This window comes from Xyrauchen texanus, chromosome 42 (genome assembly GCF_025860055.1).
Source record: "Xyrauchen texanus isolate HMW12.3.18 chromosome 42, RBS_HiC_50CHRs, whole genome shotgun sequence".
Classification (NCBI taxonomy): Eukaryota; Metazoa; Chordata; class Actinopteri; order Cypriniformes; family Catostomidae; genus Xyrauchen; species Xyrauchen texanus.
In genome coordinates, this window is record NC_068317.1 from 23,324,020 (window position 1) to 23,388,084 (window position 64,065).

At 37.1% G+C, this 64,065-nt stretch overlaps 1 protein-coding gene across 1 annotated transcript; it reads right to left on the reverse strand.

The window, feature by feature from the left end:
• Nucleotides 1–52,480: 52,480 nt before the first annotated feature.
• Nucleotides 52,481–59,777, reverse strand: LOC127634785 (patched domain-containing protein 1-like). The gene is made up of 3 exons (XM_052114467.1): nucleotides 59,430–59,777; nucleotides 57,106–57,769; nucleotides 52,481–54,348 (listed from the first exon to the last, which is right to left on the reverse strand). The coding sequence occupies exons 1-3, from the start codon at nucleotides 59,775–59,777 to the stop codon at nucleotides 52,697–52,699; spliced, it is 2,664 nt and encodes an 887-aa protein (XP_051970427.1). The 3' UTR covers nucleotides 52,481–52,696.
• Between the last annotated feature and the right edge of the window lie 4,288 nt (nucleotides 59,778–64,065).

Consider the following 64,065-nt stretch of genomic DNA (forward strand, 5'->3'; position numbering starts at 1 on the left):
GGATTTGTTTTCTTGATTGGTGTGATTGTTGTATTTAAGATTGAGTCTGTTGAATTGATAATTGTCACGGTTATATTGAATGGAGTGACTGTTGTATTAAACTTTGCGTCTGTTGGATTGAGTGTTGTGAAAGATGTATTTAGAGGTATGGCTGTTGTATTGACTAGTGGGGTGGTTATATTGAGTGGTGTGACTGCTGTATTTAAGACTGAGTATGTTGCACTGAGTGTTGTGACAATTGTTTTGCGAGGTATGGCTGTTGTATTGACTAGTGGGGTTGTTATATTGTGTGGTGTGACTGTTGTATTTAACTTTGCAACAATTGCATTGAGTGTTTTGGCTGTTGTACTGAGTGGTATGGTTGTTGATTTGACTACAGGGGTTGTTATATTGAGTGTTATGACAGTTGTATTGAATGGCATAGCTGTTGTATTGACTAGTGGAGTTGTTATTATGAGTGGCGTGACTGATGTATTTATGATTTTGTCAGTTGCATCGATTGTTATGACTGTTGTACTGAGTGGTATGGCTGTTGTGTTGACTACTGAGCTTGTTATATTGAGCCTTGTGACTGTTGTATTTAATATTGCATCAGTTGCATTAAGTGTTGTGACTGTTGTACTGAGTGGAATGGTTAATGTATTGACTACTGAGGTTGATATACTGAGTGTAGTGACAGTTGTTTTGAGTGGTCTGGCTGTTGTATTAAGTAATGGGGTTGTTATATTGTGTGGAGTGACTGATGAATTTAAGATTGCGTCTGTTGAATTGAGTGGTGAGAAAGTTGTATTGAATGGTATGGTTGTTCTATTGACTACTGGAGTTGTTATATTGTGCGTTATGACAATTGTATTGAATGGCATAGCTGTTGCATTGACTAGTGGGGTTGATATATTGAGTGTAGTGACAGTTGTTTTGAGTGGTATGGCTGTTATATTGGCTAATTGGGTTGTTATATTGAGTGGTGTGATTGTTGTATTTAACATTGCGTCTGTTGCATTGAGTGTTGTGACAGATGTATTAAATGGTATAGTTGTTGTATTGACTACTGGGTTTGTTATATTGTGTGTTATGATAGTTGTATTGAATGGCATAACTGTTGTTTTGACTAGTGGGTTTGTTATATTGAGTGGTGTGACTGCTGTAATTAAGCATTGAGTCTGTTGCATTGAGTGTTGTCACAGTTGTTGTGAGTGGTATGGCTGTTGTATTGACAAATTGGTTTGTTATATTGACTGTTGTGATTGTTGTATTTAACATTGTGTCTGTTGTATTGAGTCTTGTGACAGATGTATTAAATGGTATAGATGTTGTGTTGAGTGCTGGGATTGTTATATTGTGTGTTATGCCAGTTGTATTGAAAAGACTAACTGTTGTATTGACTAGTTGGTCAGTTATATTGAATGGTGTGACTGTTGTATTTAAGATTGTGTCTGTTGCATTGATGGTTGTGACAGTTGTTTTTAGTGGTTTTGCTGTTGTATTTAACATTGTGTCTGTTCTATTGAGTCTTGTGACAGTTGTATTAAATGGTATAGTTTTTGTGTTGACAACTGGGGTTGTTGTATTGTGTGTTATGACAATTGAATTCAATGGCATAGCTGTTGTATTGACTAGTGGGGTTGTTATATTGAGTGGAGTGACTGTTGTAATAAACATTGAGTCTGTTGCATTGAGTGTTGTCACAGTTGTTGTGAGTGGTATGGCTGTTGTATTGGCTAATTGGGTTGTTATATTGACTGTTGTGATTGTTGTATTTAACATTGTGTCTGTTGTATTGAGTCTTGTGACAGATGCATTACATGGTATAGATGTTTTGTCGACTACTGGGGTTGTTATATTGTGTGTTATGACAGTTGAATTCAATGGCATAGCTGTTGTATTGACTTGTGGGATTGATATATTGAGTTGTGTGACAGCTGTTTTTAAGATTGTGTCTGTTGCATTGAGCATTGTGAAAGATTTTTTCAGTGTTATGGCTGTTGAATTTAAGATTGAGTCTGTTGGATTGTGTGTTATGAAAGATGCTTTTAGTGGTATGGCTGTTGTATTGACTAGTGGATTTGTTTTCTTGATTGGTGTGATTGTTGTATTTAAGATTGAGTCTGTTGAATTGATAATTGTCACGGTTATATTGAATGGAGTGACTGTTGTATTAAACTTTGCGTCTGTTGGATTGAGTGTTGTGAAAGATGTATTTAGAGGTATGGCTGTTGTATTGACTAGTGGGGTGGTTATATTGAGTGGTGTGACTGCTGTATTTAAGACTGAGTATGTTGCACTGAGTGTTGTGACAATTGTTTTGCGAGGTATGGCTGTTGTATTGACTAGTGGGGTTGTTATATTGTGTGGTGTGACTGTTGTATTTAACTTTGCAACAATTGCATTGAGTGTTTTGGCTGTTGTACTGAGTGGTATGGTTGTTGATTTGACTACAGGGGTTGTTATATTGAGTGTTATGACAGTTGTATTGAATGGCATAGCTGTTGTATTGACTAGTGGAGTTGTTATTATGAGTGGCGTGACTGATGTATTTATGATTTTGTCAGTTGCATCGATTGTTATGACTGTTGTACTGAGTGGTATGGCTGTTGTATTGACTACTGAGGTTGATATACTGAGTGTAGTGACAGTTGTTTTGAGTGGTCTGGCTGTTGTATTAAGTAATGGGGTTGTTATATTGTGTGGAGTGACTGATGAATTTAAGATTAGCGTCTGTTGAATTGAGTGGTGAGAAAGTTGTATTGAATGGTATGGTTGTTCTATTGACTACTGGAGTTGTTATATTGTGCGTTATGACAATTGTATTGAATGGCATAGCTGTTGCATTGACTAGTGGGGTTGATATATTGAGTGTAGTGACAGTTGTTTTGAGTGGTATGGCTGTTATATTGGCTAATTGGGTTGTTATATTAAGTGGTGTGATTGTTGTATTTAAAATTGCGTCTGTTGCATTGAGTGTTGTGACAGATGTATTAAATGGTATAGATGTTGTGTTGACTACTGGGGTTGTTATATTGTGTGTTATGACAGATGAATTCAATGGCATAGCTGTTGTATTGACTAGTGGGATTGATATATTGAGTTGTGTGACAGCTGTTTTTAAGATTGTGTCTGTTGCATTGAGCATTGTGAAAGATTTTTTCAGTGTTATGGCTGTTGAATTTAAGATTGAGTCTGTTGGATTGTGTGTTATGAAAGATGTTTTTAGTGGTATGGCTGTTGTATTGACTAGTGGATTTGTTTTTTGATTGGTGTGATTGTTGTATTTAAGATTGAGTCTGTTGAATTGATAATTGTCACGGTTATATTGAATGGAGTGACTGTTGTATTAAACTTTGCGGCTGTTGGATTGAGTGTTGTGAAAGATGTATTTAGAGGTATGGCTGTTGTATTGACTAGTGGGGTGGTTATATTGAGTGGTGTGACTGCTGTATTTAAGACTGAGTATGTTGCACTGAGTGTTGTGACAGTTGTTTTGAGGTATGGCTGTTGTATTGACTAGTGGGGTTGTTATATTGAGTGGTTTGACTGCTGTATTTAAGATTGCATCTGTTGTATTGAGTGTTGTGACAGTTTTGTGCAGGTATGGCTGTTGTATTGACTAGTGGGGTGGTTATATTGAGTTGTGTGACTGCTCTATTTAAGATTGAGTCTGTTGCACTGAGTGTTGTGACAGTTGTTTTGAGGTATGGCTGTTGTATTGACTAGTGGGGTTGTTATATTGAGTGGTGTGACTGCTGTATTTAAGATTGCATCTGTTGTATTGAGTGTTGTGAAAGTTGTTTTTAGAGGTATGGCTGTCGTATTGACTAATTGGGTGGTTATATTGATTGGTGTGACTGCTGTATTTAAGATTGAGTCTGTTGCATTGAGTGTTATCACAGTTGTTTTGAGTAGTATGGCTGTTGTATTGGCTAATTGGTTTGTTATACTGAGGTGTGTTATTGTTGTATTTAACATTGCGTCTGTAGTATTGGATCTTGTGACTGTTGTTTTAAATGGTATAGTTGTTGTATTGACTACTGGGGTTGTTATATTGTGTGTTATGACAGTTGCATTCAATGGCATAGATGTTGTATTGACTAGTGGAGTTGTTATATTGAGTGGTGTGACTAATGTATTTAAGATTGAGTCTGTTGCATTGAGTGTTGTGACAATTGTATTAAATGGTATAGTTGTTCTATTGACTACTGGGGTTGTTTTGTTGTGTGTTATTACAGTTGTATTGAATGGCATAGCTGTTGCATTGACTAATTGGGTTGTTATATTGAGTGGTGTAATTGTTGTATTTAACATTGTGTCTGTTGGATTGAGTTTTGTGAAAGTTGTTTTTAGAGGTATGGCTGTCGTATTGACTAGTGGGGTGGTTATATTAAGTGGCGTCACTGCTGTATTTAAAACTGAATCTTTTGCATGGAGTGTTGTCACAGTTGTTTTGAGTAGTATGGCTGTTGTATTGGCTAATTGGTTTGTTATACTGAGGTGTGTAATTGTTGTATTTAACATTGCGTCTGTAGTATTGGATCTTGTGACTGTTGTTTTAAATGGTATAGTTGTTGTACTGACTACTGGGGTTGTTTTGTTGTGTGTTATTACAGTTGTATTGAATGGCATAGCTGTTGCATTGACTAATTGGGTTGTTATATTGAGTGGTGTAATTGTTGTATTTAACATTGTGTCTGTTGGATTGAGTTTTGTGAAAGATGTATTTAGAGGTATGGCTGTTGTATTGACTAGTGGGGTGGTTATATTGAGTGGTGTGACTGCTGTATTTAAGACTGAGTATGTTGCACTGAGTGTTGTGACAATTGTTTTGCGAGGTATGGCTGTTGTATTGACTAGTGGGGTTGTTATATTGTGTGGTGTGACTGTTGTATTTAACTTTGCAACAATTGCATTGAGTGTTTTGGCTGTTGTACTGAGTGGTATGGTTGTTGATTTGACTACAGGGGTTGTTATATTGAGTGTTATGACAGTTGTATTGAATGGCATAGCTGTTGTATTGACTAGTGGAGTTGTTATTATGAGTGGCGTGACTGATGTATTTATGATTTTGTCAGTTGCATCGATTGTTATGACTGTTGTACTGAGTGGTATGGCTGTTGTATTGACTACTGAGGTTGATATACTGAGTGTAGTGACAGTTGTTTTGAGTGGTCTGGCTGTTGTATTAAGTAATGGGGTTGTTATATTGTGTGGAGTGACTGATGAATTTAAGATTAGCGTCTGTTGAATTGAGTGGTGAGAAAGTTGTATTGAATGGTATGGTTGTTCTATTGACTACTGGAGTTGTTATATTGTGCGTTATGACAATTGTATTGAATGGCATAGCTGTTGCATTGACTAGTGGGGTTGATATATTGAGTGTAGTGACAGTTGTTTTGAGTGGTATGGCTGTTATATTGGCTAATTGGGTTGTTATATTGAGTGGTGTGATTGTTGTATTTAAAATTGCGTCTGTTGCATTGAGTGTTGTGACAGATGTATTAAATGGTATAGATGTTGTGTTGACTACTGGGGTTGTTATATTGTGTGTTATGACAGATGAATTCAATGGCATAGCTGTTGAATTGACTAGTGGGATTGATATATTGAGTTGTGTGACAGCTGTTTTTAAGATTGTGTCTGTTGCATTGAGCATTGTGAAAGATTTTTTCAGTGTTATGGCTGTTGAATTTAAGATTGAGTCTGTTGGATTGTGTGTTATGAAAGATGTTTTTAGTGGTATGGCTGTTGTATTGACTAGTGGATTTGTTTTTTGATTGGTGTGATTGTTGTATTTAAGATTGAGTCTGTTGAATTGATAATTGTCACGGTTATATTGAATGGAGTGACTGTTGTATTAAACTTTGCGGCTGTTGGATTGAGTGTTGTGAAAGATGTATTTAGAGGTATGGCTGTTGTATTGACTAGTGGGGTGGTTATATTGAGTGGTGTGACTGCTGTATTTAAGACTGAGTATGTTGCACTGAGTGTTGTGACAGTTGTTTTGCGAGGTATGGCTGTTGTATTGACTAGTGGGGTTGTTATATTGAGTGGTTTGACTGCTGTATTTAAGATTGCATCTGTTGTATTGAGTGTTGTGACAGTTTTTGTGCGAGGTATGGCTGTTGTATTGACTAGTGGGGTGGTTATATTGAGTTGTGTGACTGCTCTATTTAAGATTGAGTCTGTTGCACTGAGTGTTGTGACAGTTGTTTTGCGAGGTATGGCTGTTGTATTGACTAGTGGGGTTGTTATATTGAGTGGTGTGACTGCTGTATTTAAGATTGCATCTGTTGTATTGAGTGTTGTGAAAGTTGTTTTTAGAGGTATGGCTGTCGTATTGACTAATTGGGTGGTTATATTGATTGGTGTGACTGCTGTATTTAAGATTGAGTCTGTTGCATTGAGTGTTATCACAGTTGTTTTGAGTAGTATGGCTGTTGTATTGGCTAATTGGTTTGTTATACTGAGGTGTGTTATTGTTGTATTTAACATTAGCGTCTGTAGTATTGGATCTTGTGACTGTTGTTTTAAATGGTATAGTTGTTGTATTGACTACTGGGGTTGTTATATTGTGTGTTATGACAGTTGCATTCAATGGCATAGATGTTGTATTGACTAGTGGAGTTGTTATATTGAGTGGTGTGACTAATGTATTTAAGATTGAGTCTGTTGCATTGAGTGTTGTGACAATTGTATTAAATGGTATAGTTGTTCTATTGACTACTGGGGTTGTTTTGTTGTGTGTTATTACAGTTGTATTGAATGGCATAGCTGTTGCATTGACTAATTGGGTTGTTATATTGAGTGGTGTAATTGTTGTATTTAACATTGTGTCTGTTGGATTGAGTTTTGTGAAAGTTGTTTTTAGAGGTATGGCTGTCGTATTGACTAGTGGGGTGGTTATATTAAGTGGCGTCACTGCTGTATTTAAAACTGAATCTTTTGCATGGAGTGTTGTCACAGTTGTTTTGAGTAGTATGGCTGTTGTATTGGCTAATTGGTTTGTTATACTGAGGTGTGTAATTGTTGTATTTAACATTGCGTCTGTAGTATTGGATCTTGTGACTGTTGTTTTAAATGGTATAGTTGTTGTACTGACTACTGGGGTTGTTATATTGTGTGTTATGATAGTTGTATTGAAAGGCATAACTGTTGTTTTGACTAGTGGAGTTGTTATTTTGATTGAGGTGATTGTTGTATTTAAGATTGAGTCTGTTGAATTGATAATTGTCACGGTTATATTGAATGGAGTGACTGTTGTATTAAACTTTGCGTCTGTTGGATTGAGTGTTGTGAAAGATGTATTTAGTGGTATGGCTGTTATATTGACCAGTGGAGTTGTTGTATTGAGTGGTGTGACTGTTGTATTTAACATTGTGTCTGTTGTATTGAGTCTTGTGACAGTTGTATTAAATGGTATGGTTGTTGAATTGACTACTGAGGTTGTTATATTGTTAGTTATGATAAGTGTATTAAAAAACATAGCTGTTGTATTGACTAGTGGAGTTGTTATTTTGATTGGAGTGATTGTTGTATTTAAGATTGAGTCTGTTGCATTGATAATTGTCACGGTTATATTGAATGGAGTGACTGTTGTATTAAACTTTGTGTCTGTTGGATTGAATGTTGTGAAAGTTGTTTTTAGAGGTATGGCTGTTGTATTGACCAGTGGGTTTGTTATATTAAGTGTTGTGTCTGTTGTATTTAAGATTGCATCTGTTGGAATGAGTGTTGTGAAAGTTGTTTTTAGAGGTATGGCTGTTGTATTGGCTAATTGGTTTGTTATATTGAGGGGTGTTATTGTTGTATTAAACATTGTGTCAGTTGTATTGAGTCTTGTGACAGTTATACTAAATGGTATAGTTGTTGTATTGACTGCTGGGGTTGTTATATTGTATGTTATGATAGTTGTATTGAATGGTATTGCTGTTGTATTGACTATTGGGGTGGTTATATTGAGTGGTGTCACTGCTTTATTTAAAATTGAGTCTTTTGCATTGAGTGTTGTCACAGTTATTTTGAGTGGTATGGCTGTCGTATTGACTAGTGTGGTGGTTATATTGAGTGGTGTGACTGCTGTATTTAAAATTGAGTCTGTTGCATTGAGTGTTATCACAGTTGTTTTGAGTAGTATGGCTGTTGTATTGGCTAATTGGTTTGTTATACTGAGGTGTGTTATTGTTGTATTTAACATTGCGTCTGTAGTATTGGATCTTGTGACTGTTGTTTTAAATGGTATAGTTGTTTTATTGACTACTGGGGTTGTTATGTTGTGTGTTATGACAGTTGTATTGAATGGCGTAGCTGTTGTATTGACTAATTGGTTTGTTATATTGAGTGGCGTGACTGATGTATTTAAGATTGAGTCTGTTGTATTAAGTCTTGTGACAGTTGCATTACACGGTAAAGATGATTTTTTGACTACTGGGGTTGTTATATTGTGTGTTATGACAGTTGAATTCAATGGCATAGCTGTTGTATTGACTTGTGGGGTTGTTATATTGATTGTTGTGACAGTTGTATTTAAGAATGCATCTGTTGGATTGAGTGTTGTGAAAGTTGTTTTTAGTGGTATGGCTGTTGTATTGGCTAATTGGTTTGTTGTACTGAGGTGTGTTATTGTTGTATTTAACATTGCATCAGTAGTATTGGATCTTGTGACTGTTGTTTTAAATGGTATAGTTGTTGTATTGACTACTGGGGTTGTTATATTGTGTGTCTTTATAGTTGTATTGAAAGGCATAACTGTTGTTTTGACTAGTGGGGTTGTTATATTGAGTGGTGTGACTGCTGTATTTAAGATTGAGTCTGTTGCATTGATTGTTGTGACAGTTGTATTTAAGTATGTATCTGTTGGATTGAGTGTTGTGAAAGTTGTTTTTAGTGGTATGGCTGTTGTATTAACTAGTGGGGTGGTTATATTGAGTGGTGTGTCTGCTGCATTTAAGATTGAGTCTGTTGCATTGATAATTGTCACGGTTATATTGAATGGAGTGACTGTTGTATTAAACTTTGCGTCTGTTGGATTAAGTGTTGTGAAAGATGTATTTAGTGGTATGGCTGTTGTATTGACCAGTGGGTTTGTTATATTAAGTGTTGTGTCTGTTGTATTTAAGATTGCATCTGTTGGAATGAGTGTTGTCACAGTTGTTTTGAGTAGTATGGCTGTTGTATTGGCTAATTGGTTTGTTATATTGAGGTGTGTGATTGTTGTATTTAACATTGTGACAGTTGTATTGAGTCTTGTGACAGTTATACTAAACGGTATATTTGTTGTATTGACTGCTGGGGTTGTTATATTGTATGTTATGATAGTTGTATTGAATGGTATTGCTGTTGTATTGACTAGTGGAGTTGTTATTTTGATTGGTGTGATTGCTGTACTTAAAACTGAGTCTTTTGCATTGAGTGTTGTCACGGTTATATTGAATGGAGTGACTGTTGTATTAAACTTTGCGTCTATTGGATTGAGTATTGTGAAAGATGTATTTAGTGGTATGGCTGTTGTATTGACTAGTGGAGTTGTTATATTGAGTGGTGTCACTGCTTTATTTAAAATTGAGTCTTTTGCATTGAGTGTTGTCACAGTTGGTTTGAGTGGTATGGCTGTAGTATTGACTAGTGGGGTGGTTATATTGAGTGGTGTGACTGTTGTATTTAAGATTGCATCTGTTGCATTGAGTCTTGTGACAGTTGCATTACATGTTAAAGATGATTTGTGGACAACTGGGGTTGTTATATTATGTGTTATGATAGTTGTATTGAAAGGCATAACTGTTGGTTTGACTAGTGGAGTTGTTATTTTTATTGGTGTGATTGTTGTATTTAAGATTGAGTCTGTTGCATTGATAATTGTCGCGGTTATATTGAATGGAGTGACTGTTGTATTAAACTTTGCGTCTGTTGGATTGAGTGTTGTGAAAGATGTATTTAGTGGTATGGCTGTTGTATTGACCAGTGGGTTTGTTATATTGAATGGAGTGACTGTTGTATTAAACTTTACGTCCGTTGGATTGAGTGTTGTGACAGTTGTATTAAATGGTATGGTTGTTGAATTGACTACTGAGGTTGTTATATTGTTAGTTATGATAAGTGTATTAAATGACATAGCTGTTGTATTGACTAGTGGAGTTGTTATATTGAGTGGTGTGACTAATGTATTTAAGATTGAGTCAGTTGCATTGAGTGTTGTGACAGTTGTATTAAATGGTATAGTTGTTGTATTGACTAATTGGGTTGTTATATTGAGTTGTGTAATTGTTGTATTTAACATTGTGTCTGTTGTATTGAATCTTGTGACAGTTGCATTACATGGTAAAGATGTTTTGTTGACTACTTGGGTTGTTATATTGTGTGTTATGACAGTTGAATTCAATGGCATAGCTGTTGTATTGACTTGTGGGGTTGCTATATTGAGTGGTGTGACTGCTGTATTTAAGATTGAGTCTGTTGCATTGATTGTTGTGACAGTTGTATTTAAGAATGCATCTGTTGGATTGAGTGTTGTGAAAGTTGTTTTGAGTAGTATGGCTGTTGTATTGGCTAATTGGTTTGTTATACTGAGGTGTGTTATTGTTGTATTTAACATTGCGTCAGTAGTATTGGATCTTGTGACTGTTGTTTTAAATGGTATAGTTGTTGTATTGACTACTGGGGTTGTTATATTGTGTGTCTTTATAGTTGTATTGAAAGGCAAAACTGTTGTTTTGACTAGTGGAGTTGTTATTTTGATTGAGGTGATTGTTGTATTTAAGATTGAGTCTGTTGCATTGATAATTAACACGGTTATATTGAATGGAGTGACTGTTGTATTAAACTTTGCGTCTGTTGGATTGAGTGTTGTGAAAGATGTATTTAGTGGTATGGCTGTTATATTGACCAGTGGGTTTGTTATATTAAGTGTTGTGTCTGTTGTATTTAAGATTGCATCTGTTGGAATGAGTGTTGTCACAGTTGTTTTGAGTAGTATGGCTGTTGTATTGGCTAATTGGTTTGTTATATTGAGGTGTGTGATTGTTGTATTTAACTTTGTGTCAGTTGTATTGAGTCTTGTGACAGTTATACTAAATGGTATTGCTGTTGTATTGACTAGTGGGGTTGTTATGTTGAGTGGTGTCACTGCTGTACTTAAAACTGAGTCTTTTGCAATGAGTGTTGTCACGGTTATATTGAATGGAGTGACTGTTGTATTAAACTTTGCGTCTATTGGATTGAGTGTTGTGAAAGATGTATTTAGTGGTATGGCTGTTGTATTGACCAGTGGAGTTGTTATATTGAGTGGTGTGACTAATGTATTTAAGATTGAGTCTGTTGCATTGAGTCTTGTGACAGTTGCATTACATGGTAAAGATGTTTTGTTGACAACTGGGGTTGTTATATTGTGTGTTATAACAGTTGAATTAAATGGCATAGCTGTTGTATTGACTAGTGGGGTTGTTATATTGAGTGGTGTGTCTGTTGCATTTAACATTGCGTCAGTAGTATTGGATCTTGTGACTGTTGTTATAAATGGTATAGTTGTTGTATTGACAACTGGGGTTGTTATATTGTGTGTTATGATAGCTGTATTGAAAGGCATAACTGTTGTTTTGACTAGTGGAGTTGTTATTTTGATTGGTGTGATTGCTGTATTTAAAATTGAGTCTGTTGCATTGATAATTGTCACGGTTATATTGAATGGAGTGACTGTTGTATTAAACTTTGCGGCTGTTGGATTGAGTGTTGTGAAAGATGTATTTAGAGGTATGGCTGTTGTATTGACTAGTGGGGTGGTTATATTGAGTGGTGTGACTGCTGTATTTAAGACTGAGTATGTTGCACTGAGTGTTGTGACAATTGTTTTGCGAGGTATGGCTGTTGTATTGACTAGTGGGGTTGTTATATTGTGTGGTGTGACTGTTGTATTTAACTTTGCAACAATTGCATTGAGTGTTTTGGCTGTTGTACTGAGTGGTATGGTTGTTGATTTGACTACAGGGGTTGTTATATTGAGTGTTATGACAGTTGTATTGAATGGCATAGCTGTTGTATTGACTAGTGGAGTTGTTATTATGAGTGGCGTGACTGATGTATTTATGATTTTGTCAGTTGCATCGATTGTTATGACTGTTGTACTGAGTGGTATGGCTGTTGTATTGACTACTGAGGTTGATATACTGAGTGTAGTGACAGTTGTTTTGAGTGGTCTGGCTGTTGTATTAAGTAATGGGGTTGTTATATTGTGTGGAGTGACTGATGAATTTAAGATTGCGTCTGTTGAATTGAGTGGTGAGAAAGTTGTATTGAATGGTATGGTTGTTCTATTGACTACTGGAGTTGTTATATTGTGCGTTATGACAATTGTATTGAATGGCATAGCTGTTGCATTGACTAGTGGGGTTGATATATTGAGTGTAGTGACAGTTGTTTTGAGTGGTATGGCTGTTATATTGGCTAATTGGGTTGTTATATTGAGTGGTGTGATTGTTGTATTTAAAATTGCGTCTGTTGCATTGAGTGTTGTGACAGATGTATTAAATGGTATAGATGTTGTGTTGACTACTGGGGTTGTTATATTGTGTGTTATGACAGATGAATTCAATGGCATAGCTGTTGAATTGACTAGTGGGATTGATATATTGAGTTGTGTGACAGCTGTTTTTAAGATTGTGTCTGTTGCATTGAGCATTGTGAAAGATTTTTTCAGTGTTATGGCTGTTGAATTTAAGATTGAGTCTGTTGGATTGTGTGTTATGAAAGATGTTTTTAGTGGTATGGCTGTTGTATTGACTAGTGGATTTGTTTTTTGATTGGTGTGATTGTTGTATTTAAGATTGAGTCTGTTGAATTGATAATTGTCACGGTTATATTGAATGGAGTGACTGTTGTATTAAACTTTGCGGCTGTTGGATTGAGTGTTGTGAAAGATGTATTTAGAGGTATGGCTGTTGTATTGACTAGTGGGGTGGTTATATTGAGTGGTGTGACTGCTGTATTTAAGACTGAGTATGTTGCACTGAGTGTTGTGACAGTTGTTTTGCGAGGTATGGCTGTTGTATTGACTAGTGGGGTTGTTATATTGAGTGGTTTGACTGCTGTATTTAAGATTGCATCTGTTGTATTGAGTGTTGTGACAGTTTTTGTGCGAGGTATGGCTGTTGTATTGACTAGTGGGGTGGTTATATTGAGTTGTGTGACTGCTCTATTTAAGATTGAGTCTGTTGCACTGAGTGTTGTGACAGTTGTTTTGCGAGGTATGGCTGTTGTATTGACTAGTGGGGTTGTTATATTGAGTGGTGTGACTGCTGTATTTAAGATTGCATCTGTTGTATTGAGTGTTGTGAAAGTTGTTTTTAGAGGTATGGCTGTCGTATTGACTAATTGGGTGGTTATATTGATTGGTGTGACTGCTGTATTTAAGATTGAGTCTGTTGCATTGAGTGTTATCACAGTTGTTTTGAGTAGTATGGCTGTTGTATTGGCTAATTGGTTTGTTATACTGAGGTGTGTTATTGTTGTATTTAACATTGCGTCTGTAGTATTGGATCTTGTGACTGTTGTTTTAAATGGTATAGTTGTTGTATTGACTACTGGGGTTGTTATATTGTGTGTTATGACAGTTGCATTCAATGGCATAGATGTTGTATTGACTAGTGGAGTTGTTATATTGAGTGGTGTGACTAATGTATTTAAGATTGAGTCTGTTGCATTGAGTGTTGTGACAATTGTATTAAATGGTATAGTTGTTCTATTGACTACTGGGGTTGTTTTGTTGTGTGTTATTACAGTTGTATTGAATGGCATAGCTGTTGCATTGACTAATTGGGTTGTTATATTGAGTGGTGTAATTGTTGTATTTAACATTGTGTCTGTTGGATTGAGTGTTGTGAAAGTTGTCTTTAGTGGTATGGCTGTTGTATTGACTAGTGGGGTGGTTATATTAAGTGCTGTCACTGCTGTATTTAAAACTGAATCTTTTGCATGGAGTGTTGTCACAGTTGTTTTGAGTGGTATGGCTGTTGTATTGGCTAATTGGTTTGTTATACTGAGGTGTGTAATTGTTGTATTTAACATTGCGTCTGTAGTATTGGATCTTGTGACTGTTGTTTTAAATGGTATAGTTGTTGTATTGACTACTGGGGTTGTTATATTGTGTGTTATGATAGTTGTATTGAAAGGCATAATTGTTGTTTTGACTAGTGGAGTTGTTATTTTGATTGAGGTGATTGTTGTATTTAAGATTGAGTCTGTTGCATTGATAATTGTCACGGTTATATTGAATGGAGTGACTGTTGTATTAAACTTTGCGTCTGTTGGATTGAGTGTTGTGAAAGATGTATTTAGTGGTATGGCTGTTATATTGACCAGTGGAGTTGTTGTATTGAGTGGTGTGACTGTTGTATTTAACATTGTGTCTGTTGTATTGAGTCTTGTGACAGTTGTATTAAATGGTATGGTTGTTGAATTGACTACTGAGGTTGTTATATTGTTAGTTATGATAAGTGTATTAAAAACATAGCTGTTGTATTGACTAGTGGAGTTGTTATTTTGATTGGAGTGATTGTTGTATTTAAGATTGAGTCTGTTGCATTGATAATTGTCACGGTTATATTGAATGGAGTGACTGTTGTATTAAACTTTGTGTCTGTTGGATTGAGTGTTGTGAAAGTTGTTTTTAGAGGTATGGCTGTTGTATTAACCAGTGGGTTTGTTATATTAAGTGTTGTGTCTGTTGTATTTAAGATTGCATCTGTTGGAATGAGTGTTGTGAAAGTTGTTTTTAGAGGTATGGCTGTTGTATTGGCTAATTGGTTTGTTATATTGAGGGGTGTTATTGTTGTATTAAACATTGTGTCAGTTGTATTGAGTCTTGTGACAGTTATACTAAATGGTATAGTTGTTGTATTGACTGCTGGGGTTGTTATATTGTATGTTATGATAGTTGTATTGAATGGTATTGCTGTTGTATTGACTATTGGGGTGGTTATATTGAGTGGTGTCACTGCTTTATTTAAAATTGAGTCTTTTGCATTGAGTGTTGTCACAGTTATTTTGAGTGGTATGGCTGTCGTATTGACTAGTGTGGTGGTTATATTGAGTGGTGTGACTGCTGTATTTAAGATTGAGTCTGTTGCATTGAGTGTTATCACAGTTGTTTTGAGTAGTATGGCTGTTGTATTGGCTAATTGGTTTGTTATACTGAGGTGTGTTATTGTTGTATTTAACATTGCGTCTGTAGTATTGGATCTTGTGACTGTTGTTTTAAATGGTATAGTTGTTTCATTGACTACTGGGGTTGTTATGTTGTGTGTTATGACAGTTGTATTGAATGGCGTAGCTGTTGTATTGACTAATTGGTTTGTTATATTGAGTGGCGTGACTGATGTATTTAAGATTGAGTCTGTTGTATTAAGTCTTGTGACAGTTGCATTACACTGTAAAGATGATTTTTGACTACTGGGGTTGTTATATTGTGTGTTATGACAGTTGAATTCAATGGCATAGCTGTTGTATTGACTTGTGGGGTTGTTATATTGATTGTTGTGACAGTTGTATTTAAGAATGCATCTGTTGGATTGAGTGTTGTGAAAGTTGTTTTTAGTGGTATGGCTGTTGTATTGGCTAATTGGTTTGTTGTACTGAGGTGTGTTATTGTTGTATTTAACATTGCATCAGTAGTATTGGATCTTGTGACTGTTGTTTTAAATGGTATAGTTGTTGTATTGACTACTGGGGTTGTTATATTGTGTGTCTTTATAGTTGTATTGAAAGGCATAACTGTTGTTTTGACTAGTGGGGTTGTTATATTGAGTGGTGTGACTGCTGTATTTAAGATTGAGTCTGTTGCATTGATTGTTGTGACAGTTGTATTTAAGTATGTATCTGTTGGATTGAGTGTTGTGAAAGTTGTTTTTAGTGGTATGGCTGTTGTATTAACTAGTGGGGTGGTTATATTGAGTGGTGTGACTGCTGTATTTAAGATTGAGTCTGTTGCATTGATAATTGTCATGGTTATATTGAATGGAGTGACTGTTGTATTAAACTTTGCGTCTGTTGGATTAAGTGTTGTGAAAGATGTATTTAGTGGTATGGCTGTTGTATTGACCAGTGGGTTTGTTATATTAAGTGTTGTGTCTGTTGTATTTAAGATTGCATCTGTTGGAATGAGTGTTGTCACAGTTGTTTTGAGTAGTATGGCTGTTGTATTGGCTAATTGGTTTGTTATATTGAGGTGTGTGATTGTTGTATTTAACATTGTGACAGTTGTATTGAGTCTTGTGACAGTTATACTAAATGGTATATTTGTTGTATTGACTGCTGGGGTTGTTATATTGTATGTTATGATAGTTGTATTGAATGGTATTGCTGTTGTATTGACTAGTGGGGTTGTTATGTTGAGTGGTGTCACTGCTGTACTTAAAACTGAGTCTTTTGCATTGAGTGTTGTCACGGTTATATTGAATGGAGTGACTGTTGTATTAAACTTTGCGTCTATTGGATTGAGTATTGTGAAAGATGTATTTAGTGGTATGGCTGTTGTATTGACTAGTGGAGTTGTTATATTGAGTGGTGTGACTAATGTATTTAAGATTGAGTCTGTTGCATTGAGTGTTGTGACAGTTACACTAAATGGTATAGTTGTTGTTTTGACTGCTGGGGTTGTTATATTGTATGTTATGATAGTTGTATTGAATGGTATTGCTGTTGTATTGACTAGTGGGGTGGTTATATTGAATGGTGTCACTGCTTTATTTAAAATTGAGTCTTTTGCATTGAGTGTTGTCACAGTTGGTTTGAGTGGTATGGCTGTAGTATTGACTAGTGGGGTGGTTATATTGAGTGGTGTGACTGTTGTATTTAAGATTGCATCTGTTGCATTGAGTCTTGTGACAGTTGCATTACATGTTAAAGATGATTTGTGGACAACTGGGGTTGTTATATTGTGTGTTATGATAGTTGTATTGAAAGGCATAACTGTTGGTTTGACTAGTGGAGTTGTTATTTTTATTGGTGTGATTGTTGTATTTAAGATTGAGTCTGTTGCATTGATAATTGTCGCGGTTATATTGAATGGAGTGACTGTTGTATTAAACTTTGCGTCTGTTGGATTGAGTGTTGTGAAAGATGTATTTAGTGGTATGGCTGTTGTATTGACCAGTGGGTTTGTTATATTGAATGGAGTGACTGTTGTATTAAACTTTGCGTCCGTTGGATTGAGTGTTGTGACAGTTGTATTAAATGGTATGGTTGTTGAATTGACTACTGAGGTTGTTATATTGTTAGTTATGATAAGTGTATTAAATGACATAGCTGTTGTATTGACTAGTGGAGTTGTTATATTGAGTGGTGTGACTAATGTATTTAAGATTGAGTCAGTTGCATTGAGTGTTGTGACAGTTGTATTAAATGGTATAGTTGTTGTATTGACTAATTGGGTTGTTATATTGAGTTGTGTAATTGTTGTATTTAACATTGTGTCTGTTGTATTGAATCTTGTGACAGTTGCATTACATGGTAAAGATGTTTTGTTGACTACTTGGGTTGTTATATTGTGTGTTATGACAGTTGAATTCAATGGCATAGCTGTTGTATTGACTAGTGGGGTTGTTATATTGAGTGGTGTGTCTGTTGCATTTAACATTGTGTCAGTAGTATTGGATCTTGTGACTGTTGTTATAAATGGTATAGTTGTTGTATTGACAACTGGGGTTGTTATATTGTGTGTTATGATAGTTGTATTGAAAGGCATAACTGTTGTTTTGACTAGTGGAGTTGTTATTTTGATTGAGGTGATTGTTGTATTTAAGATTGAGTCTGTTGCATTGATAATTGTCACGGTTATATTGAATGGAGTGACTGTTGTATTAAACTTTGCGTCTATTGGATTGAGTATTGTGAAAGATGTATTTAGTGGTATGGCTGTTGTATTGACTTGTGGGGTTGCTATATTGAGTGGTGTGACTGCTGTATTTAAGATTGAGTCTGTTGCATTGATTGTTGTGACAGTTGTATTTAAGAATGCATCTGTTGGATTGAGTATTGTGAAAGATGTATTTAGTGGTATGGCTGTTGTATTGGCTAGTGGGGTGGTTATATTGAGTGATGTGTCTGCTTTATTTAAGATTGAGTCTGTTGCATTGAGTGTTGTGAAAGTTGTTTTGAGTAGTATGGCTGTTGTATTGGCTAATTGGTTTGTTATACTGAGGTGTGTTATTGTTGTATTTAACATTGTGTCAGTAGTATTGAATCTTGTGACTGTTGTTTTAAATGGTATAGTTGTTGTATTGACTACTGGGGTTGTTATATTGTGTGTTATGTTAGTTGTATTGAAAGGCATAAATGTTGTCTTGACTAGTGGAGTTTTTATTTTGATTGGAGTGATTGTTGTATTTAAGATTGAGTCTGTTGCAATGATAATTGTCACGGTTATATTGAATGGAGTGACTGTTGTATTAAACTTTGCGTCTGTTGGATTGAGTGTTGTGAAAGATGTATTTAGTGGTATGGCTGTTATATTGACCAGTGGGTTTGTTATATTAAGTGTTGTGTCTGTTGTATTTAAGATTGCATCTGTTGGCATGAGTGTTGTCACAGTTGTTTTGAGTAGTATGGCTGTTGTATTGGCTAATTGGTTTGTTATATTGAGGTGTGTTATTGTTGTATTTAACATTGTGTCAGTTGTATTGAGTCTTGTGACAGTTATACTAAATGGTATATTTGTTGTATTGACTGCTTGGGTTGTTATATTGTATGTTATGATAGTTGTATTGAATGGTATTGCTGTTGTATTGACTAGTGGGGTTGTTATGTTGAGTGGTGCCACTGCTGTACTTAAAACTGAGTCTTTTGCATTGAGTGTTGTCACGGTTATATTGAATGGAGTGACTGTTGTATTAAACTTTGCGTCTATTGGATTGAGTGTTGTGAAAGATGTATTTAGTGGTATGGCTGTTGTATTGACCAGTGGAGTTGTTATATTGAGTGGTGTGACTAATGTATTTAAGATTGAGTCTGTTGCATTGAGTCTTGTGACAGTTGCATTACATGGTAAAGATGTTTTGTTGACAACTGGGGTTGTTATATTGTGTGTTATAACAGTTGAATTAAATGGCATAGCTGTTGTATTGACTTGTGGGGTTGTTATATTGAGTGGTGTGTCTGTTGCATTTAACATTGCGTCAGTAGTATTGGATCTTGTGACTGTTGTTATAAATGGTATAGTTGTTGTATTGACTACTGGGGTTGTTATATTGTGTGTTATGATAGTTGTATTGAAAGGCATAACTGTTGTTTTGACTAGTGGAGTTGTTATTTTGATTGGTGTGATTGCTGTATTTAAAATTGAGTCTGTTGCATTGATAATTGTCACGATTATATTGAATGGAGTGACTGTTGTATTAAACTTTGCGTCTGTTGGATTGAGTGTTGTGAAAGATGTATTTAGTGGTATGGTTGTTGAATTGACTACTGAGGTTGTTATATTGTTAGTTATGATAAGTGTATTAAATGACATAGCTGTTATATTTACTAGTGGGGTTGTTATATTTAGTGGTGTGACTGTTGTATTTAAGATTGCGTCTGTTGGATTGAGTTTTGTGAAAGTTGTTTTTAGAGGTATGGCTGTTGTATTGGCTAATTGGTTTGTTATACTGAAGTTTTTGATTGTTGTATTTAACATTGTTTCTGTTGTATTGGGTCTTGTGACAGTTATACTAAATGGTATAGTTGTTGTATTGACTGCTGGGGTTGTTATATTGTATGTTATGATAGTTGTATTGAATGGAATTGCTGTTGTATTGACTAGTGGGGTTGTTATATTGAGTGGTGTCACTGCTGTATTTAAAACTGAGTCTTTTGTATTGAGTGTTGTCACAGTTGTTTTGAGTGGTATGGCTGTTGTATTGGCTAATTGGTTTGTTATAGTGAGGTGTGTTATTGTTGTATTTAACATTGCGTCTGTAGTATTGGATCTTGTGACTGTTGTTTTAAATGGTATAGTTGTTGTATTGACAACTGGGGTTGTTATGTTGTGTGTTATGACAGTTGTATTGAATGGCGTAGCTGTTGTATTGACTAATTGGGTTGTTATATTGAGTGGTGTAATTGTTGTATTTAACATTGTGTCTGTTGGATTGAGTCTTGTGACAGTTGCATTACATGGTAAAGATGTTTTGTTGACTACTGGGGTTGTTATATTGAGTGTTATGACAGTTGAATTCAATGGCATAGCTGTTGTATTGACTACTGGGGTTGTTATATTGAGTGTTATGACAGTTGAATTCAATGGCATAGCTGTTGTTTTGACTAGTGGGGTTGTTATATTGAGTGGTGTGACAGCTGTATTTAAGATTGAGTCTGTTGCATTTATTGTTGTGACAGTTGTATTTAAGTATGCATCTGTAGGATTGAGTGTTGTGAAATTTGTTTTTAGAGGTATGGCTGTTGTATTGATTAGTGGGGTGGTTATTTTGATTGGAGTGTTTGTTGTATTTAAGATTGAGTCTGTTTTATTGATAATTGTCACGGTTATATTGAATGGAGTGACTGTTGTATTAAACTTTGTGTCTGTTGGATTGAGTGTTGTGAAAGTTGTTTTTAGAGGTATGGCTGTTGTATTGACCAGTGGGTTTGTTATATTAAGTGTTGTGTCTGTTGTATTTAAGATTGCATCTGTTGGAATGAGTGTTGTGAAAGTTGTTTTTAGAGGTATGGCTGTTGTATTGGCTAATTGGTTTGTTATATTGAGGTGTGTTATTGTTGTATTAAACATTGTGTCAGTTGTATTGAGTCTTGTGACAGTTATACTAAATGGTATAGTTGTTGTATTGACTGCTGGGGTTGTTATATTGTATGTTATGATAGTTGTATTGAATGGTATTGCTGTTGTATTGACTAGTGGGGTGGTTATATTGAGTGGTGTCACTGCTTTATTTAAAATTGAGTCTTTTGCATTGAGTGTTGTCACAGTTGTTTTGAGTGGTATGGCTGTCGTATTGACTAGTGTGGTGGTTGTATTGAGTGGTGTGACTGCTGTATTTAAGATTAAGTCTGTTGCATTGAGTGTTATCACAGTTGTTTTGAGTAGTATGGCTGTTGTATTGGCTAATTGGTTTGTTATACTGAGGTGTGTTATTGTTGTATTTAACATTGCGTCTGTAGTATTGGATCTTGTGACTGTTGTTTTAAATGGTATAGTTGTTGTATTGACTACTGGGGTTGTTATGTTGTGTGTTATGATAGTTGTATTGAAAGGCATAACTGTTGTTTTGACTAGTGGAGTTGTTATTTTGATTGGTGTGATTGCTGTATTTAAAATTGAGTCTGTTGCATTGATAATTGTCACGATTATATTGAATGGAGTGACTGTTGTATTAAACTTTGCGTCTGTTGGATTGAGTGTTGTGAAAGATGTATTTAGTGGTATGGTTGTTGAATTGACTACTGAGGTTGTTATATTGTTAGTTATGATAAGTGTATTAAATGACATAGCTGTTATATTTACTAGTGGGGTTGTTATATTTAGTGGTGTGACTGTTGTATTTAAGATTGCGTCTGTTGGATTGAGTTTTGTGAAAGTTGTTTTTAGAGGTATGGCTGTTGTATTGGCTAATTGGTTTGTTATACTGAAGTTTTTGATTGTTGTATTTAACATTGTTTCTGTTGTATTGAGTCTTGTGACAGCTATACTAAATGGTATAGTTGTTGTATTGACTGCTGGGGTTGTTATATTGTATGTTATGATAGTTGTATTGAATGGAATTGCTGTTGTATTGACTAGTGGGGTTGTTATATTGAGTGGTGTCACTGCTGTATTTAAAACTGAGTCTTTTGTATTGAGTGTTGTCACAGTTGTTTTGAGTGGTATGGCTGTTGTATTGGCTAATTGGTTTGTTATAGTGAGGTGTGTTATTGTTGTATTTAACATTGCGTCTGTAGTATTGGATCTTGTGACTGTTGTTTTAAATGGTATAGTTGTTGTATTGACAACTGGGGTTGTTATGTTGTGTGTTATGACAGTTGTATTGAATGGCGTAGCTGTTGTATTGACTAATTGGGTTGTTATATTGAGTGGTGTAATTGTTGTATTTAACATTGTGTCTGTTGGATTGAGTCTTGTGACAGTTGCATTACATGGTAAAGATGTTTTGTTGACTACTGGGGTTGTTATATTGAGTGTTATGACAGTTGAATTCAATGGCATAGCTGTTGTATTGACTACTGGGGTTGTTATATTGAGTGTTATGACAGTTGAATTCAATGGCATAGCTGTTGTTTTGACTAGTGGGGTTGTTATATTGAGTGGTGTGACAGCTGTATTTAAGATTGAGTCTGTTGCATTTATTGTTGTGACAGTTGTATTTAAGTATGCATCTGTAGGATTGAGTGTTGTGAAATTTGTTTTTAGAGGTATGGCTGTTGTATTGATTAGTGGGGTGGTTATTTTGATTGGAGTGTTTGTTGTATTTAAGATTGAGTCTGTTTTATTGATAATTGTCACGGTTATATTGAATGGAGTGACTGTTGTATTAAACTTTGTGTCTGTTGGATTGAGTGTTGTGAAAGTTGTTTTTAGAGGTATGGCTGTTGTATTGACCAGTGGGTTTGTTATATTAAGTGTTGTGTCTGTTGTATTTAAGATTGCATCTGTTGGAATGAGTGTTGTGAAAGTTGTTTTTAGAGGTATGGCTGTTGTATTGGCTAATTGGTTTGTTATATTGAGGTGTGTTATTGTTGTATTAAACATTGTGTCAGTTGTATTGAGTCTTGTGACAGTTATACTAAATGGTATAGTTGTTGTATTGACTGCTGGGGTTGTTATATTGTATGTTATGATAGTTGTATTGAATGGTATTGCTGTTGTATTGACTAGTGGGGTGGTTATATTGAGTGGTGTCACTGCTTTATTTAAAATTGAGTCTTTTGCATTGAGTGTTGTCACAGTTGTTTTGAGTGGTATGGCTGTCGTATTGACTAGTGTGGTGGTTGTACTGAGTGGTGTGACTGCTGTATTTAAGATTAAGTCCGTTGCATTGAGTGTTATCACAGTTGTTTTGAGTAGTATGGCTGTTGTATTGGCTAATTGGTTTGTTATACTGAGGTGTGTTATTGTTGTATTTAACATTGCGTCTGTAGTATTGGATCTTGTGACTGTTGTTTTAAATGGTATAGTTGTTGTATTGACTACTGGGGTTGTTATGTTGTGTGTTATGACAGTTGTATTGAATGGCGTAGCTGTTGTATTGACTAATTGGTTTGTTATATTGAGTGGCGTGACTGATGTATTTAAGATTGAGTCTGTTGTATTAAGTCTTGTGACAGTTGCATTACACGGTAAAGATGATTTTTTGACTACTGGGGTTGTTATATTGTGTGTTATTGCAGTTGAATTCAATGGCATAGCTGTTGTATTGACTAGTGGCGTTGTTATATTGAGTGGTGTGACTGCTGTATTTAAGATTGAGTCTGTTGCATTGATTGTTGTGACAGTTGTATTTAAGATTGCATCTGTCGGATTGAGTGTTGTGAAAGTTGTTTTTAGTGGTATGGCTGTTATATTGACTAGTGGGGTGGTTATATTGAGTGGTGTGATTGTTGTATTTAAGATGGAGTCTGTTGCATTGATAATTGTCATGGTTATATTGAGTGGTGTGTCTGTTCTATTTAAGATTGCATCTGTTGGAATGAGTGTTGTGAAAGTTGTTTTTAGATGTATGGCTGTTGTATTGACTAGTGGGGTGGTTATATTGAGTGGTGTGTCTGCTGTATTTAATATTGAGTCTGTTGCATTGAGTGTTATCACAGTTGTTTTGAGTGGTATGGCTGTTGTATTGGCTAATTGGTTTGTTATACTGAGGTGTGTGATTGTTGTATTTAACATTGTGTCTGTTGTATTGAGTCTTGTGACAGTTGTATTAAATGGTATGGTTGTTGAATTGACTACTGAGGTTGTTATATTGTTAGTTATGACAAGTGTATTAAATGACATAGCTGTTGTATTGATTGGTGGGGTTGTTATATTTAGTGGTGTGACTGTTGTATTTAACATTGGCACTGTTGGATTGAGTGTTGTGACAGTTGTTTTGAGTGGTATGGCTGATGTATTGACTAGTGGGGTGGTTATATTGAGTGGTGTGTCTGTTGTATTTAACATTGCGTCTGTTGGATTGAGTTTTGTGAAAGTTGTTTCTAGAGGTATGGCTGTTGTATTGACTAGTGGGGTGGTTATATTGAGTGGTGTGACGGTTGTATTTAAGATTGTGTTTGTTGCATTGCGTGTTGTGACAGTTGTTTTTAGTGGTATGTCTGTTGCATTGGCAAGTTGTGTTGTTATACTGAGTGGTGTGCTGGTTTGTTTGCTTAATGTCCAGTCTGTAGTAAATGATGAAGTAGGGATGATTGGGGATGTAGCACTTCTTTCTGCTTTTGTGCTTTGAGGAACCAGTGGAGTTGTGTAGGATTCAGATGGTGAGACCGCACAGCTTTCATTTAAAAGAACAGCAAACACGTGACCCTGTTCACTGTTGAACACACAATGGGATTGCTTTATTTACTTTTTTCATTTATTTCAAAAGTGCTCTATGTCTAATTCAAAATTCCAACAATTCTGACTCTTTTTAGGACTGACTGATGAAAAACAAATGCATTTCATTCTGAATTCTATTGGAATTTTCAGATTTGTAAAAATCACATTTCCTGTTGTTTGTATTGTTCTACCTACATAAACCTAAACTAGAATAATACATGATATGTCTGGATAGAATACAGCACTTACCACTTCAACATGTCTTTGATATAGTTAATCTGGCTGGTACTGCGGTTTACAGAGACCCAAGTAAATGTTGAGTTCAAAAGAATGGTCTCGGAATCAGTGGATAAACGACATATAGCTGTATAATAGACAGACAGAAAAAAATTATTGCATTATTACTTTTTAGAACAAAGAGAACATTTGTAATAGACATGATCATAGATAAGCTGTAAATGTACAAGATGTACTTAGGTGCATATGGTTCAACACTCACCTATTCTTGTAAGAGGTCCATCAAAGCTGACAATACTACTGTCCTTCCAAAGACCTGCCATAACAGTACTAATAGTACATACATCTAGCCGTTTTGACAGCTGCAGAGCTAACATACAGGTGTAGAGCCTGGTGAATGATAGATTTATTAGTTTGACACACATGCAATTGTGCATACACACATAAACAAATGTCACGGTTCACATTACCTTGTTCTTTCACCATAACATTCCAAGTGCATTCCCTGCAGAGAATCAAACACAGCCTTTCAGAGCTGACACAGAAAATAAAAGACTTCACCTACTTGTAACTAAACACAAGATTAGTATCCTTAAGATGGAAGATCATAGACTAATGGTTGTTTACCTGATAAATCTGGGACACTTCAGAAATAGTATTACACAAAGACCTATGGGAATAAAATATGACAACCGCAAAGAAATTGTTTATTATCAATAAAATAAATGCACTAAAATGTATTTACACATTGTTTTTTAGATCATTGAGATTGATAAGAATATCACGTAATGGAATTTATTAGGATTAAAATGAACAGACAAATGAACAAATGAACAGACTCCGGTCGCTGCCATCTCACTTGATGCCGAAAAGGCATTTGATATGGTAGAATGGGATTATTTTTTTACGATTTTGGAAAATGTACAGGCTCGGAAATACTTTTATTGGATGGATTAAGTTACTTTATAGACACCCGGTAGCTGCGGTCCAAAAGAAATTGATTCATTTCAGATTATTTTACTCTGGATAGGGGCACCCAGCTGGGTTGCCCTCTTTCCCCATTATTGTTCTGTCTTGTCCAGGAACCAGTAAGTATTGTATATGTACTGTATATAGTGTACATACTACTGTATGCTATATACTTTTGTTGTTATTTACAAAATATGTTCAAGTTTTTGCTCAGCTGTAATTTCATTGTTACATTATACATGTCTTGATGCCTCATTTGTTGTACATTTAATATTTTTATAATTAAAAGGACCTTTTTTATTGTTAGGAGTGTTTGGAATTACGAACATACCCTGGTATGCTGGATTCTTTGCAGGGATTGCTCAACTGTAAAACCTATCGGGTAGAAAAATAAGACAAGATCTTAGACACTATATACTGTTGCTCTCTGAGTTATATTTTTACAATATTTTTGTCTCTATGCTTTTTATGTTAACCAGGCCCATAAACATTTTCTATGACAAACTCACTGTGTTCTGGATGGAGGTAAAATTCACGCCTGGGCTCGTAATATTCAAACGGATAGCATAATATGTCTCTAAAAGAGAGATAGAGGGATTTGAGAGAAATTTATACACTCACACACCATCCATAATTTTTTCCATACAATGGAAAAACTGGGGCAGTCCTTAATATCTCCATGAAAGAAAGTTATACAGGTTTGGAACAATGAGGGTAAGTATATGATTGTGGGGATGGGGGCTTGGTCGTGTGTCAGTCTGTGGGACAGGGAGAGCGGTAAGGCTCGTCACCTGGGCTGTCATTATCATTAACACCTGTCTCTCATTATAGTAATGGTGGAGGTAGACCTCAAAAAACCGACAAAGCACATCAGTCGGCAGAAAGAGAGGGACCAGAGAGAAACTGTTCCTGTGTGTGTGTGTGTGTGTGTGTGTGTGTGTGTAACAAGACTTACTGAATCATTTGTGTGTATTTATTTGGCCACTGAGTGCCCTTATGTTTGAGTTTTGTGAACGATGCTGAAGAGTAATAAAATCCTCATGTTCAGTGTTTCTGCTGCCTCCTCCCATTTGCCCATAAAATACAAACTCTGTTACAATGATACAATGCCACTGATGTATACTCACCATTTTTGTGAGAAGCATAACACTCACAATATTGTTGACTCTCATCTAAAACAAAGAGAAAATAAAAAAGCTAAATTGTGTACATGATAATGGTATCAGTGAGAAAACGGCAACCAAATAGTATGTACTTTCATTACAGTGAATATATCTAGCTAGCATAAATAGCTAGCTGGTAGAAAACATTTATCAGCTGTGCTAAGGGTTTGGTGTGAGATATAGTTTACAAATTTTAAATAATACTTACCAGTGCAGGATAGATTATAATCCACATAGAAGTTATTCAGAACAAAGTCATTCTCTATATAAGAGCTAAACAAAGAGCAAACATTGATAAATTAATTATAAGCGCTTTTACATAAACTTCTTTAAAAACAGCAACAACAACAAAAAAGCATCAGAATTGTATGTCATAGGACTATTTTGACAGAAAGTTTGATCAGCAGCAAGTCCTAGTTAAGTCCTACCATGTGACATTGACAGGTTCCCGTGTCTGACAGACATCATTATAAGACAAAGGGGATGTGCAGTGGAAAATGCCATCTCCAGGGGGCAAGATAGCATGCTCCATGCACAGGCCTCTTCCTGTGAACACAAGCCATTCAGTAAGACTTTCCAAATACAATGCTTATTCCAACAAGCTAATTAATTGTGAGAAATGTCTAGGATTATGAATTTGAATTCGAACAGTCCATGCAGAGTTATGTGATCAGGTCAGTAGTTCTCACTCACCCACACTCTCTCCAATAAGGTAAATCTGGATTAACTGATCTCTTGCCCCATTTTCCACCAGCCTGCGAAGGATGCATTTATTTACCGGCTGGCTCAGCTGAAGCAGCACAGTGCAGTTAGTCCTCCTGAGAAAATGGGGGCAGTAGCAGCATTAGTTGATGGCGAGTTGATTTCTTTGTTATCATGCTTGTTTTGAAGCTTTCAGATTGAGGTTTGACTTACTGAATGTTCTCCTTGTCTTGACATGCAACTTCAACGGTCTGTATTATTTAAAATATATATATTTTAACATGATATCATGCAAGATCATTTCAGCCCTAACCTCTTCTTTGAAAACAAATTACACTTACCATAAGAAACATGCTGGATTTGCATGGTGTAGTATTGATTTCTGTTGTTGGAATTCCAGCAGAGCAGATACTCATATTAAAAACATCTGAAAACTGTTACAAGAAGGGGGAGCATCAGAAAGTGTTTAAGTAGTGTTTGGTGGTTTCTCAATGTAATATGTTTGAACATACAAAGTAATATGGGGAAAACATTTCTTTCCTTTGCAAATATCTGGGTTTGAATCTCAGCTAAATCATGCTCATTTCAAGAGTCTAAGGAACACATTATGAGATTTCCACAGAGTGCACACAGGAGCTGGAAAAACTGTATAGCTAACCTAATTTCAACAGATGCACATTCTGTATAGTTCTGTGAACTGTGCAATTAATCTTGCATATGGATATTTGGCAGTTGAAAAATTAAAAAGAAAAACACTTAAAACTAGATTTGTATTTACAAAAGGATCAGTCATACATTGAAAGGCAGCAACAAAAACTGTTTTAAATAAGGTTTTAGGCTTTGGTTGTGAAAACAAGAATCGAGACATAATGTGATGATGTCTTTAAAGTGTAAATGTGGCTAGATGGTTAAATAGAAGAAGACCAATTGCAATTTAGTAAGTACTGTAGACCTTCTGTAAACATTACAATGACATTATCACAGTCACTTAGATTTAACATTCTAGTGATGTTATTCAATGGAAATTTATAAAAATGTAATCTTTCAATCCAAGTCATTTCAATCCAATTCACTTTTTGTCAAATTCCGCAAATATCTTTTCAAGGTCCGCCAGCTGTCCCTTCTGTGTGCACTTGAATAAAATTCTGGTGTTTGTACACAGCCCTAGCTCTGTAAATGGGAAAATAAACAAAGTGGATCGGACGGATACACACAACACTTTTGCACGTGCATGAATTTGGGGGGCGAAGCTTCTGAAGGATCACTTAATGTATGTTTGTTTGGCTGTTTAGTTCAAATATCAACAGTCTTTCTTCTTGAGAATCGCTTACTCCACCTTTAAGGGGCAATCAGTATTTTTTTGTTGCACTCACTAATTGCTAAACTTTTAAGCTGAAATAAATAGTAATGGTATAACAGTATATTTAATTTTTTATATTTCTTTATAATCTAGACTCACATGCCATGAAGACTTTATACATATCAGTTCTATCAAGTGTCTGTTAATTATGCAAGTGAACAAATGTACCATGTTGCACTGTAAAAAACAAACAAACAAAAAACTTTTTTACACCTTAAGGTACTAATATTTTAACTTACTAGACGAGTGCTATTATTTTCAGCTGTTTGAAGCTTGTTTGTGAGACTCTCCATCAAGAAGGCCCATATAGAAATGCGTAGTGGAGGCGTTTTTTTTTTTTTTTGTATAGCCAGGTGATAAGGCTTTTTAATTTAATAAGAGTGCAATGGTTATTTCTGTTTGGACTAATATGAACCATAGACCATAGAGCACATAAACTGTATACCCCACTTTTACAGCACTCTCTACTGTTAGGCATTAAGTCATATATTTCCCTTAGGCACAGTTAAGACTCATTTGGGACAGATCAGGTACAAATATGTTCCGATCATGTAAAGGGTGCAGTGGGAGTGACTTTGAGGGTACGACCCTATTGGCAAGCTTTTGTACCCCAATACAATATTTGCACATTTCATCAACAGAACTACATTTTAAGGAATATCTATATAATGCAAGCACTGTAATAAAAAAAGATTTAAACTATTTATACCCAAATTTGAATATCTTCCTCAGTCATATTAGAGCCATCCACCTCCACAAGCATCCAGTAGTATAATGCTGTAAAAATAAAAATATCTTACACATCCTTGGGAATCACCACTTAGAACAACAATTTTGTCACAGAATAATAATAAAAAAGGCTTTCTTACATTCATTAGTGCAGTACTGGGAGAAATTGCACTGCATCACAAATGGGTCTGAAAATGAAAAGACAAAGCAAAAAACCCATTAGAATGAATTATGTAATGTATCAATTATGTAATATGTGGCAGAATGAGAGAAGGAGGTAAGGAATTTAATATCCTTTAATTATAGCAGAGATAGAAGCAATTTGTCTTTTTCCTAAAAGTAGAAAAAAAGACCTAATCAGAATAGTGATAGCCGCTTTACCTGTGAATAATATCTTGGACGTATTTGTAGGTTGAACTGCAGTCTGACTGGCTGCTTGACTCATGATGGTAGGTGTAGCTGGAGAGGTTGCTGCTGTGTGATTGGCTGTTATTTCAGAGGTGGGCTGCACTAAGGTGTTCAAACCCCCAGCATAAGAGCTATTGGTTGTAGTTTTAACAGCTGAACCAATCAGAGAATGAGAAGAGACTTTGATGGTGGTGCTTGATGTTGTAGTTGATATCAGGGGAGCCTGTGCTGTAGTAGTGAGATTTACTGATGGTGTACTAGGTGTTGTGAGACCTGCAGGGCGAGTGTTGTTGATATTCACTATTCTGCCACTTGAAGAATTTAATGTGGTTCTGGTTTGTGAGGGCAAAGCAGAGATCGTGCTTGAGACCTGACCCTGTGGTGGAGGGGAGGTGGTTGTAACAGGCATGCTGGCAGAGAGATTTTGTGGTGGTCCTGTTTTAAATAAACAAAAATAAATTATCACTGTATCATTTAGGTCACAATCACACAGCAGTTAATTTGGTTTTCACTCTCTTTACAAAAAGGAACAGTTCACCCAAAGATTTTCATTCTATCATAATTCCCTCATAATGTTCCACAACCCGTATGACTTTCTTTCTTATGGAGAACACAAAATTAGATTTGAATGTATATTTTGATGAGTCTTTTCAGTGGCGTCTCACTTTAAACTTAATAAAAGTATCATAAAAGTACTCCATGTTACTTGTGTGTCAAAATCCAAGTCTTCTAAATATGTATGATTGTTTTTTTTTTTGTGAAACAACCCAAAGTTTAAGTCATTTTTCAATGACAATCTTGATGTCCATTGCATGTACATAAGTGTTATGAGAGAAGCTCATTCACAATTTCTTTGCATTGTTTACAAACAGCTCAAGTTCTTGTGTGAACACATGAGCCACTGTGAGCAATTTCAGAAGTGACTCCTGAATGGACCCTTTTCAGATTTCCAAGTTTGGAATACATAAGTATACTGCGGCAGGCTAAACCTCTATAGAGATTTATGGAAAACCATTACAAAAATTGAAATTGTTGCGTTACCATGAGCATCTGCAGCAAAAGCAAAAATAAATGTTATTGTTTCCATAACTTAAAACCGCAAAACAAATCCTGTTAAAGTTGAGCCCATGTTCAACATCGTAAGCACACGTAAGCTTCTGGGGTTACCTTTTTTTTGTTGCAGATCTCATCAGAAGTAATATCGCTGTCACCATAAAGATGCGTGTCACCATATTCCCGTTATAACCCTTAATAACTTTTTTCATCCCCACTGAGATGCAGGATTGCGCTGACATGACGACTCTAATTTTCTCTCACGAGTATGTTTGGGCCTTAAGTGTGTGCATTACGTGTATAAAATGTGTCCACGAGGTGGGAGTGTGTGTGTGTGTGTGTTTGTGAGAGAGGGGGAGCATGAGGGTTTCTCCACACAGATATTTCAGATAATATAGAAACTGTTGTGATTGATCAAGTGAATCTAGCCTAGATACAGCACAAGCCTTCGTTGCTAATTCAAAAATGTCACTTTAGAACTAGCAATGGAGGATGTGTTGCTTTTCGGCATTGGAGTAACAAGGTAGTGCAAGCATGTATGTGTGTGCGTGCACACGTGCATGAAAGTGCGGGGTATACAAGGGAGCGTGAGGGCTCTTTTTTAACCAAAATTGAAATAAATGTAGGATATTTTAGACATTGTTTTGAAGTTTTTAACCGCTTTACTTTAACCAATGACTTTGGTTTTAAAATGTTATTTTGTTGTGGTAGCCTGAAGGGCTCTTTGAAATAACTTAAATCATTTGGTAAAGTTATATGGAACCGTTATGCGGTCAAGACCTGGAATTACTTAAAAGCCGTGCATTTCCTTGAAAATTAATTGCACACCTTAGAATGTCCGTGAACCAATCAGAATCAAGTATTCAACAGACCCATGGTATAAGGGCAATTAACCGTCGTCAAGTGTACATCGAATGTACACACTAAATTAGAGTATATTGTTGGTAAGAATGAGTGAACACAAAACTCACGCATTTTCAGACACTCCTACAAAATAAAGGACACCTGAAATAGTACACTATAGTGGATAGGGTGTGGTTTCAGACGTAGCTCAAGAATAAAGTTTGTTGTTAGTTAATGGTAATCACTATGTCAGCTGCAACGTTTTAGATGTGACTCCTGTATTCCACACACACATTTTTTTGCATTTTTAAAATGTCAGCACAATGACAGCATTTGCTTTATTTATTAATAAATTTTTGAGGACCAATTGAGGATGTTGTTGAATGTCCCCAAAGGGACCCTAACCCTAACACTACTTTCCTTCATATACCTTTCCAAATTTTTCATAATCTATTTGTTAAATTGAAGAGTAAATATGTTTTTTCCGCAATTGCTAAAATAAAAAGGAATGGAAGTTAAGAACCATGTTCTACATATTCACGGAAATTAAACTTTTCATGTGGCTTGCTCTCTATGTGAAACAGCACATTCGTCAAATAATTCAAAATGTGAGCTGTCATAGATGTGTCACATTTACATAAAGCGATAATAGTAGTATAGATGGATAATAGATAATAATTAATGTTCTTCTAAATCATGGCCATATTATGCAGGCCATGCTCTTTGGTAGTTTGGTCACTTTTGTTTGGAGAATTTTATTAGACCTTTTGACATTTTGACTAATTTCCCACTATTTTTCTCCTGTAAAGCTCCAGTTTTTTTTTAATCCTGTTCTTTCTGTCCTGTTGCTGTCAATCTCCAAAAAGGACAAAAAGCACCATAAGCGTTCATTGTATTTAAAAGAGCAGCCCAAACATTATGCTAAACATCTTCTTTTGTGTTCCACAGGAAAAAACTAATTGGAACCACATTATCATTAGTTGATGATGACAGAAAAATATTTGGGTAAGCTATTCTTTTGAGATTGTATTCATGCATTAAGGGCACAACAGTGAAATACATTTTCATTCAGCTTTTCTTTTGGAACACAGAGCTTTTACCACTACTGTAAGGGTAAAATTTGGTTTCATGCATGAATTATATTGACAGATTATCTAGAAAAATTATAATGAGTTACCAGGTAATGGTAACAAAGTGTGCACTGTGCTCATCAGTACAAACACTTAAACAGTACATAGAGTTACCCACAACCACACTACCACTGTATTCAGTGAATTAATGCACACTTTCATTTACTTACTGTTGGATGGAGTTGGATTTCCGAGGAATTGGCGTTTCATACGCAGATGCCCTAGGCCTAAAAGATGGAATATAGGAATATTATTGGTATGCACAAATTACAATACTACTGCCCTTCTTGTTCTCTGCATCAAAATCTTATCTGTATATTCTGATTATGATATTTTAATATTTCAAGGTTTCAGCTGAAGAGTGAAAAGCCAGATCTGATCATATATGCATTATGGTTATATGCATCATTTCACTGAAATCATGAAATCAAACCTTTTGATGCATGGAACAGACAAAGCATCTACCATATTTATACAAGCATTTAATACAAGTTTTCTTGAAAGGATGAATTAGTGAAACCATCTTGCAACATGAAAAACATCTTGCATCTTCATGCATACTGTATATGACTACATTACACACAGTGGGGGAAATTCTCTAAATAGTTACACCAAGCTGTATTTCAGTGCAAAAACCAAGCTCTAAATGTACAGTAATAACACTGTGCTTAGAGCACAAACATTCCTTCTTTCTATATGTAAATGAGGCTTATTATAGACTGCGCTTTATTGGCAAAACTCTGCACTCTTTGCCAGTACTGCATGCAGGAAGCATAACGGAATTTTAAATAAAAAGAGATTTTTGTGTATGTTTTATGTTGATCAAAGAAGCAGTAATAAATAGAGGGAGAAGAAAGTTTAAATGGGCATACATCAAGACATGCTGTGTATTTCAAGTGCCAATTCAGGTGCATGGAGTGATGCTAAACAGTCCTGCTATGAATGACAGATTGCAGTTGTCCAAATACTCAGAACTGACCAGCTAGATCAAAATTTGCACCGTGTCATTATCTGATCTATGTAAGCGCAGCGTATTTCTAGTGGGGGACTAGCAGCTGTACATCATCGCACCATTAGCTTTTGTTCAGCACCATTAGGGTTGTGCTAGAAAACCATTTGTATCAAAATTTCATTCAAATTTCCATCATGGTCTATTTTGATTTGTCATACTTGCATTTGTTTCAGTTCTAGGGTGACATTTAGCAGGATATGGAATCTGTTATAATTATATATGCAAATGATAGTTGATATGTGAGAAGATTTTTTTTAACTCCCAAAGCGTGTCTAGTGAAACAAATTACTTCTAGGTTGAAAGTTCTACCTGTCAGTCAACCGCTGTGCTAAAACAAGATTTTTAAACTTGTCCATGTGAATGCACTTTAAAGCTGCACATAGCAAAGACCTTATGAATATTCTTCAGAATGTATGCTATCAACATGCAGTGACACAGATGAGAAGGATGTAGGCTACATATAAAGCTGAATAGTACAGGTAGCAAACTCCATTAAAACAACTCCGAATTCTGCATTAAACGTCATGTTTGCGCTTAAATTAAATCCAAGTATAACTGACAGAAATGGTGTGCGAACTTTTTAATCTTGTACATTTTGTGCAATTTATTATCATGCTGTACTGGCAGCAAAACACTGACGTTATGATTGATGTATGCAGTCATACAATCACACAGCCTCCCTTCGAAATCAAAATCTGTCAAACGTTGGACAGCATTTGTAATAAATATCCTTTTTTTTATCTGCAGATGACTTTTCAGCTAATGCAGCCCCTGGCCATGCCAGTCTTCTTTTTTATTTTTAAATTCAAACTACGAGGAATAAAGAAAGCAATGTCCTCATCTGGCTTTATGTCTTACAAAGATAAATAGCGTGAAAAGTTTACGATTGCTCCATAATTTGCCAGGTCGTAAAATCTGTACGATTATCAGATAAACTGAGTCATAACGTGTGTAGGGGCTAACGACCTCCTGAGTGTCAGAACTTGTAGTGTGTAGCCTACGCCTGGCCTTAGGGAAGCAGTTGCTAAATCATGCAAATAAACAATGCTATCAACAGGCACAATTCATTCGTGAATTCCACCCCAAATGTCCCACACATGGTCATCTTTACATGGAAGACTCCGTCAGCAATACTCTACTCAGGAGACCTTTAAAAGCATTACACATAAAAATACTGTTCATATTTTGAGACAGTAAACCCTTGCTAGCCTGATGTACATTCTGAGTTGACCTGAATGATACTGGCTCATGCAAAGTGATTATGCAAGTAATCATATGATACTTATTATGCTGCTATTTTCAGCCCCTCTGTCATCAGTGTTGGGTAATGTTACTTTTAAAAGTAACTTGTTCGAATATTGTGTTACTCCTAAAAAAAAGTAACTTTTTTTTGGAAAGCAAAGTGTTACTTTTGTTTTATTTTTTTCTCACAGACACTTTATCTTTTGCTATGCTATGCATTCCATACAAATAAGCCATGCATTGCATACAAGAGACATTACAGGTAATGCTAGCTACTGTACAACACTCATGTCAAAACAACATAGTACATAAAAAGATATTTAGAAAGTAGGCCTAGATCTTGACTGTCATTGTTTTAGTAAAGTATCAATAACATGAATATGTATGATTTGTTTTTTCATCAACAGGCAGCCACTATGAATAATAACCACTGTCTTACCTAAAGCAGCAAAGTCCAACACTTGAACCTGCATCATATACAGTGTGTATATGTCATCACATGCGGTGTCCATCGACAATGTCAGAGTGTAAGGTGTTACGATGTTCTTCAGAAGTCATGATAAAATTCAGTCTAACATGTTCAAGGAATAAGTCTGATGAAAAAATAAATATTTTTCACTTAAATTATCTGCACGGTTGTTTTGAGTTGATTCACGGTGCGTACAGATACCACTGGTTGATCGCATCCAACTTCAAAGGCACATTTTGATACAATTTAAATGGAATAGTTTTAATGCTACCAAAAACGGTTTGTTTCATGAATCAAACTACTTCGCATCAATCGCATTTCACACAACCAAATGTTGACCTCATATTTCTGTAAAACACGAAATTTGCGTTAGCCAGTTGATTGACAGACAATGTTTCTATCTAAAAGTTGATTGTCTATTTTACCTGCAAGGCAGGTCTTCCTTTCTACATCCATTGACTGTTGTAGCTTCTTGGTTGGGTGTTCCAATTTCTCAAATTAATTTAAATAGAAGTGACTCATCTCTGCTAAATCATCATTGGCTTCACATTCTATAGAACTACAATACCAATCATGCACTACTTCTCCTCCCCAAAGTTTTCACAATTTTACTCCTGATTTCTCATATTACTGGGACAGTAGGGGTGTACAAAAGCAACGTGTGTAGTAGTAGTTTGTGCCAATTTTGTGAAAAATCACTCAGCATCTTTGGGATTTTGATTTCAGAAGAATAGACTTTATTATCACACAATAAAGCCGAGTTGCCTGCAATGAAACCACCGCAACAACAACTGACTCATCTCTAGGTTTGGTTCATTATATACAGTCCTCTCAAACAAGGTGTGGCTTACACTTTTTAAACATGCATTATTTATCATCCTCTTCATTGACTCTGGTCTGACCATATTAAGAAGTAACAGAACCACCTTTGGAAGAGATCAATTCTCCCAGCGGTCATGAGAGCCCCCCCAAGTAATGCTATTTATGTTTCTGCACACACCGTCAAATAGTCACACATATGTTGAAATTCCATCAGTCCACAGGCCTTTACACACAGTAAACTGCATGTTTGCCCATCAGACATAACTGTGGTACAAATCAACAATGTTTTCATTGATTACTCCTGATTAATTTGATAAAAATATACTACACGTGTTACTTTATTTAAAAAGTAACTCAGATATTATGGTCTAAAATAAAATAATATTGTGTTACTTTACTCATTACTCAAAAAAATGAATCTGATTACTTAACACGTTACTTTTATCACATTACCCCAACACTGTCTGTCATCTATTACTGGTTAAACAGGCTACACTTTTGTAAATCTCAGAGATTATCATGTTCTTTGTGTACTCACCACATTGCAGCTTGTAATCCTGGATTCTGGTCTGGGCTCGTGTGATAGTCCAATGTCCCGAGTCCCAGCCAACTATAGTGCCATCCTCGCAAGCCCTGTGTTCCCCTACGTTGTCCCATATGCGGAACAGGTAGAGTTCCACCGTGGCCATGTTCACCCCAGGTGAGGCTTCCTTCGGCTGGCAGCCCAGCAGAAGTCGCCCAGAAGGTGGGATTGCACTGGCGATGGCTGTGCGCTGATATACTTCTGAACTACTACCTTTTGTCAGGCTGAAGCTTTTGCGAGGGGCGTCCCATTGTAAACAAAGGCGGTACCACCGATGAAGGGTCAGTTGCACTGGGAACTGATGGCGTACACCCAACAGCCAGGCATAGAGGGAGTTTTCATCTCCCTGCAGGGCCAGTTCATAGCGGGGTGCATGAGCTGAGACGTAGCTAAATGCAGTCCACTCGCCTGGGGACAGAACACGTACGTCCACACATACCGTCATCTGAAAAAGCGCAGGGATCCTTCGACCCTGAGGCTGGAAAGTCCAGTGGTCTTCACATCCATGCAAGACCGCCTTAGCATCAGACATAAAGAAGCCATCCACTTGGGAGAGGGAGAGATAAAAAGATTTTTCACATTTGTAGATATGAAAAAGCAGACTGTCCTTAGGCTGACAGCATGCAGCCAATAAGGAAAAAAAATATGGCCATAAGATATCATTTTGAGTTGATTCCAGAGTATTAAAATCAACATGAAACAGCATTTGCAACTCAGTTAACTTCTGTAATATGATATATTTCCAAGTAAAACCAGATTCAGGAATTGGCTGCTTTGTAAAAATATCTTTATATGATAGGTGATTGAGGGGAACAGGTTGAAAAATACTTACCTTGGTCTTTGTGATACCTTTTGAAAAGCAAATTTGTTTAGGAAGGCGGAACAAGTTATTATAATTTGATTAAGATTACAGAGCCAAATATTGTTTTATTTGTAATAAAGGGCATTGCATGAATTGTTCACAATAAGACCAGTATTGCTATAAAGGAGGTAAATTGAGTAAATTGTGTTATCATGTTCACTTTCCAGTTGCTATTTCTGACATAAGTTACCAAGAGAATGACTTATGTCAAAAGCTATGATTATCTGTATGGCCACTGACATTTCCAAAAAATATTCTGATCTGTTAAATCTTTACAGATTTGCATATCATTGCATTAACTCTAAACATCTCTAGTTTAGCTCAACATTTTCCAGTCAGTTTCATAAAGCTTTTGTATGATACTTTGACAAATGGTCCAACAGGCTGGCCTAGATTTGTGCTGAACTGAACAACTTTAGTTCCACTGCGTGTGCTTTAGTCAAACATACCATAAATGCTTCTAAATGCGCCAAGTACACCTGACTAAGTTATAGTCAAAAATAAAAGTCTTGTAATTAAGTGGTAAGCTAGCATGTAATTGATCTTAGCAAGGATAGACCATATTTAATTTGAGGCTGTTAGGGATAGTTGTTCATATTAGTTACATTACATTACATTAGTAACATACTTGTGTTTTTATAATTTTGTACACTGGTTATTTTTAAAAGATGATTTTCAATGTTAAGTCGGCCGAAAGATCAACACCGAGGTACACAACACTAGAAGTATGGTGTCTACCCTAGGCCCATTCTTTAAAACACTGAAGCTAAGAGTTTCTTTTATTCTGATTTTCTTTTTAAACCTCAGCATCCACTTCTTGAACCAGGGTTTCCCAGCCCTATAGGGGTTTGTGAAATGTCAATCTAAAAGCCAATTATTGAAAATAATAAAATTGGTTGCTTGAATTGATTGCACATAACAACACGTGAAGATATTGTGAAATTAATTTATTGACAGGTTAATGTTGCTTAAAATCTCAGGGGGAATTTAATGTTAGGTTGGGGTTAGGGTTAGGTGAAGGCATATTAATATTTATATTAATAGATTAAAATATTTTAATTTGGACAGGCAGCATGATAAGATTCCAAGAAACTCATAAATTTGGATCTTTTACATTGTATTTGACTTTCTTATTTAAAATGTTTTTTTATTCTCAAATGTTTTAATACTGAAAAATTAGTCTCTATTAAAAAAAAACAGATGACTTTTTTTTTTAACCCATTTTACCTAGTTCAGGCTACTTTTGAACACTAATCTCCCACACCATAGAAGGCTTTTCTAGACATTGTCCCCCCCCCCCCGGGTCTTTAAGATGCCCACATTTCAAAATTTTGTTAGGTGGAGATTGAGAGTCAGCCTGCCCACCTCACGTAATGCCCTAGGTGGTCCTTCAGTATGTAACCGTTCACCACTGATGGTATAGCCTGGGCCAGAGTGTCACACCCATTCCTCTACAATTCTAATTGAAACGTAATTTCGGGAGGAGCGCATCATTCAATTAACAGACAGAGTATATAAGCAGCCATATACCTCTCTTCTGTCTCAGCTGTTTCCAGAAACCCTCCACCTCCCCAACTCCACCTATAACCTATAGGCACCTTGCCCCACTTAATCATCTCCTATTAATAGTCCGGTGGGGGGTATCATACAAAAGCTTTACTTCAGAGCTTGAGTTGAAGCTGCTTCATCGAGCCCCTCTTCCGTGGACTGAAGCCAAAATAAGTTTAGCCATTAATAGCGTTAAGATTATATGGGCAAACGAACTTGTGAAATTTAGTTTTTTTAAATCTGCTCTTCCTCTTTCTTTCATTCTCGGTTTCTCTTTATGTCTTTATATCCTCTGAGGAGTATAGTGTCACTTTTTTCTTTCTCTCAGCTTCTCTGTGGTGTTCTCTGGGGCAGTGTGGAGTGAACTGCTTTAAATCTCTTTGTTTTCACTGTGTTCACCACAAGCTAAATTCCCATTAAAGCTGGGAAATGAAATCACGCTGCGGCAAACTGGACTCCTCTAGCACTTGCTAATTTTCTTCCATCCATCCTTTGTCTCTCTCTTTCTCCTTTAGCTGGATGTTCTCTGAGTATATGAATACTATTTGAATTTATCATCCCAAATGGTCTCAGTTTGCTATTTGCTCAGAGTAACTCTGATAGTTGCTCAGCTGATTCAGTCTGGCCTGTTCAAATGTGCAGCCTCCTTCCATTTCTGTGTTCCCTATTAATACTTTTACAACTTGATGGAGTTCTATTGACTTATATTGAGAGTGCTGGCAAGCAATTAAGCAAATGCTGCTGACGATTATTGGACAAAATTCTCAGCCTTTAGACTATGCCTCTCTCTCTCACTCTCACTCTCTCTCTCTCTCTCTCTCTCTCTCTCTCTCTCTCTCTCTCTCTCCCTCCCTCCCTCTGTTCTTTGCTCATATATACTGTATAGGAATATAAAGCAGAGAGCGGGTAGGTAAATGAAACACACATTAGTACTTATCATCACAAGGCAGACACAAATGTCTCATATTTCAGTTCCTTCTTTTCTGTATGATGTATAACTAAAGTAAGTTTGTTATTAGCTGGTAAATTGTAGTATTGTACAGAATACCAACCTTGAGGCAGAAAGTGAACACAAAGACTGAGGATCCAGACAAAGTGATGTGCAGACTTCTTGTATCGTCCACTCAGGTGTTTGCTGTGCTTGTAAAGCATCCTTCAAAGAAAAATAAACTCTTGTTCAAAAAATGTAAACAAAATTATAAAGGTTTTCATTTAACACAATAACGGTGTAACAGAGAGCACTACAGAAGGTTATTCCGGAATACTAAATGTCATGTAACTTCTTTGCCTTCTCTAACTGATTTTTTCCCTTCACAAATATTAAAAAAATGTCAGTTAACTTTTAATATTCTGTTGATATCTTGTACGTTCTGTGTACTCTGTATATTTGGTTTATGTTACTCTGTATATTTTGTATGCTTAGTGGTGCATGCTTGCTAAGGAAAGCATTGCTATTACTTTTGCTGAGGAGAGGTGTGTTATAACATTTCTAGGTGATTCGCGTTCATGACAAACAATAAAATGGGCACAAAAAAATTATAAAAATAAAAATAGATTTACACTAAATGAAGAATCCTAGCCTTATGTAGGAACATATGATAATGATTTGACTTTTGAATTGGGCCACTAAGTAACACCTTAGCAACCACTCAGAACATCCTGGCATCAAGGCAGGAAAATAGTAAGGGCAGTATGCAGAACTTGTCAGGGTAGTATAACGAACATTGCAACAGACTTCATTGCAGGCCACTGGATTTAACTTCCTTTTTAGAATTAATATTGGGTTATGAAAAAAAAGCATTGCTGTCTGAAGGAATTAAAAATACAGCTCTTAGTTTAGAGCATGGGTTCTCAATGGGGGACGTACTGCCCCCCAGGGTGCGTTCAAATGATATCAGGGGGCGCTGAGAGCAAATTAGTAGAGAGGGGTGCCTTGGGTTACAAATGGGGGCATTTTATCAATCATAATAATCAAATCTGGGACATTCCAGAATTGGAGGACAGTTTCTGTCCCACCCATGAATTTTCAAATAATCCATGCACAAAATAGCAAAAACATGCACTTGTTGTGTAAATTATACTTGTATAAAAAATATTGAAAAAAAGTGATTGCAAAATATTATTTAAAATATCATGCTCTCGAGCACCCCTTAAAATAGCATTTTTCTCTTGTCTCACCTTCTTGATGACCAACTTGCATATGAAATATAACAGTTTTAACAGTTTTGGTATGATTTTATTGATATACACTGGCAGCCAAAAGTTTGGAATAATGTACAGATTTTGCTCTTATGGAAAGAAATTGGTACTTTAATTCCCCAAAGTGGCATTCAACTGATCACAACGTATAGTCAGGACAATAATAACATGAAAAATTACTGTTCAATTTGAAAAAAAAAAAATTCAGAACTTTTAAACAACTTGTTTTTTGATGAGAACAAGAGAGTTCTCATCAAAAATCCTCCATGTGCAGCAATGACAGCTTTGCAGATCCTTGACATTCTAGCTGTCAGTTTGTCCAGATATTCAGGTGACATTTCACCCCACACTTCCTGTAGCACTTGCAATAGATGTGGCTTGTCGGGCACTTCTCACACACCTTACAGTCTAGTTGATGCCACAAAAACTCAATGGGGTTAATATCCACAACACTCTTTTCCAATTATCTGTTATCCAATGTCTGTATTTCTTTGCCCACTTTAACCTTTTCTTTTTGTTTTGCTGTTTCAAAAGTGTCTTTTTCTTTGCAATTCTTCCCATAAGGCCTGCACCCCTGAGTCTTCTCTTTAATGTTGTACATGAAACTGGTGTTGAGCAGGTAGAATTCAATGAAGCTGTCAGCTGAGGACATGTGAGGTGTCTATTTCTCAAACTAGAGACTCTGATGTTCTTATCCTCTTGTTTAGTTTGAAAATCTGGCCTTCCACATCTCTTTCTGTCCTTGTTAGAGCCAGTTGTCCTTTGCCTTTGAAGAATGTGTACACCTTTGTATGAAATCTTCAGTTTTTTGGCCATTTCAAGCATTGTATAGCCTTCATTCCTCAAAACAATGATTGACTGACGATCTTCTAGATAAAGCTGTTTCTTTTTTGCCATTTTGTACCAAATATTGACCTTAAGACATGCCAGTCATATTTTAGCAACTCAAAAACAAACAAAAAGACAATGTTAAGCTTCTTTTAATGACCTTTAATAGCTTTCAACTATGTTTGATATAATGGCAAGTGATTTTCTAGTACCAAATTAGCAATTTAGCATGATTACTCATGGATAAGGTGATGGTTGCTGGAAATGGGGCCTGTCTAGATTTGATCAAACATATATTTTTTTCAAATAGTGATGGTGCTTTTTTTTTACATCAGTAATGTCCTGACTATACTTTGTGATCACTTCAATGCCACTTGAATTAAAGTACCAATTTCTTTCCGAAACAGCAAAATCTGGACATTATTCCAAACTTGTGGCCACCAGTGTATGTCTCTTATTGTTAAAACAATTTGTTTAATCATTAACATATTTGAAATAATTATAATTATGCATTGAGTTTGTGTCCCAGAACATGTGTGCAACCCTGTTACAGAAACCTATTTAGCCTGCCAGAGGAAGAGAAAAACAGTGAGTCACATGATATACAGGAAATTACATCATCAAGCCATTTGCTGACACCATGGTAGACTAAAGTTAAGTCTTTTCAGCCTTGATTGAGTGTCACTCTAACCAATTGATTGAGTGTCACTCTAACCAACGCAACCACGTTACTCATATGATTAGAATAAGACATTCAATTAAAAGTTTTATTTATTTATATAACTTAGTTTGTTCTTGACAGTAACATTACATTCCACTGCTAGCATCTATTCCTGAGAAAAAGCTAACATTAGCATTGATTTGCAACCCTTTTACTGTAATTACAGTAACCGGGTTGCATCTCCTTCAGTTCACTTCGAAGGGATGTGTTTAATCTGTTATCTATAGTAAAAAATAATACATATGGTCCCAAGTATTTTTCACCCTTTTTGTCATGATCTACAATCAAATGTAATGTATCCATTCAGCCCTGTTTCTTTGCGTAACCCTGTTACTCTAATTTCAACCCTGTTACCATATCATTTTTATTAAAATAATCTTACATTATTTTCTCAGCTCATGATGGTTTAACCTATTGTCCTTTTAATAGTTTGAAATACTATATGCATAATGTATTTGAGCAAATATTTGAAAATAATGAAATTAGTAAAAAAAAATATTAAAATGTGTGACTACTGAAAAATTGGGCAACATAGATTTCAAAAATTGCTTAACTTAATATAAGTTGAGTCTTATCTGAAATTAAACGAGTTTTCAATGTGAATGTGACTTTATTTACTTAATTGTAAAGGGTTTATAAAACAATATTTTAAAATATATTTTTTTCAGGTTCCTGAGAAGGCCTATTATTAACAGGGTTGCGCCAAGCATAGCGGAACATTTTCACTCTATGATCATGCCCTACACAAAGTGGTTTAGCCGTTGGGCACCCTCTCTATGTTTACATCAGCGTCTCCAGCAGAATGAGTTTACATACGCCCTCCTGAGAACGTTGATGGGAAAATACCGCAAAAGTCTTAAGGGTTTGGAATTACTTGAGGGTCGTGGAGCGTCTGCAGTTGGTTTTCAGTAATAATATGGTGCTTATGGTGACTGAATGGCTGTGTGGAGATGTTTGAAAGAGATTCTGATTAAATGTTCCTGGTTTATTGAATGGACAGAAGCAGGGCAAACTTTACATATTTGTACCTCAACAACTAAGTCGAACACCACAGATAGTTCTCAAGTTTGAGTACAGTTCATACAAGTTGAATATATACAAAAAAGTCTATCCTTTGGAAAGTTTGAGTAGTTATTTTTTACTTAAATTACCTGGAATTGAAGTAATGTTGATTTGAGACAAAATGTTGCAAATACAAAAGGAATACTTTAAAGCAGCTCTCAGCAGAGTTTGTAATAAATGAATTGAAAATAATCACCACAATTTCTATGTATTTTAAGGCCTTCTTGTGTGTTCAGAAGGAGAAGGCAAGGTTTGATATAATGAAGGAATAACATTTTGGAGAAGAGCATTTTAAACTTCTGAGTTTTGTAAAGCTTAATTTGGAGAAATGTGTCTTGGAAAAATAAAATGCTCATTTGTAGAATTCTTTCCTTAAGGCCTTTAAAACAAATACTGTATCATCTTTAATTCAATTTATTGCTGTGAAAATGTAACATTGTTCAGTGGCAGTGTTCATATTCCACTGAGCTGTGAGAACCACAAACAATTACTTGCACATACTAGATTTCAATAAATAATAATAATAAATACATAGACTTGAATTAATTCTGGCACAAACCACACACAGACCCATGGCAGATCTACAATTTCTCTTTCTTTACCTCTTTTTTTGTTTTTTGTAAAGAAAGAAATCTGGTATTCTGCTGAATGAATTTAAATATGGTACAATGCGTGTGTTTGGTAGATTTTAAAATGGTACAATGAACCTATAATTAAAATGATTTAAAATAACTTTTTAGCTGTTATTTAAAAGCTGAAACACTTTTAAAATGCAATTAAAACAAGGATCAAACATATTCAACATGGCGGATGCATTTAATTTTGTAAAAGAAAATCTCACCAATAAACCAATGTGTATGTAACATAAAAATTTGAACTGGGATTAATATTCTGAAGAAATCTTTATTGCTAATCCGTAGTCTAGACAAAGCCAAAATTATCAGGTTACAGTTACTTTGTTGTTTTTCTTCATGTCTCTTGATTATGCAATTACAATGGAAAAATATATAAACACAACAATAGATTTTATTTATTTTATAGAGTTAATTTAAGGAAATCAGTCAGTTGAAAAAAATAAATAAATTAGGCCCTAATCTATGGATTTCACATGACTGAGAATACAGATATGCATCTGTTGGTCACAGATACCTTAAAAAAAAAAAAAAAAAAAAAAGGTAGAGGAGTGGATCAGAAAACCTGTCAGTATCTGGTGACCACAATTTGCTTCATGCAGCGTGACACATCTCCTTCAAATAGAGTTGATCAGGCTGTTGATTGTGGCCTGTGCAATGTTGTCCCACTCCTCTTCAATGGCTGTGCGAAGTTTCTGGATATTAGCATGAACTGGAACACGCTGTCGTACACGTCGATCCAGAGCATTCCAAACATGCTCAGTGGGTGACATGTCTGGCAAGTATGCAGGCCATGGAAGAACTGGGACATTTTCAGCTTCCTGGAATAGTGTACAGATCCTTGCGACATGGGGCCGTTCACTATCATGCTGAAACATGAGGTGATGGCGGCGGATGAATGGCACGACAATAGACCTCAGGATCTCATCACTGTATCTTTGTGCATTCTAATTGCCATCGATAAAAATGCAATTGTGGTATTTTGCTGTGACAAAACTGCTATTTCTTTGTGGCCTTTTATTGTCCTCAGCACAAGGAGTACCTCTGTAATGATCACGCTGTTTAATCAGCTTCTTGATATGCCACACCTGTCAAGCGGATGGATTATCTTGGCAAAGGAGAAATGCTCACTAACAGTGATGTAAACAAATGTGTACAAATAATTTGAGAGAAATAAGATTTTTGTGCATATGGAACATTTCTGGGATCTTTTATTTCAGCTCATGAAACATAGGCCCAACACTTTACATGTTGCGTTTATATTTGTGTTCAGTTTAGTTTGTTTAAACAAACGTAAGGCACACAAAATAAACTGTATCATCGGTCATCAATACCTAGAATGTGGTAATTTTCAGGATATACAATGCAAACAAGTAAGCCTATATATTTCATTTTGCATTGGAATTTCCATAACATATTCAAATACTTTTTCCCTATTCACAGACCTGTTTGCATGGTTCATAGTAGGCCTTTATGTGGCATAATGTTGAGTAAAATTGATTTAGACTCATCCCTCTTATTAAATAAATAATTAAATCTGGGTTAACCACCAAGCACCATAAAAGTTACTGTTTCAAAAGTATAGCCTCGTGTAAGTAATATACGTGTTGCCATGATGACATAACGGCGTAAACCCTAAAACGATCTTAAAGATTATAATTGAAACAACTTAACAACTCAAAAAATTCACAAGTTTTACAGAAGAGTAAATGTGCTTTATAATAATCTTCACATTTCTGCCTTTTAACCCTCACTGTAACCTCGATTTTGTTTTGTTTTTTAAGAAAAGGAAGGACGAGTCAAATATTATTTGTGGTATTTTCAACATTATGCCTCAAATGCTGCTGACTGAGCTTAACTTATATTGAATTTTACCTTAAAGATTTTACCTTACCTTAAAATTTTACCAAAAATTGAAATAACTTATTATCATTAAATAATTTACTCACTCGCAAATTGGAACACAAAAGGAGATGTTAGGCAGACATGTAACCTCAGTCACCATTCATTTTCATTCTTTTTGTTTTCCAGACAGTGAAAGTGAATGGAGATTAAGGCTAACATTCCTATATTCTCCTTTTTTGTTCCATGGAAGATCTACTCTCACACTGGGTTGGATCAAAATAAGGGTGAGTAAATGAGAATTAAAATTTTGGGTGAACTACAACAAATGAAACTAGAAAAAAATCATATAGCTGAATGCTTAGTCTTGCTACTAAGTTAATACAGTGTGCTTATGTCATTTTTGGATTGAAGTCAGGTTACAGTCCAATATGACTTTCTACCTGATGTTACAATGACTTTTATTGCTTACATTTTTTTTAAATTGCCAATGCCAATTTCAAAATATATAGAAATAGGGCCTACATAAATATGACTGGTATAATTTGTGTAATCTATCTAGGTATGGTATATACGTATGGCTATAAATCCAACCTGAATTTACTTTAAAGTGTTTTTAGTCGTTGTTGTTCTTTTGTGATTAAACTTTGAAATATACATAAATAAACACATAAAACCCGTCTGACTTGTGCAAAACAGCTATCTGAATATGTTTATGAAGGCTCGCGCTCACCTGATGCCGTCTGGCGCGATGAAGTCATCCTAATTGTGCGGCTCTTTTCCCGCTCATAACTCCATTTAAATCGCTCCGTGTAAATTAAATCCCTCCTTGAAGGAATGCTAGCAGAGGTGCGCTTCAGGTTTTCCGAACGGCCACTAACAAATAATGAAAGAAAACAAAACAAATGTAGTTTCACGTCTGTAGAAAGTAAAGGAGACAGTTCTTAGGGTTGAAAAAAATGTTGTGACACTCCCATAACTGTGCGAATTACATTGCAACAAGAGGACGACACGCCTACCACAACACTTTTTGACTTTTCAAAGCACAATGCACCACAAAACCAACGCTTTTCTGTACCATACACAATACGTGATATCTATTTCTACTATAGACTTGTCTCTATAGCCTACGTTGTAGTCCATAAAGTGGCACAAGTGGCTGTTTTCATTAAGACTTATAATTACGTGAATAAACGTTAAATACGACTAATTACTTCACATATATGTTTGTATAATTCCCTCTCTGTATTGATAACTCTAATGAAATATCTTCTATTTGTTTGTAAGATGGTTTAACTGTGTAGCCTATAGGCCTACATAACCAACTTTTTTCCCCCTCTATTACCATGGTTACTCAATAAAAGGATCTGGTGGCACCTGATCTTTAAGACACTGCAGGGACCAGGAGGTGGAGTCAGACATTTCCTGCACCCTTAGGAGCCTGTCAATGGAGGTAAAGCTTGCCCATCTGTGCATGCCTTGTGTCGCCCTCTCAGGGTTCTCAGGCTTTCTCTGGGGTCAGACACCCTAGCTGTTTTTCAGGATCCCTCACTGAGAGCAATGCTGTCACACAGACAGCTCAAATATTCCATGACTTAGTGGATTTGAGTGGTGTGCCAGGAAGGATCTTCTTTAAGCATAGGCAAGTTTAGGATAAAGATTGAATCACATATGATAGATGTTTTTGCTTTTAGTTCAATACACCTTGGCATCTAACATAATCTCTGTGAGTTGTGATTTGAGTTGGCAGAAAGAAAGGACATGGAAATGTAAGGAACATGGTGTTTTGTCTGTGTGGGTGAAAACGACAGAGACAAATGATGTGCAGAACAGTTTAGCATCACCACCACCCATAACCCATACATTTTAGTTTTCTCCCACAATCTAAGAGAAAAATCTCTAGGTTGTCTGCTTACTTAATTCCCATATGAATAGTCATCACTGAGGTTACAAGGAAAATTGGCCCAAAATATTTTATTTTTATTTTTTGATCACTACAAATGTGGCATGTGTACAATTTGACACTTATTTTATTACAGTTTGAAATTAACTTGAATTAATAATGAATAGTGCTTAAGACTAAATAATTTCCTTTTCAATACAATCACTTAAATAAGAGTGAGTTTAGTATATATGTATGTAGCCAGACTGGCATGAGTTTTGAATAATATGTTCCTTTTTATCACTTGCTGCTGATGAAGATTATCAACAGACCCTGTTTTTATAGTTACAGATCACACCTGAAAAATTGCAAAACAAAAAGACTGCTGGTGCACTTTTCCTTTCTCACACATCCATGTCCTCTCAATTGTTTCATCTTTGAATTACTTTTAATTTATCCACACACGTTTCTTTGTATTTATTTATTTGTAGAATCTTGCGAATTATTCTCTTATCTGATGCATTTTGTTTATGGGTGCTGTCTGTGGTTGGTATTTCATGGGAATTGTAAAGTAGCTCTGCAAAACTGACCTTATCAGACAGTATTAAGTTACTTTGGTTATGGTGGCATGCCCTTCAAGAATGGTACTGATTAGATCCCAACCACTGTACTGAAGTTGGGATTCACTGTTGCAGCTTCGTGACTACCAGTGGCTTTAAACAAAAGGAAGTATGTCATGTGAAATGTAATACTGTTTGTGTAAAATTTCTTTCAAATAAGGGAAATCTCCCCTGGCTGATGGGTATGTGTGTCTTATTGCACACATACCAACGTACCCAATGTTCTGCTGCTCAGATGGCCCTCATTGCTGCAGTAATGGACCCTTTAATAATGGTAATGACAGCCTAGCAATTTTCACAGCTCTCTAAACTGAAGAAGTCCTCTGAGAATTGGAGTGCTTTCAATGTGTAGAGGTTGTTCATGTCATACTGTAGTAGTCGATCCCAATTATGTCTCTTCTATCACTCTCTTCTAGTGTGTGTGTTCCTCTGAGCATGAAATACAATTACACATGAAACCCTAATATAAGGGTTAATAATATTAAAGTATAGACAATGTCATGCATTGCTCCCTCAGGTAACAATGCAACTTCACAAAGTCATGTCATGGAGTTGAGCACTAGATGGCACCATGCAGCAATATTGAAGATCAGCAAATTATCATCTTTGAAGACAGAAAATAAAAAGCTTTATAATAACAATAAACAAATGATGCAACACAAACAGAGCCATTCTCTTTTAGTTTCACTCTTTTCATTTTATTCTTCTGAAGTTCATAGAAACAGATAAAAAACAACAACAATCCTCTCCTCCACAGGCATATCAGTCAGGTAGAATGCAAATGAATGTATGCTATAGGCTAAATTGGTGTGTGTGTGTGTGTGTGTGTGTGTGTGTGTGTGTTTGTGGACGCAAGCCAGTGTGGGTGTTATGTATTCATTTTTTTTCAGTCTTCCCACTGGCTTTTGACATCTTCAAAGGGCCCAGTGCCCATACTACTTCACAGCAATCATTTTTGGACTGAACTAAACAGTGGAGGTGTTGTACAAACAAAATGGAAAGGATGCAAGCCTGAGTGTCTCTGTATGAAAGCAGAGGTATGTGAATGACTTTGCATTGAATCTTCATATCCAGCACTATTCATTAGACAGAAAGGGGGGACATAGTTTGGAATCAAAACATTAACTATTAAGTTTCATTTATAAAATGAAGATCTTTCTAGGTTCATTACATTCCTCATAAAGGGTAGACACTTTCAAGTACAGTTAAGTTCAGGGCCATTTCTAAGCATTAGCAAATTAGGTGGTCGCCATTGAGGAAGCTGCCCTTATTGCCCCCCTAGAGTGCCAAAATGGACAGAAACAGCCCTGGTTAAGTACACAGACATAGCTGGGTCAATATACCCAGAGTAAAACAACAGTGCAGATTCCTACAAAATGAAGAAATCTGTCCAGATGGACAGATATATAGATCAGAGGAAGCTGAAGTCAGGTTGCTGATCTAAGATCACATCTCAAAACAGTCTAATGACATTGCTGAAAGAATCATTCAGAGCATTATACTTTGATTAGTCAGAAGAGTATTGAGTACTGACTGCTGCACTTGGGAGACTCCAGCATTCTAATACATAGGGTAAAGTTTAATTAGCCTTTTAAATCTGTGTATAGCTATTGAAAATGCTTACACAGATGTGTGTGTTGGCTGTCTAGTGGTCTGGAGAATGAAGGAGATGAGGACCAATGGACAAATAGATGGGTACTGATCAAAAAGTGAGTTCTTGTACACCTGCCACATTAGGCGTGTGTGCAAATGCACTTGTGTACAAACCTGTCCAATCGTGTGTATGTTCATCTGTCTTTTTCTCTTTCCTTCCTTACAGTGATTATCTGAAGCTGTGGATTCAGTAACATCAGACAAGTTGCAATGTAGCCTTTCTATTTTTCCCCTCTAGTTCACACCACAGATTAAAAAAAATAATTGTCTCAGTCTCAACGTTTACACTTCAAACGTGTGCTTGGCAGATTGAGAATATGGACTTGAAAAAATTATAAGTAACCTTCAGATGCCCAAGCTGCACTAAAGAACTACTTGCAGAGATACAGTGAGAGTTGAGCTAAAAGGGATGCCATTTTACCTTATGATTGATTTGACATCAGTTGACTCAGAACCGCTGAGAATTTGAAAAGTTGAAAAGATTTGATTGGTCAGATTCTCCTTTCCTATGCTCTCATTCTCTCACTCTTTCTCTGCAGTGCTCTTTGTCTCTCTATATCTCTTGTTTTCAAGCCTCTCATTCACAAAGGGCAAAGGAGGAGAAAACGAAGGGGCTCATGCATATTGATAAGGAGCATTGTCTATGACAAGGTGATTTTTAGCATTTTTAGAGGCAAACAAAATAAGCAGGGAGCAGCAAGATCAAATTCTTAATAGATTATGCTCCACACTGCAGTGCAACTTAATTGGTAACCAATGCCATTATTGAACTTAAAGGAGTAGGAAATTATCCATACACAATGTAACTAAACTGTGACTAGAGTTACCATGGAAGCACTGCACAGCACACCAACCTGTCAGCAGAGTCTTGCTTCTTTGTAACACAACCTCGCCCCCCAGCCTTCGTCATGCCATGTATTTTCTTTCTCTCTTACACTGTACAACCCTTTTTAGAAGATCAGCCTTCAATGCCTTTGAGACATAAGAGTATTTGCTCAGGGTGGGGGAGGTGATTGTGAGTGGTGAAAAAGGAATAGATGGAGATGTCATGAACTTCTTGATCTTTTCAAGCATAGTTTTTAATACCACTAAATCCCCAGAGACAAATGTATGGTCTCACCAACACATCTAGTCTCTGAGGAGAAATGACATCAGGTGCATTATAGTCATGGCTATCAGCAGATATGAATATGGCTGCATGGTCTTTAGCTTAGTGCCCCCATGAATGTCTTGGTTTGTTTGATAGAGTGCTGGGGCATTACAATGGAACCAGAAACATTGTATTTCTCTATCTTTGCCTTTTTAAGGCAAGAGCTCTCCTCTGCTGTAAGACTGCAGACTAGAGGAGCCCCTTCTGTGATTATCTTCAATTGTGCAGCAATGGGCCCCCCCCCCTCCCCCTCTCTCTCTCTCCTCATTGTGAGCAAAATGCAAGCTTTATTGGCTAAACCTCAAACTCATCTACTTCTTGATTATGCCCAAAAAACACCTCCTTTTAAGTATGGGAGCTAGTAGCCCAGGTGTACTTAGGCACTCTTATATCTCAGGCATTCCTCTGCCACCCCCTAGGGGTGTTTTGTTTCTATCCCTCTGATACATTCTCCAGATAGCCCCTCTCTTTTGGTCATGTGGTCAGACAGTGGTAATCTGATCAACCACACGTGTGCTGTCCACCATCTCCACACACTCAATCTCTTCCCTATTTTCTGCAGCATTCTTTCTCTCCGTCCTTTTTTTCTTGGAGGGAGGCAGGAAGGTGAGCAGGACAGGGAGGATGGCCAAACAGTGGAAGGCAGTGATAATGGCGGTGAGAAAGAGGCACCTGAAGAGTGTGCGTGTGAGGTTAGAGGGCACGGCTGCTAGGGGGAGCAGTGCAGCCCCATAACACAAGTAGCTCTGAAGAGCAGGTACTCCATGATGCTCCAGAGCCAGTTTCACCCAGCAAGTACGGGTGGATTCCCGTCCTAAGGCAAATGCTGAAACCAGCGGAGCACTGGAGTCTACGGCATAGTTCACCCCATAGATCAGACATAGTACTGAGACACAATCCAACTCTACCTGCCAGAGAGTCATGAAACCCACCAGCCCAAACTCAACAGAGGCTACCGTCACAGTTAGCCAGGCATTCACCAGTGGGTCAGCTGCCAAGAAGGTGGAAAAAAACAGCAGAAACAGTGCAGCAATGCAAGAGTTCTTAAGTGGTGCTCCGACCGATGAGGCATAGCGGTCCATATACACAAAGGATGGATTAAAGATGATAAACTTAACCCTTGAAGTCAGTGACAACTTCCTTAATGTGTCCAGTAAGATTGACATCTCCTCTCGTTTGTTTTCTGTTGTCTTGGCCACAAGAAACATACGTGAAGCCACCACATCAAATTCCCCATCCGTACGTTTTGCAAATATAATATCATCTGAGAAGTGCACATAGTGTGGTTGCAGCAGAAAGCCATATCGCAGTTGTTCGGTGAAATTGCTTCGCGACAGGCTAGTAGTGATGTTCAGCCCATGAAGGTAATTGAGGTAACTTTCAAACCAGGAGATACGTTCAAATCCTTTGGTGTACTCCAGTAGGTCCTCTTGCACGCTGGTGTTCCAGTATTCAATAGACTCATAGATATAGAAGCCAATCACAGGGCTGTAACTGCTAAAATACCGCTGCTGTGCACGGGTATATGCGATAGTACTTGTTTCTGTGGCAACCACATTACTAAGGTCTGAACCCTCACTTACCTGAAGGTAGCCCATGAGGGCGAAGGAAACATAGACCAAGTAAAAAAGAACCACAAAGGGTTTAACATAGGTGTTGGTGATCCAGTCGCAGTAGTACCGCTTCATGAATGCTAACAGCAGGTGACTCTCGTAAGCACGCAGGGGTCCAGCTTCTGTGGCCTCTTCATTGTAATGTGTGTACATGAGGAACCGATACCAAGCTGGCTTTTGTTGCAGTAACTCCGGCTTCGGTACACGCCTGCAAAATAGACTGTGACGGTAGTTGTTTTCCAGGTACCCGGCAAACACCAGGTTGGAGCCATAGAAGGTGAGGATGTAGAGGTAGTTGAAGAGGACTGAGATACAGGCATTTTGACAGAAGAGACGTACAACCTCAATGTTGGTGAACGGACTGGCCCCAATGCCAAAGGTGACCACGTGCAAGGCTGTGCTGGCTGTGAAGGGCAGCATACAATCTGAGAACACAGCTGCAACCCGCTCCTTTACATGCTGGTCCTCACGAGTCCGGCGCCAAGATGACAGCATTTCAAATGTGCCGAACAAGCCATGACCTACAAGAGATAAAGAGAAGAATACTCTTTTTCAGTGATTTTTACACCCAAAATGAAAAATGTGAAATGATCTAAACATAGCTTGAAATTATTTTGGAAGGCATCTTTTTCAAGAGACATAAATGGCTGCTGGGAAAAGGAGGAACATAAATAATTGAATAAAATGGTGACAAGACAGTTGCTCTGCAGCTGCATCACAGAAATGAATGTGAGGGAAAAACAGATGCTCTCTTTCTCCTTCCCTGGGGCTGCTTGTTTGAATAGCTTTGGTATAGAGAATAAGCGTATTTAGTGCATCTATACATAGCAGTATTTTTACATCCACTGAAATCCAACTCTAATTCATTTCACCTAAGTCTTTAGCCTGCAGGAAAACACCATTCCTAATCTATCGCTCCAGCAGAGCACAATAATACATCACCAGCCAAATTTACTGGAAAATCTATCAAAATAAAGGAAGGAGACAGTCATGAGAGCAGAGCAAAAGAAGCCTCTTGGCCAACACCACCTCTATTTGCAGAGTGTGATCTTACTATAGTCTACTCTCTCACCCTCCATCTTCACAACTGATGAATTTGTAGATAAGAAAGCCTTATGGACTTGAAGCCTTATGGGCAAGCTGACAGCCCCTGTAGTCTTGGGACACCACAGAAGCCCAAGACATTAGTCAAACTGGGTCAGCCTACTTTCAGAGGTTGACATAAAGGAAGCTGGGGTCCTACAAGTGAACATAAATTCCAAATCAAGATGAAGATTATACTTCTTGCACAGCAAAACACTATATTTATTTAAAAGTTGAATTGTTTTAATTTGAGTGAAAATGAGCAATCACATATTTTCTGATCTTTTATTTTTCATTTGTTTTTTCCTCTCTCCCTTTCTACATCACTCTCTCATGCAGACAGAGTGAGCAGATGGCTCTCATCTACAGGGTTGCTATGGCATCAGTGACTCATCATTCATATCGGAGGTTCCCTTTGTCCAATGTAGTTACTACTGCATCTCACATTGACCTGGGAACTGTGCCCGGCACAATAGTGAGCAGAATGACCAGAAAGTGCTGACCTAAGGTCATGGCAGCCATGACTGGACTCAAGTATACTCATTTTGGGATGGTTACATGTCTCAAAGTAAAACTAATGGGTAAAAAGAAAAGACTGCTTCTAAACTGAGCCAAAAATAAATATAAAAAAAATAAGAGAGAGAAAAACTGAGTGAGAGAGAGAGAGAGAGAGAGAGAGAGAGAGAGAGAGAGGGAGGGAGGGAGGGAGGGAGAGGGATAAATTCCTGTTTTCAGTTTTCTGATATCCTTCTTTTTAACAGTTTTTTACCAAATTTCTCTGTCACATTCCCTCTCTCTACCTATCTTTTTCGTCTTTACCATAGTATTTACTATTTACTATTTTTAACTATACTTTTGTATTTCCACTGATCTTAAAATGAAATAAAAACCATTAAAACACTATTAGAATCCTACAGAGACTGAATCATTCTCAATATGCATATCACCTAAATATCTCTGACCATCTCCCATGACACAACACAAGAGTCTTTCTGTCTTCATAAACATGATGTTAATCTTAGCAATTATGGTCTATGATATCTCCTCCCTACATCTTTCCTTCATCATCAGAGGACTGTCACATGATCCTAGATGAGCGCTAATGTCCTTGTAATGGAATTTGTTTTTAAATAATAGGCTGGTGGCTTACAGAGATAAGGCCTATTGATTTGTCAGACATCTGTAATGCCCTGCTTTTCTCTGAACCCTATTCAACCCTGTAAGAGTAGCCTGGAAGGCATTTATATGCAACAACATTGGATGGCTTTTGCAAGGTTTGTTTTTACTCTGTAGGAAACTGCTCTGCGGGAGAGCTGCAAGGAGATTCTGTCTCTCTCTGGCTGCAATTGGAGACCAGCAGGGAGAATTCTGGGATTGCGGAGATAAGGAGTGGCACAATTGACAAGGACAAGATCAAACAGCAGAAACTTTTGACAAGGACACAGACACAGTCTTCATGAGATAGAAAGGTAATGGTATTTGTAATTTTGTGTTGAGTGGGTGGTCAATCTAAACATGCTTTCAATGGCTCTTCTCTATTTTTCCCAGCCCCCATTCCCTCTATCCATGATTTTCTTCTCATTTCTTCTATCTTTCCCCTCAGTCTGTTATTTTCTCTAAGTACTCTAGTCAACATACCCCTCCTCCCACACATGGCACTAATTACTGTGCAAGAGATGGCCAAGAGAATGTAAGAGAGATAGATGTGATTTGTCAGGATGCATGCGTGTGTTTGTAAATAATTGCAAGAAATCTGCTAGTGTGAATCTGTTCTGCAAGAACACAGCTTATTCATGTAGAATGGCTCAAGGACAGAATGCAAAAACGAGGACGTAATTCCTCTAAAGGCACTCTGTTGGGCTGTATTAGGAATTCCTTTGATGTGGAGTAATCCATTTTTAATCATACACCTTGACAAAAGCGCAGTGCGGAGGATCAGAGGCCATCAGTCAATAAGTATACTCATTGAACATGAGGGTTTTGATGAGAGCCTTAGTAATACAGTTACAGACACTAATGTTAATTGAAGATCAAAAGAATGGAATGAGTATGAGAACAACAGTGACGATCAGTTATTAGAAAGAAAAAGAAAAAAAAAGAACCTAAGTATATAAATGAGATCATTGAGATCAACAGAATGATTAAGCATTATTTTTTGCATCAGGCAAGGACAGAAATGAGAAATAAAATCTTACCCAACATGACAAAAGGGATACCCAGATATGTTGAATTGTATTTCCCTCCAGTGAGGTTGAAGATGCCCGCAGAGGTGAGTGTAGCCAGGCTGACTGTCACCAGAGCCAGCAGACCCAGCCAGGGCTTAGTACGCACACAGTCCCGCATGGAGCAGCACAGCATTGCCAGCAAGAGACATACAGCTAGGCTGAGGAACAGTGCCCGCTCAGACACCCGGCTGGTCCTTTGGAAGTCCCTTTGCAGAGAAGAGGAAGTGAAGGGGTACAGGCCAAGCTCTGGATGAGCCTTTCCAAAGTTTTCCAGCTCTCTACAGAACAGCAACTCCCAGCGGGCCGCCACAACTTCATTCAGTGGACTAGCTGCTTGCAGGTAGTATGTGAGCTGTAGGGCTCGAGCAGAACGTACACCATCTCGCCCTCCGCCTGCCTGGACACCGCCCAGCTGGTGTCCAATGTAAGCCTCTCGCCCATCCTTGAGTCTGGTGATAGGGTAACACAGAGCGGGTATGGACTGGTTGGATGCCCGTGCCAAACGCATCTCCTCCAGAACATGCAGGATGTCATCCACGATGCAGCTCTTGCTGTCATCCAGCAAGCAGAGGTGAGCAAAGGTGTAGTTGAAGCCCAGCATAGGGACAGGGATCTGAGTAATTGTGTTGTGCAGCTTGGAGTTGAGGCATGGGGAAATGAAAAGAAACATCATACTAATAAGTACAGGTAAGGTAACAGGGAACAAGATACATTTTAGTCAATGAACGGATGGCTGTATAGGATGCCATTGCAGTTGTACAGTGTTATGAATGTGTCACTTTTTATTCATCAGCATATGTTACAAATATTAAACATCATCCTTAATAAATTCAGACACACAGACAAATTGAGAGTATTGAAACTTTGAGCATTTGATTATGTTAACATTTCAAAGCAGTTAGTTGCAACTGTCTTGTTGCCTGGGAACAAGAAAGCATGTCACTGCAGGAAGAGTGGGCCAACAGTTTATCTTCATGTTTAAATACACTCCAAGGAAACAAAACAAAAGAAAAACTTTTTAGAGTTTCTTCTACAGCAACATAGTCAGAGGTAGATTGATTGCCTTGTGAGGTCAGACACTCCACACTGTTAATGTCAGAGCGATTAGACCATGTCAGACTCAGATCACCAGGGAAGCTGCAGTCAGTCGCCTCCTCCAGTGCTCCTCTGACCTCCTCAAGCAGCATCAAAATGTCAGGCACACACCAATCAGGCATCTAATTGCTCAAGCTTGATAATTAACCCTCGGTTGGAGACTGAATCTACTGTCTCTGACCTAGACTGATGGCGTTAATGGGCTTTACACATGGCAAACCGGCATAGAAATAATGCTGGATATAACCAAATCATTTATTTGAACCGTGATGTTTCCTTCTTTCAGAACCAGATCAGATCTTGGGGGTTCACTATTATCAAACTGCATTCGAGTATCTCAAATAGTGCCTCAGCACTGAGGAGAGCTGACCACTTTCCCAAAAGTGGTCTGTTACTGTGATACAGTGCACAAGGTCACACAGAGAGACCTGTTGTGTTATGATGTGAAGAGAATATTAAAAAGCTTATTTTGGAGAATACAATCCCATGTGAATATGAAGAAGTCATATTGAGTCATAAGATGCGGATGGTGCTCTTGTCTCAGGTTTAGTTAATAATTATTGTTTCATGTAGAAAGGATGTTTGATTTCAGCACATGTGAGTACTTTTCTCTCAAAAATATTTTATTTGCCAGCAAAACATCTCTCTGAGATATAAAGGCAAAATTGTATGTAAATTCTGCAAAAAAAGTGGTGTTCACTTGCCAGTGTGAGCACGAGTTGCACCAGTTACTTAACAGAATGTTGGTGGTATTTGGGGGAGTGACGTTTGGAGCTTGATTTGAAAAGCTGCCTTACAGGAAGATAAAGTTGGCCACACGCTAACACTCTAAGCTGCAATGTTCCTAAAATATTTCAAACACAAATATAAAGACAGAGAGTCGAGAACTTTCCTTTAAAGTTAAATATCTCAAAGCATAAGCACACACAATAAATAAAGATTAAATTAAAATTGCATTACCTCTCCTGGGGAGATAAAATACTTTAGGCTGATATCAATATATTTATGAAAATACACCACTTGGTTTTTTTTTTATAATTATTATTACTATTTAATGAATGTTCATTTTTAAGTTTCATCTAAAAAATACTATAAAAGAAGGAATAAGCTTCGAGAAATTGTTGGACTTGCTAGAAAACTAGCTAAATTGACAAAATATTGATTGGTGGAACCCAGACAACACTATTGTCCTTGCTCACCTTAAGGACTGAATTGACGTGGTGAGGGTCCAATACGCTCCCCCTGCGCGAGGTCACGATGACCCGGCCATATCTCCCGGGTGTTTGCAAGTCCGAGTAAAGCGTGTGCTTGGATCGGTTCACAGGGAACAAACTATCCACCAAGTTCCCCTCGATCTTCGCCAGGCTGTGTTTGGGCGCCAACAAGTACTCCACGTTTTCCTCTATGCGGTATCTGCTGAAGCTCGCGCCGAGCAGGATGGAGATCAACATGGGCGCGGAGGCGAAAAACACCGGGTGATTGGCTACAAAGTGGCCCAGTTTGTGGAATGACGTCCTGAGCCCCTCGTGCAACACTTGTCGCAACATCCTAGAATGCAGCAACAGCGCGAGGGCGAGGAACAATGTGCGGGTCACGAGCCTCTCCCACCGCCTGGTCACCAGCATCAGAGATCACGAGCATCAATGTTGAACCCACGCAGCTGGATCACTGAAATGATGAAGCGTTACGTTGAATATCATGAGGTCCTACTGTGTTAGATACATTGATGTGCTGCATTTACTTTTCTGCAAAGTAACTAACATATAAGTCAGAACGAAAATATTGTGCTTTTATTTCCTTTTTATTCATTTTTTTTTTAACACGTTGAATTAGACTACTATGGTGTAACCATGAAATGTGTGCGGTACATGACATATGAGGATGTTCTGAAATATTACCAGTCACGTTTTTGCAGTTTCATGCCATCTGAGAGAGAGACCCGCCAGTTTCCATAAATGCGGTAAGAAATCATCTGCTCAGTTCGCGTGACGGAAGAAAATTACTTTGACGCTTTGAATACCTCCAGAGTAGCGTCTTTTGAAAACCAGACATTAAGTTCATTTCAGCACTGAATCAAACCGGTTTATATTAAACAGAGGACTCATGCACGCCCAGCTTCACACTTGATAATTGCGCTCAGTTTCAAATGCACAAATACAGTTTTGTATAATCCATTATATAGGATGTGCGTGTCCTTGGTCCACAATCATCTGTAGAGTAAAATCAGCACCGCGCCCAGCACGACCGCTGTCTGCTGTTACCATCCGATAAATACAAATCTCAACCACAGACCCCCGGTGCAGAATGCGTGCTGCCGTCTCTGCGCAGCTCCAGTTCGGCCACTTGTGGCCATTTCCTTATACCGGTAGAGTCGAGTCAGCTACTTTAATATGTTAAAGCATTCGATTTAATTTTATTACTCCAGGGAGACACAAAATAGCTCCACATAAAAGGTTCTCTAGCGTAGGCGATGCGGCATTTAATTACTCAATTAGTCACTGTGCTGATTCTGAAGTTCCAGTTACAACCTATCAGGATGTGCTATGCATAACTATCAGATAGTGTGATATGGTATGAGGCTGTACCCTGATCCTAATAAAAACCCTAATCCCAACCGTGAAACTATGAATACAGCATTGGTAGCACATCCTGATAGGTAGCATATATTTTCAGGACACCTGCCGGTAAATTCTGCCTCGCATTGCTCGATTATGCGTGAGCGGCGGACAAGTGCGGATCACAGGTATCCCCTCCCCATTACCAACTCCATTACACCTAATCAAGGGAATAAGGTTGACAAATATATGGTCTGTTAACGTTAGACGATATATTGAGGCAACACAGAAAGAGAGATTGTAGCTATCTGATGTACCCCCCGTTTGCAAATGTATTGCCTCAGCACAGACATTATTTGAATTTTGAACAAGGTGCGCTTTAGATGTAAAACAATCAGCTTTCCGCTAATTAAACACTTTTAATTTGTGGGTTTAAAACTGTAACTAATAAAAATCATTTAAAATTTTTCCACTGAACTTTATAAAATTCCATATAGATGCGACATATTTTGTCCCACTACTTGCCAGTTTGAGAAAAATCAAGTGTTTAAAATTGCAAGGCAGCTTTGATTCAGCACCATGGACACAGATCAATGATAACGACACTTTGATTTTTATAAGATCCAAATTACTTTTAAGAAGAATTAATGGATATTTGTGAACACTACACTTAAATATGTGAGAGTTTATCATTATACTTGAATTATTAGTGGTACTTTTTTTAATGGCCCATATTTTCCTTGAAATGTGTGCCTATTTTCTATTGCATCCTTTTATTACATATTCAGAGAAAGATCAATCAAGGTGCAGCGGTTAGCACTGTCGCCTCACAGCAAGAAGGTCGTGGGTTCAAACCCTGGTTGCCCTGGCCTTTCTGTGTGGAGTTTGCATGTTCTCCCCGTGTCTGCGTGGGTTCTCTCCGGGTACTCTGGCTTCCTCCCACCATCCAAAAGACATGCAGGCTAGGTTAATTGGTGTCTCCAAAAAATTGCCGTGGGTGTGAGTGTGAGTGTATGTCTGTCTATGTGTGGCCTGCGATGGACTGGCGACCTGTCCAGGGTGTCCCCCGCCTTTCGCCCAATGTTAGCTGGGATAGGCTCTAGCCTCCCGCGACCCTGTACACAGGATAAGCGGTTGATGATGGATGGATGGATGGATGGATGGATGGAACAGTCTGCAAGGGCATGGCTCTGGACTTACCCATGCATGTCTAATCAAGAACTGAGCCCGGGACCGCTCCAGTGCCTTCTGCTCTCCTCAAAGAGTCATTCATGCTCTCTTTTTTTGTCACATATCCAAATTTAGACATCTCAATTCTTTATGGTACTATGTGATTTATTGAAAGCCATGGCAGTGTGGATGTACAAACAGAGTCTAAATGGCAATGTACACAGCAAATTTCCTTTTCCTTCCTCTAACCTTTGACCTAAAACAGAGCTTATAATGATCATCATGGTTTTATATGGTTATTGCCATGGAAACCATTGTCGATACCTCCTGTAACCCATGCTTTGCCATATTGCTCAAGCAAACTGACAAAGAGTGGTTTCCATGGTTACAGCTTTGGGCACCATTGTGACTTCACAGCTGAGAGTGCAGGTTGCTTTTAGTGTCAGTGATGATAACCGTTTGAGTGGCTGTCTCTGTGTCTTTGTGTTTGTGCCAATGTTTATAGCCTCAAGAGGAGTGAATTTGTGTACTATGCCGATTTAGAAGAAAACAATATGATTAAAATTGATCTAGCAGGCTTCTTGATCTATAAATGTGAATATTCAATTCACACATGCATGCTGTTCAGACTGCAGAATTATCTGACAGTGAAAAGTCCATGAAACAAGTCTGGTTTTGATAGCAGAGAAAAGATAGAGGGAGTTTATTTTAAGAGAGCAGAGGAAAGGTGAAGTTGCTGTAAAAATACCGTAAGAGTAAGTTAAGTCTTCTTTGAGAGGCGGATGTACAGATTTTGTCTCTGGAGAAAAGAGATGAGGTGGTTTTTTGGTCTTATGAAGTAGAACTACAACATAGAGCGCAATTGATCTTTTCTGAAAAGAGTCAATGATCAGAGATCTCACTGTTTAGAGAAAACCTGGAATGAATGGAGCTCAGACTACTTCCTATGCAGTACTTCCTCTGAGTCTTGGGGAAAAGTTGCTGTGATAGAAATAGGAGGAGACCTGGAAAGAGAGGGAGATGGAGAGAGAAGCATGGAAGGAGTGAAAATGTGAACTGAATGTCAATGATGTATTTTTTCCACTATGATTTTTTCCTCCTCTCTAATCTTTATCCTCATTTTACCTTAGACTTTTACATATAGTATATGAGGTAGAGAAGAGATTCAGGTTTGCAGATGTTTGTCTTCATGTTGTGGCATCCTTGTTCCATTCACTCCCCTGAGAGGTCTGTATATGTGTTTACTTTATGGAACAAATGTTTACCAGGAGTGTGATAAAGCTGATAAAAAATCTCCAGGGACATCCATAATTGGCAAAATGATGAATAAAATTAAGTAAAAAATAAGTGCGTGTGTGTGTATGTGTGTGTGCGCGTGTGGGCACGTTTATGTGATTTATGAGGACAATTTTGTTAGGTTACAAACTGGTAATTTCAAGGGTTTTATGCCATAAATGTGGTTTATGAGGACATTTCTAGTGTCCCCATAATTTAAATGGCTTAAAAAACATATTAAACAATGTTTTATTGAAAATGTAAAAATGCAGAACGTTTTCTGTGAGGGTTAGGTTTAGGGGTTGTGTTAGGTTTAGGAGATAGAATCTATAGTTTGTACAGTATAAAAGTCATTATGTCTATGCAGGGTCGGCCCGACCCAATAAACAACCTAAACATTTGTTTAGGGCCCCGTGATTGGTTCGGGGCCCCGCCCACCCCGCCCACCACCCCCATTTATTTTATTTTTTGCCCATCAATTACTCTAATCAACAAAACACACAACCGTATCAATGAAACGTAGTATGTTTCATTTCGTATATTTTTTATAAATTAACTAGAATTTTCTAGAAACCTGTAGGGCCCCATACACTATTTTTGTTTAGGGCCCCCAAAAACCCTAGGTCCGGCCCTGTGTCTATGGAAAGTCCTCATAATGATAGGTAGACCAACATGTGTGTGTGTGTTTGTGTGCGTAACATAATGTAGGTAAACCTGATAATAGTAGTATATGGAAATTCTTCGTAATGTAGAATGTGTAAGTGTGTCTTTGAATGAGAAAAGGCATAGACTCACTTCCAGAGTCTCACCTTCTTCACCTCATTGTGCTTTCATA

What these genes read in the sequence shown, in the direction of transcription:
- LOC127634785 (XM_052114467.1), bottom strand. Translation starts at nt 59,777, where the DNA reads ATGTTGCGACAAGTGTTGCACGAGGGGCTCAGGACGTCATTCCACAAA. An exon ending in ACGTCAATTCAGTCCTTAAG is followed by an intron (nt 57,770 to 59,429) that starts GTGAGCAAGGAC and finishes CTCAACTCCAAG; the next exon opens with CTGCACAACACAATTACTCA. An exon ending in TATCCCTTTTGTCATGTTGG is followed by an intron (nt 54,349 to 57,105) that starts GTAAGATTTTAT and finishes TATCTCTTGTAG; the next exon opens with GTCATGGCTTGTTCGGCACA.